At 35.1% G+C, this 64,016-nt stretch overlaps 12 protein-coding genes across 15 annotated transcripts; 4 read left to right on the top strand and 8 right to left on the bottom strand.

Annotated features, from left to right (window-relative positions):
• The first annotated feature begins 3,953 nt into the window (after positions 1-3,953).
• On the top strand, positions 3,954-6,460 carry LOC106360617 (cysteine synthase). The gene is made up of 11 exons (XM_013800237.3): positions 3,954-4,093; positions 4,334-4,387; positions 4,481-4,590; positions 4,676-4,733; positions 4,807-5,070; positions 5,134-5,271; positions 5,354-5,405; positions 5,512-5,591; positions 5,715-5,774; positions 5,928-6,008; positions 6,143-6,460. The coding sequence occupies exons 2-11, from the start codon at positions 4,355-4,357 to the stop codon at positions 6,233-6,235; spliced, it is 969 nt and encodes a 322-aa protein (XP_013655691.1). The 5' UTR covers positions 3,954-4,093; positions 4,334-4,354; the 3' UTR covers positions 6,236-6,460.
• A 9,241-nt stretch (positions 6,461-15,701) lies between these two features.
• Positions 15,702-16,325, top strand: LOC106358779. Its single transcript, XM_013798581.1, has 3 exons — positions 15,702-15,830; positions 15,883-15,896; positions 15,977-16,325. Exons 1-3 carry the CDS (start codon positions 15,702-15,704, stop codon positions 16,323-16,325), a joined length of 492 nt encoding a protein of 163 aa, XP_013654035.1.
• A 191-nt stretch (positions 16,326-16,516) lies between these two features.
• BNAA08G05510D lies at positions 16,517-17,941 on the bottom strand. The gene has a single exon (XM_013799247.3). It carries the CDS (start codon positions 17,009-17,011, stop codon positions 16,691-16,693), a length of 321 nt encoding a protein of 106 aa, XP_013654701.1. The 5' UTR covers positions 17,012-17,941; the 3' UTR covers positions 16,517-16,690.
• Positions 17,942-18,050: 109 nt separating this feature from the next.
• Positions 18,051-19,743, bottom strand: LOC111199911 (ATP-dependent DNA helicase PIF1-like). The gene is made up of 2 exons (XM_048737453.1): positions 19,692-19,743; positions 18,051-19,622 (listed from the first exon to the last, which is right to left on the bottom strand). Exons 1-2 carry the CDS (start codon positions 19,741-19,743, stop codon positions 18,799-18,801), a joined length of 876 nt encoding a protein of 291 aa, XP_048593410.1. The 3' UTR covers positions 18,051-18,798.
• On the bottom strand, positions 19,463-28,474 carry LOC106359572. The gene is made up of 5 exons (XM_022689824.2): positions 28,014-28,474; positions 27,877-27,938; positions 27,734-27,800; positions 25,021-26,458; positions 19,463-19,959 (listed from the first exon to the last, which is right to left on the bottom strand). The coding sequence occupies exons 4-5, from the start codon at positions 26,456-26,458 to the stop codon at positions 19,949-19,951; spliced, it is 1,449 nt and encodes a 482-aa protein (XP_022545545.2). The 5' UTR covers positions 27,734-27,800; positions 27,877-27,938; positions 28,014-28,474; the 3' UTR covers positions 19,463-19,948.
• Positions 26,985-29,462, bottom strand: LOC106358778 (ATP-dependent DNA helicase PIF1-like). The gene is made up of 4 exons (XM_048737452.1): positions 28,484-29,462; positions 28,014-28,046; positions 27,734-27,800; positions 26,985-27,081 (listed from the first exon to the last, which is right to left on the bottom strand). The coding sequence occupies exons 1-4, from the start codon at positions 29,460-29,462 to the stop codon at positions 26,985-26,987; spliced, it is 1,176 nt and encodes a 391-aa protein (XP_048593409.1).
• A 153-nt stretch (positions 29,463-29,615) lies between these two features.
• On the bottom strand, positions 29,616-31,592 carry LOC106358776. Its single transcript, XM_013798577.1, has one exon. The coding sequence runs from the start codon at positions 31,590-31,592 to the stop codon at positions 29,616-29,618; it is 1,977 nt and encodes a 658-aa protein (XP_013654031.1).
• Positions 31,593-34,657: 3,065 nt separating this feature from the next.
• Positions 34,658-39,369, top strand: LOC125577299 (endoglucanase 9-like). 3 transcript variants are annotated; one of them, XR_007315699.1, is made up of 7 exons: positions 34,658-36,524; positions 36,597-36,692; positions 36,823-37,747; positions 37,847-38,144; positions 38,241-38,390; positions 38,575-38,686; positions 38,759-39,369. XR_007315699.1 is itself a non-coding variant. In XM_048738628.1 (6 exons), the coding sequence occupies exons 3-6, from the start codon at positions 38,097-38,099 to the stop codon at positions 38,875-38,877; spliced, it is 429 nt and encodes a 142-aa protein (XP_048594585.1). In that variant the 5' UTR covers positions 34,690-36,524; positions 36,601-36,692; positions 36,823-38,096; the 3' UTR covers positions 38,878-39,369. The 3 variants fall into 3 exon arrangements, 2 of the variants coding, with proteins under 2 accessions (XP_048594585.1, XP_048594584.1); XM_048738628.1 differs by having other exon boundaries at positions 34,690-36,524; positions 36,601-36,692; positions 36,823-38,144; XM_048738627.1 differs by having other exon boundaries at positions 34,690-36,524; positions 36,823-38,144.
• A 46-nt stretch (positions 39,370-39,415) lies between these two features.
• LOC106359570 lies at positions 39,416-47,080 on the bottom strand. 2 transcript variants are annotated; one of them, XM_048738626.1, is made up of 11 exons: positions 46,116-47,080; positions 45,898-45,930; positions 43,026-45,771; positions 42,670-42,937; positions 42,435-42,549; positions 42,241-42,365; positions 42,016-42,097; positions 41,809-41,920; positions 41,565-41,728; positions 41,376-41,496; positions 39,416-41,256 (listed from the first exon to the last, which is right to left on the bottom strand). In XM_048738626.1, exons 3-11 carry the CDS (start codon positions 43,500-43,502, stop codon positions 40,972-40,974), a joined length of 1,749 nt encoding a protein of 582 aa, XP_048594583.1. In that variant the 5' UTR covers positions 43,503-45,771; positions 45,898-45,930; positions 46,116-47,080; the 3' UTR covers positions 39,416-40,971. The 2 variants fall into 2 exon arrangements, with proteins under 2 accessions (XP_048594583.1, XP_013654700.3); XM_013799246.3 differs by having other exon boundaries at positions 43,026-47,080.
• Positions 47,081-50,305: 3,225 nt separating this feature from the next.
• On the top strand, positions 50,306-51,717 carry LOC106360613 (non-specific lipid transfer protein GPI-anchored 25). The gene is made up of 3 exons (XM_013800235.3): positions 50,306-51,126; positions 51,204-51,260; positions 51,328-51,717. The coding sequence occupies exons 1-3, from the start codon at positions 50,760-50,762 to the stop codon at positions 51,531-51,533; spliced, it is 630 nt and encodes a 209-aa protein (XP_013655689.1). The 5' UTR covers positions 50,306-50,759; the 3' UTR covers positions 51,534-51,717.
• LOC106360612 (proteasome subunit beta type-2-A-like) lies at positions 51,589-53,124 on the bottom strand. Its single transcript, XM_013800234.3, has 3 exons — positions 52,875-53,124; positions 52,669-52,792; positions 51,589-52,051 (listed from the first exon to the last, which is right to left on the bottom strand). The coding sequence occupies exons 1-3, from the start codon at positions 53,030-53,032 to the stop codon at positions 51,719-51,721; spliced, it is 615 nt and encodes a 204-aa protein (XP_013655688.2). The 5' UTR covers positions 53,033-53,124; the 3' UTR covers positions 51,589-51,718.
• Positions 53,125-54,031: 907 nt separating this feature from the next.
• Positions 54,032-55,799, bottom strand: LOC106359569 (protein IQ-DOMAIN 19-like). Its single transcript, XM_013799245.3, has 3 exons — positions 55,281-55,799; positions 54,974-55,192; positions 54,032-54,879 (listed from the first exon to the last, which is right to left on the bottom strand). Exons 1-3 carry the CDS (start codon positions 55,620-55,622, stop codon positions 54,334-54,336), a joined length of 1,107 nt encoding a protein of 368 aa, XP_013654699.1. The 5' UTR covers positions 55,623-55,799; the 3' UTR covers positions 54,032-54,333.
• Between the last annotated feature and the right edge of the window lie 8,217 nt (positions 55,800-64,016).

Here is a 64,016-nt window from a genome sequence, read left to right as displayed (position 1 = left end):
ACCTAGCGCAAGAACAACCAAAGTCATTGTTCCATCACCAGATATGTCATTAGTATGAAAGCACTCGTCTTACTATCTTCACTCCAATGTTCTCAATTGGATTCTCAACCTCAATCTAACCAAAGAACACAACAAATTCTCAAAATATACTAAAGCAAAAAGAAATTAGAAAAAAAAAGAACAAAGGCGACCACATAGACTACCACCATTACCTCTCTAAAAGAATACACGGGCATGTCGCCATTTGCACCGCCGTACGGTTTATGGTTATTCTATTTGGCTCCGTTGATATCTCAAGAGCCAGACAAATTTTTGTGCCCGTTAAATATTAACTTATAATCATTTATTCATACTTCATCTTTGCTGTCTTCATCCTCGTCACCGTCGTCTCTGTCCTCATCTCTATTATCAATAGCAGTGGTTTGTCATTTTCTTGAATTGAAAAAAAAACTCATCTAAGAAGAAAAATATGATGAAATAGAAAAGAATAAGAAAATTAATAAAATTTTCTTAATCTGGAACATTAAGCAGCAATATTCCAGAGAGATGAAGTAATGATTAAAGTTCCTTAAAGTTTTGATTTAAGAACTTTTTCAGAACAACCAAGCAAAAACACAAAAAAAATTGAGATGATGAATTTGGCTTTATCCAATAGAGTAGATCTAGGCTGTTAAAATAAAAAGTGAAAAAGCAAATCTAATAAGTAGAAAAATAGACAGATATTCTTGTCAAGAGAGACAAATTTAATATGAACAGTCAATTTGGATAAGTGATGTGTGGTGGAGGTTAATTCCCGCTTAAATAATGGTTTGGTTGGTCAGCTACTTAGTTATATGTAGACTAATTTGTTATGAAAGAGAGAAGCTGTTGGGAGAAAGTGTTTTGGTAGAAGAAAGTGGTCTATTGTGTTATAATAAACATAAAATTGATTCTTAATGTAATTGTTTCTTTGAGAAACTAGTTTGCTTACTTGTCACCACATCACTGGTCAAACTTTTCTGTGTTTCAAAATTAATTACAAATTAGATGATAATCCGCGTGTATGCGCAGAGTGAGTTTTTTTAATACTAATGTTTGTTTATTAAATTATTTTAATATTTTGAAACACTACAATCTTTATCGATTCTAACATCATGAATACAAATGTTGGTCTCTTAAATGTATCATTGTTGTTAAATAATTAACATATTACAACTCATTTTAATTATTTTTAAGAATTTATATGCACAAAAGGAAATTAAGTTTTGCGGCTGACACAAATCACCAAAACCAGATAGGCAACATCGATTATAAAATGACGAAATGGAATTAAATTTTCTGCTTTCAATTTGATTACTATTGACTCTCCATAAATGATTTCATTTTTTACCTCTATACAATTGTGTTTTCGTTTTTGTTTCTTTGATATGAGTTTTGTTTGTTTTTGTAACTTCTTCTATTAAAAAAAATGAACATCTGTAAAAATTAGTTCCACTCTTGATACATATCTAAGAATCAATTTTTTGAAGAAAATCACGAGCAAACTCTATTAACATGTTAGTGTTCAATCCTAATATATTAAATTGTTATAGAATATAAGTGCATACTCGAAATATAAATGTATGTCTAATATATATTCACCAGTTCGGTATAAAAATCATCTAATTCTAGAACAACAAAAATTATTTATTTTATTAACCTACACTTTTGAGGTTTAGTTACTTAAGAATATACATATAAAAATATATATAATACTTTACCATTATAGTATATGTAAACTATTTATAAACTAAGAACTGATTGATTTATTAAATGATAAACCATAAAACTTATAATAAATAGTTCAAATATTTCATTCTTATAATTATAATAGCTAGATATGATATTAGGGAGAAACAAATATTAGACGAATGATCAAATCTGTCATTCTTCGTACGAACTCAAAAGGAGGTGATTAGAATCTTGTCATGACATTTCACTAAAAGCTTTTTATGAATTAAAAAAGACAAAATTATTTAATGTGAATGAAATAATATATATATATATATATATATATATATATATATATAGTGCTTCCAATATTCAAAATCACACTAATTTGAAGAAGTGTAGTTCTGAGATTGTCAGGATCAAATAACATATTAGAAACCACCTATTTTAAAAATATTTTGTATACCTAAAAGTATATACATTAGAGTAAGCAGATAAATAAAAACCAGTAGATTTTATTAATTTACAATCATGTTTTTGGTAAATAAATAAAAAATAATTTTATTTAATTTATATAGTATATAATTAAACTTTAGTGATATTGACATACATATATATATATATATAATATTTTAATTTAAATACTTATTATTGATACTTCCTACTCATATAATTTTATTAACATTTGTATATTTTTTCTAACAATAATTTAAACCGCTAATAACAAAACTTTTAATGTGAGATTTTTCAAAACAAATTTCAAAATTAGAAAATATTAAGATCTCAATAATTTTTCACTGAAAATTGTGAAATTAATATATTAATATATTTTATATAGTATATAATTTAATTTAAATGATACTAATATATATGAATATCTATTAATGAGACTTCATATTCATATGATTTATTATCATTTGTATGTTGCTTGAACAAAAAAAAATAAACCATTGATCACAAAATTTTCAATTAGATACTTTTTTACCTTATTTAGTAATTTATAGTCATTTAAAAAATTCAAAATATAACATATAATAAAAAATTTAAGTTTTTTCTTATTATATGCTTAATGTGATTGTTTAATTTCTTTTAATAATATAAAACTAAACAAAAAGAGAGAATATACAAAATTTGTTATCAAATATGTTTTATTCATAATCATTGATTGTCATATATATATATTAATCATATTAGTTAATTCCATATAATTTATTTAATAAAATAAAGAATATTCTCTTATACACTAATAATCAATTGAGAATCTAAAAATATAAAAAAAATTTGGTGATGCCAAATTTTTTTGTTGGTTTGGGTCCATATCAGTTTCTTTTGGTTATGATTCAGTTTAGATCAATAACTCAAATACCCGTAAAATATATGTAATTTTCAGGTATGTAGCGAATCCGGGTAGGTTTGGGTATTTAGGATCCAAGTGCCAGTAAACCAGAAAATATCTAATACTCAAAACTACCGGAAACCCCAAATAAATACCTGAAATATATTTAAATACCCAAAAACCCAATTTTTTTTAATCTAAAAACTGATCAGAGAAACAAAAAGTACGCAGTACTTTGGATACCTAAAATTTATTTTTAAAATTTGAAATTTTACCCAAAAATTAGAAACTTTAAACGAAAACCCATACCTGAAACTGAAAAGAATATCTGTAATACCAAAACATATATGAAATATCCAAACATACCTAATATATAAAAAATCTCAGTACTTTAGATATTCGATCTGGTCTCGGGTATGATCTGGACCAGAATCGAAACTCGCGGGTCTTAAAAATAACCAATAGGTATTTTTCCTGAATCTGAATCGAACCGAACCTATATTTCGCGTCAGTTTCTGTTCGTGTTTTTGGATTCAAATAAAATGTCTAGAGAGAGAATTACTTAAAAATATACAGACAAAATCTCAAATAAACTAGTTTATATATTTTATATTTTAAAAAAGAATTCCATGCTTCAATATAATACGATTTTGTAACATAAAATATACAACAATCCCAAAATAGTAATACTAATTTATATCAAACTTTGTTTATAGTTTAAAAAAGAGAAACCCGCGCTTAAAATCTAGTTTTACCTGATTAAACCAATTAAACTGTATTAAAACTAGGATAAACCATATCAACCGGATTAATCATGTTTAAACCAGTTTAGTGATGATTAAAACCGGTGTTAACAGGATTAACTAGATTAACCCGGATTAAACCGGTTTCAGCCGGATTAGATTATACGAAACCCGTGAATGAAATTTGGTTAACAACCACCGCGTGTTTTAATACATCCAAAGCATGTGGCATCTACCTGTATAATAAAGGAATAAAAGAAAGCCATAAAATCATCATTTGACGATTTTATTCCATACCTTCTTCATTCTCTTTCTCACTCACGAGGTATCCTCATCATCTTCCTCTTCCCAAATTTTTTATTTTATTTGATTTCGACTCTGTTTGGTTGTATTCAGCTGATTTCGATGTTGAATCTAGTGGTTTCTTGTTTAGATTTATGTTCATACATCTGGAGATTCATGTTTTGATTATGTGTGTTTGGAAAAGTTTTAGACGAACCATTGTCTGTGGATTGTTTTATTATGGCCCCTTTGGTCTTAACGTTCTCTTTGTGAATATAAGCAGTGAAGCTTGCTTGCTTGAATCATGGCATCTCGTATTGCTAAAGATGTTACCGAAGTAAGGCTCTTCACCTGTTCATTTAAATAAATAAATAAAAAAGTGTGAGGCTTTTGTTCCATGTAATGATTTGATTCTGCTTACTCTCCGCAGTTGATTGGGAACACTCCATTGGTGTATCTGAACAATGTGGCTGAAGGATGTGTTGGTCGTGTCGCTGCTAAGCTCGAGATGATGGAACCTTGCTCCAGTGTCAAAGACAGGTTTTGTCCAAAAACTCTGCTGTGTTTTTATTTTATTTCTGAGTTTCTGTTATGTGAGAACTTTGTTTCTTTTTTTCTTGTGCAGGATTGGTTTTAGCATGATCTCTGATGCAGAGGAAAAGGGTCTGATAAAGCCAGGAGAGGTCCTGATTCTTTCAAACCACCCCTATAATTTTCTTTGTTCATTGTGTGTTTGATAGTGTTCTTATTTTTTAGAGTGTGCTGATTGAGCCAACGAGTGGAAACACCGGAGTTGGTTTAGCCTTCACGGCTGCTGCCAAGGGGTACAAGCTCATCATTACTATGCCAGCTTCAATGAGTGTGGAGAGAAGGATCATTCTCTTAGCTTTTGGAGTTGAGTTGGTCCTAACTGACCCTGCCAAGGGCATGAAAGGAGCTATCGCAAAGGCTGAAGAGATTTTGGCCAAAACACCCAATGGTTACATGCTCCAACAGTTTGAGAACCCTGCCAACCCAAAGGTAAATGCCTTATTATTTTTGGTGAAATATGTTTCTTTTTGGTTTTGAAGCTGTTCAATGCAGATACACTATGAGACTACTGGACCTGAGATATGGAAAGGCACTGATGGAAAAATCGATGGATTTGTTTCTGGGATTGGTACTGGTGGTACCATCACAGGTGCAGGGAAGTATCTCAAGGAACAGAACCCTAACGTTAAGGTGTGCATCTATCTCATACAAGTTGTCTTCTTCAGAAATTTGTAATTGCAAGTTTCTTTATTTTTCTTTTCTCTTCTTTCAGCTGTATGGAGTGGAGCCAATTGAAAGTGCTATTCTATCCGGTGGGAAGCCAGGTGACCTGTTTGATCCTCTGTCCGTTTTATTACAATAACTCATGCATGTAAAGTGTCTTATTCTTGTGATTATTGAAGTTACCTAACACTTTGATGTTTGCTGAAGGCCCTCACAAGATTCAAGGGATTGGTGCTGGCTTTATACCAAGTGTGTTGGAGGTTGATCTTATAGATGAAGTTGTTCAAGTAAGACTACTAGTCTCCAATTTTTATATTATTACTGATCAGAAACTTGTAATGCATCATGTAAGAGAGCTACGATTCTTACTTTGCTTTCCCTCCCATCTTATTCTGTAACGATTGCTACAGGTTTCAAGTGATGAATCCATCGACATGGCAAGGCTTCTTGCTCTTAAAGAAGGTCTTCTTGTAAGTATTTCACATTTGTCTCGACAAGAGTTACAAATTCGTACTTTTTGGTTCCCTGATCTTTGCTTAAGATAAGTTGATACATTTTAAGTTTATAGGCTTTGCTGCATATTCACATTTCATTATTTAAAAAAATCTATCTAAAAATCGTAGGTGGGAATATCATCTGGTGCAGCAGCGGCCGCAGCAATCAAACTTGCAAAGAGGCCAGAAAATGCTGGGAAGCTTTTTGTGGTAAGTTATTTTGGGTTTTGTATGTCATTACCATCACTCTCAAAGCTAAGAAACAAGAAGCAATCGAACTGAGTCTTTGCTGTGTTACTGATTCTGAGGTTAAAAGAACTCAACTGAATTGTTATTTTATACAGGCGGTGTTCCCGAGTTTCGGGGAGAGGTACCTGTCGACTGTACTATTCGATGCCACAAGGAAAGAAGCAGAATCAATGACCTTCCAGGCTTGAATTGTCTCACCTTAAAATTTCTCAATTTCTTTTCATTAGGGACGCCAAAAATAAAAAGAGAGATGTTTAGTTTTCTCCTAAAAGAGAATCTTCATCTTCAGTTTCAGTGCGTCTGTTGTGTTTGTGTTTCTGTAATCTTTGTGTGAGAATAAAAATCAATCTGGATTTTCTCTGTTTTCCTTTGTGAAGAACACATTCTGTCAATAAGTTTGAGTTTTACTTTGATTTGATTTATATATTTTCATAATGATCAGATCATCAGAACTGAACCAACTAGTCTACTTCAACATATAACCAGACTCATATTCCAAATTAATGATCTTTCCTGAGTATGAGGCCAAGCGCAAGGGTATCGGATAAGGTAATGCTTAAAAAGGAGTGGCAGAAAACTGAACCAAACCAAACCAATCAGAATCAACCGAACCCAAACCATCCTGAAGTATACTTCCAAACTGTACAGTTGATAGTTGGGATCACTGATGTCAGCTTGTAGGGTCCATGGAGAGCTTGAGTTAGGTGACAGTGAACTCGCGGCTAAACATGTCCTCGAGCTGGAACCTGACCATGACGGGGCTCTTGTGTTGATGTCCAATATCCACGCGAGATAACAGAGATGGGACGATGTAAGGAAGGTAAGACGAGTAATAGAGGAAAAGAATGTGTACAAGGAGAAAGTTCTTAGCCGGATTGACTTAACCGGGAAATCACACGAGGCATAAGCAATCAGATGAGATATATGCAAAGCTAGAAGGAGTGTTATTAACCAACGCTGGCTAACTTGAAAAAAGTAAAGAAATTCAAGAGAAAAAACGAATCGAGGTGAATACTCATTTAGGCCTTGATTGTAAGCTCATGATAAAGTATTTAAATAGTATAATATAAAAGCAGTATGCTTCCATTTATCTATTCTATACTAAAAGCACGATATAGAGTGATTTCACAGTGTCCACGTCGACAAATTTATTCGGCCAATCAAAACATTTCAATAATACACGTATGACCTCCTAAACTGTTGCTTTTGTATGGGCTTCAATGTGGTTTTACTGGGCTTCGTCGGTTTCAAACTACCGGTACAATTAGAAAAAAAAAACCTGAGACGGATAACACGATGCTCTCTCCTCTATCGCTTCGTCTTCACCGTTTTCTCTCCATCCTTTCAGTTCTCTCGATCCTCATATTATAAATATTCGGCTTTAAGGAAACGGAGAAGGAAAGAAGGAGACCATATGGAAAGACATGCATTTGAAGATCTTCACAACCACATCAAGAGCTCGGCGGTGATCGTGACGGAGCCCGATTTCAACGCCAAGATCTGCCACTTCGGCACCGGGCAGCTCTGTGGGGAAACAGACGGATCGAGAGATTCCAAAGCCGTTTGATTCGAAGGAGTGATAGGATACATGTCGCCGGATTTTCAGGCTTTGGGGTTGCGACTCAGGAATCAGACGTGTTCGCCTTCGGAGTCATGATGCTTGAGCTTCTCTCCGGCGAGGAGTCGTTGAAGTATAGGTATGAGAAATCGACCGGGGATTTTGAACGGACTTTGGTGATTGAAATCGCGAAAGCGGTGGTTGACGGCGGAGATGGTGGTGACGTAGGGGGCGGTTGAGGAGGTGGATGGATCGGAGGTTGGGGGATTCGTTTCCGGTGACGGTGGAGGAGAAGTTAATGCGGTTGGCGTTGGAGTGCGTCGAGGATGAGGCGGTGAACCGGCCGGAGATGGGAAGAGTCACCGGAAAGATATCGCAATTGTATTTGGAATCGGAGAAATGGTTGGCGAATATGAAGACTTCCTTTCCAGGTTTCAGAAGTCTCATTTCTTTGTTAGGATCGCAGAGTCTGGTGAGCCGCTTTGGTCAAAGAAACCTCTGTGTTGGGAGATACAAAGCTAGAGGAAAAGCGGGAAAAAGAGACCTTGTGTTAGTGCTTTTTTAGATAGAGGAGAGTTTGATCTTAATGTTGCTGGAGGTGTAGCAAGAAGTAAGGCAAAATGTTGTGCCTTACCCAATGGAGACACATGATGGTAATTCTTATAAGTTGTTGTTTTAACCTACTGATTCTCACACAATGCCTTTATTTGGAAGGGTGAAGGTCTCTTTACAAGTTTATATCGCTGACTGTCCCAATGAACCAATCATTGAGATACTGCAGTTTGAGAAGCATCAAGACATGGACCAACTTTCTGATCATGAACACAAGGATCCATATGGGAACCTTTTGAAGTGGTTGATACCGTTGGATAACACTATTTCTCAGCAACCCCGTTACCTCCTATAAGCTCTACCCCAGATATCAGCAGCAGTGCACACAAGCCATTACTCTCTTCTGGCTCAGGATCTCAGCTCTTCTCATTCGTCCATTTTAGAAGCTACTCCATGTTAGCTCTGCCGGCGCCGTGTTTATAGTTTCTGTACGTATGTGTTTGTGGAAGGTAAAGGTCTTTCTTTTTGAATGTGGGTGTGGCTAATGAGCTCAAGTGTTGTGGTTTCATGGCTCATGTTGTTCTTTTTTGTGTAGCTTAAGCGTTTTGGTTTCATGTCTTACAGCAGTGCACACAAGCCATTACTCTCTTCTGGCTCAGGATCTCAGCTCTTCTCATTCGTCCATTTTAGAAGCTACTCCATGTTAGCTCTGCCGGCGCCGAACACTGCACCAGTTACTGGACCGTAAAAACTGAAAGCTCCAAACCATCATTTGACCTTGAAGACTGGAACTGTTACTCAGGTCAAACATTATGGAACGGTCACAAGTCTGGGACTGAAGAGCGCTTATCTTTCCGGGGTGTCCCTTTGGAGCGGGATAAATTCTCTGTTCGTTGTGGACGTGAAGGCATATGCATTCCTGGTAAGAAGATGGAGGAAGAAACTCGAAATCATTCAACCTATTGATATCAATTCTTTTACAGCTGATTGTAATACAGATAAACATTTAATATAAATAGTTTTAAATTTTTATAATAAATTCTAATGTATATATGTAACATAGTCATATTTAATATAATATGGGTATATTTTGTTAACTCTTTGGAGGTTCAATCTTGACGGACAAGAGGGAATAGCAGAGCATAAATCCCAGTGATATATTGATGGGCTTTAAAACAAAAGAAATGTCAAAAAATGTTGATTACATACAATCTGTATCACCTGTTTACGAATTTATAAACATAAACAAAGAAATAACTATTTAATATCACTAAACTTCAATTTGAAATAAACTTTAGTATCACTAGGCACAAGCTAGGTTTTTAGATTTGTGGAATCATAACAAAACGAGAAACAAAAAGAATGGAAAAAAGCTCAAGGAAAATGATACAGTCAAATAAGTGGCGATGTAAATTAGACTGAAGTAAAAGTAAAATAAAAAAAAACCATTATACAAAGTCGAATAAGGTGGCACTACAAATAAGTAAATGATAGGAAGAGTAACAAAAGAGTTTGTAGCAAAGACGCAAAGAAAAACACAAGAAATTCAGATAAGGAAAAAAATAGAAATTAAAAATTGTTAGTAAAATGGAAAATTCAAGAATCATATACAGTATCAAAACCTTAAAACAACACAAATGAACCCCGTAGGCAATAAGTAAAATCAGTGACCACATCAAAACACAAAATTCACAAATACGGTATCACTTACAAATATTATCGTGACACATAACAATTATATATTTAAAATTGTGACATTTGTTAATATATTTCATAATTAAAGATAAATTACATTTACGTATTATATATTTTTTACATATTATAAAATAATAAGTATATTTTATAATTAAAAAATTCAGTAACAATTACATTTACGTATTATATGTTTTTTTGTGGAATGTTTAATAGTTTTAGTAATTTATGATTTTGAATAAAATTCAATGCAAAGTCTAAAATCTAAATATTAAGTTGTGAATATTTGTTCAAAGCTTTTATAAAAAAAATCAAAGCAAATTTGATTGCGTTTCGATCATTCTCTTCTACGAACTTGAGATGCTTCAAAGCATGAGTTAGCTCTTTGTGTATGCCTAATGACAGGCTTAACGACGTGATTAACATGCTGAGGATTAGTTTAGATTAGCGACGGTACCACGAGCTTCACGTCATGGATAAGTTATGGTGTTCTCTTTGTGGAGTAGATCTACTAAGCTCTTGATTTTCTTTTGTACGTAATTAAATGACAGCTTCAAGATTTATCTCTTCTCAACATGTTCTCATTTTTTTTCCACATATATAATTCTAATACTCATGCCTTTCTAATGCCACAGATAAATAGTTAAACAAAAATTAAATGGATCGCTCTCACCGTCTTTCCTCTTTCTCTTTGTTTCCGTTAACAAACATGAATCACTTGAACATTGATTTTGAGAACAAGATTGTAGAGTTTATACAATAATTGAATCTAAAAAGCCTTAAGATGGTTAAATTTCTGTGGATTTTATTTATAATCAGATAGCTCATGCTGATTTGTTTCGGCTATACAAAGCGGCTGAGCATTTGTGTTGCCTACATGAGGAAATAACACAAGCACAAGTCCGTATTCTGATTAATGATTGTGCTGCTTTCGAATAAGCTATATTTATTAAACTATTTAATTACTAATAATGAAGTTCTTATGTACGGTGTTATAGAATCTAAATGTATTCTTAGAATCTATATGGATCATAATTAAAGCTTAGATAACACAAATGCTCTTCGCCTCTTTGTATATAGCCGAAGCAAATCAACACACGAGAGTTATGTGATAATAAATAAAATACACCAAAATTTTACCATTTCTAGGCTAACACAAATGCTCTGTATTCATTTCACATGTTTGCTCAGCATCCCAAATATATTTTTTGATTGTAACAATAAGAAAATTTTGAGTTTAAATCATTGCAAATTTGATATACGATTTATATGTTATATATCATAACCATGATATATAAGGATTATATGTTAAAAAAATATAACTGTCAAAAACCCCGGGCGTAGCCCGGGAAATTCCCTAGTATATTTAATAAGGTGATTGGTAGAGCAGTAAATGATTTATATATAAGATTATCATAAAAGTTAAGTTATGGTATATAATTTATTTATTTCTAAATAATACAGATATATTTATATTTATAATATATAAATATATAGTATTCTATATTTTTTGTTATTAAAAATAATGTGAATGAATACATCTATAATCCCTATACCCGTATTTTTAATTTCAAAAACGTAATTTATTTTTCCTTAAACACCCTTATCGTAGAAAAAAAAAATTATAATTATAAAAGACATACCGTACCATATTGGTTGTTTTTTTTTTTGGTTAAACCCATATTGGTTTTTGGATGCTAGTTAAACACTTCTAGAAGCAAACTGAAGCAGACAGGTTGTTCCAGACTCTGCTGGTGTTTTGGTGCACATAAAGGAGGAAGAGAAGAAATATTTGGTTCTATGGCATAGCGAAAAGCTCTCACCTAGTTACCAGTGGCGGAGGGAGAGCATGAAGAAGGGGGCAGTTGCCCCCCTATGAAATATTGATTTTTTAAATTTCCATTGATTATTTAAAATTTCTATGGTTCAGGGTGATCAAAATTTTTCTAATGCCTCCTATAAATTTAGGTCAAATCTTGTGTTGCCTCCGGTGAAACCATTGTATGGCTCCGCCACAGCTAGTAGGGCCGGACATCCTTACTTGTTACTCGCCTTAAATTCGGTATTTGATTCGTACCCACCTTGAAAATTCAAGTACTCAGTGTTGTCAAGCCAAATAACAAGTCGATAATTTTTATTACTTGCAAGACCAAGGCAAGTATCAAGTATCATTATTATTTTTAGTATATGACTCGTTACGCCCCATTACTTGTCCCACTAGTTACTATTTGTTACATGATCTATTAGTTACTTGTTTATATTTGTTCTTTTATTTGTATTTAGGATTCGACACAAATACTCATTACTCTTTTTATACTTGTTACTTGTTTTGTATTCATCTTGACTTTTAAATAATCGTTGTCTTCTAGTCAAGTATTACATAAAGAAGACAAATAAAAAATATATATGCATATTTTGATATAAACATTGTATAATTTCCACGATAACAAAAATGTCTTCTCTAAACAAGTAACATGTAATAACAAGTCATATAACTAAATTTTCAAGTAGAATAAACAAAACAAATTTTTATGTTTATTTCTAATAGAGTATTATTTAGTAAGTAGTTCTTAAATATTCCAAAAAACTCGTAACTAGTTCACAAATACTCGTAAATAGTAAGTAATAGAGAAAGACAAGTAACTTGCAAGTAATTTATTTTTGATCAAGTACTTGAAATAACAAGTACTCGTTTTAAACAAGGCAAAAAAAAGTCAAAAAATTCATTACTCGTACAAGGCAAGTCAAGTCGCAAGTACACGCAAAATAGCAAGTAACCGCCTTGTGCCCAGTCCTAACAGCTAGTTACTATAAAAACACTGTAAATGTCCCAATTACTCTATAGTCATGTGAAGTGCCTCTTCAACTTAATTACTGTTTTCTTCATCAGTTTTTTTTTGTTGTTGTAGAAAGGCCATAAAAATTATGGGTTCTCATGCGTCAGTTTTAGTCTCGCATCCTTCCGAAACATCCTCATACCCAGCCCTCACGTCCCCGTAATCAGGCCCGGCCCGGACATAATATGGGCTGGAAGCAAAAAATGAAAATTTAAGCTTGTTTTTAAATGAAAAATAATATGGTGGCCGGCTAGAGTCGAACTCATAACCCCAAACTATCAAACAACAGGTGTAAACCAACTGCTCTAATAAAGAATACAGTCTAAAGAAGGTCGACATTTTATGTATTCTGAACAGGGACGGAAGCACGTTCTTCTCCCACTTGTGCCCAGGGCCAGTACTGCCGTAATGTCCCAATTACTCTATAGTCATTTAAAATTAGAATAATATTTTAAAATAAGACTTTGTTAATATTTTAATTTTATTATTAACATTTTGATATATATATTGATTTAATTAAATATAAAATTAAAATAAAATCAAAAGTTTTGTTTATTTTAAATTATATTTAAGAATAGATATGTGTATATTTAAAATTATAAGCTTATATTGATTTTCTACCTATTTGTTTTGTTAAAATATATTAAATCAACTTGTATAAAATTACGAAAAATATTTTTGATACAAAATTGTATAATTTTCAAAAAGTAAAACTAAATATTATATCTATAATGTGTAGATATATATAAAGGAAAATAATGATATTATGATTAAATATTTATAGTTAAAACAAATACTTGTAGAAATTAAAAAAAAACAGTAATAAAATTGTATATTGTAAAAAATTAAATTAAATAATATTTTAAAATTTGTAAAATATTGTTATCTTTTACTATTATATTGTTTAGTATCATATTTGAATTGATTTACTTTAATGATGATGTATGAATTATTACTATATTCTAAAAAATTCACCAAAGATATAAATCATCATTAAATATGATCGTTCATGTCACATTTAATCATAAGTCATGTCATCATTTCTATTATATCATGTCACATTGTTAGTGAATATGATTGTACATAGGACGTATTTTGCAAATAATGTCTACTAGGTGTTTTTCCTGCACTGTGCAGTGATAAATTTATATTATAATACTTCAATTTTTTTTAGTTTGGTACATATATTAACATTGTGGATAATTTTCTGGTGGATATATATGTTGGTGGACAAGAGTCACGTAAATGTGTTTTTATAAACAAGTTTGTGGTGGGTATATATGTATGTTGTTGGAGGGATGCAACAATATGAATATACTTCTTTCTCGGCAAACTCTCCAGAAATTTCTTTACGAGCTTCAGTTCTTCCACGATTTCCCCAAGAGAAGCAGATTTTGTTGAGATTTCGGATAGCTTTCCGACAAAGGTAACAATTATATCAGCTCCCTTCATCTTTAATCTATCGAATTCTGCCATAAATTTTTGCAATCGTGCTTCTCTAACTCTCTCTCTCACTCTGCTCCAACGTGCCGAGCTTTAATTGCATTACAGACTACTTTAGCTGTATCAAGGTCACCCACCTGCAAAGTTAACGCCTCAGGTATGGATTGGAAGAATAAAGCAATAGCCATGTTATTCTCCTCCTCGTGTTTGCTTCCGGGATCGATAGTCTCCCAGACTTTGTTGACTTTGAGGGAGATCTTCATTCGCATGAACCACACGGTGTAGTTTGAGGAATTCAGCATCGGGAATTTTGTAGAGAATGGTCTAGCCTCCTTGGAGGTTATCTCGATTTCATCTTTAACGACCGCCATTGTTCTTCTTCAGTAAGAACTCTTGATCGTAGTTTCATAGTTTGCTCTGATACCAAATATAGAATTTGAGACTGAGATATAAAGAACACTTTTCTTTATTGCCTTAGAAAAATAACTCAAAAACTAAAGCTCTCAATCACACACTCTCAATTCATGTCATGCAAAACCTTTGCATCTCCATACATAGGAAAGTAAACATCCTAAACTCACAACACAATTGACATTTAGAGAACTCCTAGATATCTAAACTTTCCTTTTCCATAACTCATTAGAAATAGAATAACTTGAGCCTCAAATTATCTTCAATCTTAGTCCAACATCCTTCATCCATGTATCCACTTCCGATCTCTTGGTCATTCTCGGAAACAAGATCATCTCTCATAGTGGTTCTACCTTTTAAATTTTAAACTTAATGTTAACAAGATAGTGATATTGGTCGAGTGGTTCCATCCTCTGTATAATGAAGTCTCGTAGAATGGGTTCGCTTCCTTGTTGTGACTAATGGAATATATATTTTTACTTAAAACGACATTGTTTTATGTAATTATATAAAACGACGATGTTTTGAGCTATAACTCCACCTAGAATTAACGGTTGACTAACGTCGGATTAGTCAAAATAGGTTTAGTGCTACGGTTAAAAGTTTGGGTCTGAAATTCAAATTAATTTTTTATTTAGATTTGAAAAAATAAAATTATTTTCCCTGCTGCCAACACCTTGGTATCTCACTCACTCTCACTCTTTTGATTTAATGAATAAAGAAGAAGAAAAGAAAGGCTCGAGCGTTGTTATAAGGATAGTGGAGAATCTAAGGATTGTCACACGTTCTTCAAGATGGTATCTATAACATCGTGGGTCAGAAGAAATTTGATAGGGACAGAGAACTTCTGGACGCTGCAACCATCGAGTCGGGGCAGTTGGATTTGGAAATCTTTGTGTAAGTTGAGGGATGAAGCGAGACCTTTTATTCATTGTCAGATTGGTTCGGGGATTACAGCAAGCTTCTGGTTAGATAATTGGACCTCCCTTGGCCCCCTTATTGAGTTGGTTGGCGAGAGAGGACCAGCTGTGACTGGTATCAGTTTAAATGCTGTGGTGGCAGATGCTTTAACGAGTGAGGGGGTGGTGCTTTGAGAGGAGTAGAAGTAGGAATGCAATCATTACTTTCCTGAAGGAGAACCTGCCTGAGTCATCACCAATTATGGCCTCAGAAGTTGATGATCAATACGAATGGAGGATTAATGGTCAGAATGGGTCAGGGATTTTCTCTACTAGTGAGACGTGGAGAGCCCTATTTCCCTGCACGTTGGAGGTGTACTGGCACGATGTGGTATGGTTTTAGGGTAGGATTCTTAAGCATGCTTTCTTATCTTGGGTGGCAGCAAGAGATAGGATGGTAACGAGAGACAGACTTCTACGATGGGGATTGATAGTACCACCATCTTGTGTGCTGTGCGTGGGTCATAATGAGTGCAGGCAGCACTTATTTTTTGACTGCGAGTTCAGTGAGAGAGTATGGTCGTTTTTCACAACGAGACTCCACCTTAGCTCACCTCGGGTGTTTGAGGATAGGTTGAGATGGCTGAAGGTTCCGACAAGAGACATGAATGTGAAGTTGATTGTGAGGTTGATATATCAAGCTTGCGTGTATTTGATTTGGAAAGAGAGAAACTCCAGAGTACATACTGATACAGCGAGGCCTCCTGAAGCTATCATTTCAGAGATTAAGCAAACGATTCGGTTGAGGTTGGATCCTTTAGCTCGTGCACAAGTTCTGGGAATAGGAGAGAGTTCAGTTCTTGCGGTTTGGCTCTCGATTTTTTAAATGCCTTAGGAGTTTTTCTATGCTTTGGTTTGGGAATTTGTTAGTGGGGGAAATCTTGTTTAGGTTCTGTATAGTTACCGTAGTGGTATTGATTTGTAACCCAAAGTTATATAAATAAATAAAAGAAGTTTTATTAAAAAAAAAAAAAAAAAAAGATGGTATCTATAAAGTGCATGAACAGGAGATAATAGTGAGATATTGAACTAGGTTTCACTGTTATAAAGATGGCTTGTGTTCTTGCAAAGATTACTGGCAATAGTTGTTTGAGTGTACTGATTTACATTTTTTATTGTATTATACATTAGCCAACACTAAAAGAGAAGAAAGTACTGAGAGAACAAGATGTGTAACACAACTACTTGGTGTTAGAACTTAGATCTTCCGAACATCTTGGACTTGGCCGGCAACATGTCACCTGACCTCCTACGTAGCATCTGTTTCATGCCGTCAGCGACCAGTTCTGCCGGGTTAGCTTTAAACTTGCCACAAAACAACACGTGAGCATTAAGAGCTTCCTCCATCGTTGTCTGCTTCAGATCTCGGCTGACTTCGTCGCTAACCACCTTGGAGCAAAGTCCACAAAGCCATTTTCCGGCGAAGTTAGCTTTGACTTCACTAATGTAGTGTTGCGTACAATCTTCCGTTAATCCGCAACACTCGCACATCACCGGTTCAACGTCCATCATAAACCAATCTTTTGGTCAAAACTGCTGTTTTAACTTATATTAGAACGATAGTGTTTAACTGTTTTTTTTTTGAGTATATGATTCTTTAATCTGCGGATAGATTGACGATGGACTGCTTTTGTTGATATGTGAATATTGAACAACAAAGCAATTTGTCTGTTATATACACGTGACAGTATACATGTTTGCATGGTGGGGTTTATATGTTGGCTCTAGACTTGGTAACATTAATATTATATTCTAGAAAAGTTTAGAACAAATGCTTTGTTGCACCTTTGAATTACATCATCCTGAAAATGAAACATTATTATCTTTAATTACTTTATTTCTAATAGCTTAATTTCAAAAAAAAAAGCACCCTCATTGTTCCTCCACCTCAAGGTTAATTTATAAAGTGGACCAAAGAACTTGTAGGTTATGACATTTGGTATGTATGTTTTGGGTGTTTTATTCCACGTAGAAGTAAATAATTATTGCAGGATACCAATGTTTCGCGCAAATAAATGATGATTTGATAGAAATACGATTAGGGTGGGCAAATAGTTGTAAGAGTTGGCTCCATGTTCGAAGGGACATGAGATTTTGATTTGTGGAAATGGAGACAAATGTGGTCGGAGTCAGGGCTCCACTCTTCAATTATTTGTTGCTCATATCAACTAATAGTCAAAACATACAATTAAAGTTAGGTATTCCTACTTGGTGGATTTTGGTCTAGTGCTGATGAAGTTCTAATAAGTTCCACTAATGTGGTTGTGTTGTTCTAAACCATTCTATATAGTTTGGGTCCCACTTGGTAAGAGTGTGCAGTGCATTGGCGACCTGACAAAGCCGAATCAATACCTTGGGAAGATGTACGACTGTCACCTTTTAACATGTATTATTAACTGGTTAATTTGTAGCCTGCTGTAGGTTGAGCCAAGGATCCGAGGTTCTAAGTAGTTAGACCAGCTTACTGTTTGTAATTGCAAGAAGTTCTGAGCCGAATCCTATAATCTGCTTAAGTTAAGGACAAGAGCCGGTTGCTATTTCTTCTCCTCACAGCTGTTGAGACTCGGATCTGACACTTGCACCCTTAGGGCAAAAAAGCTTCACCAGTAGAGGTAGTAGATCCGGGTTAATCACCATTCTGATGATTACATATTACATATTTTAGTTTTGTTTTGGCACAAATCTGTCGGTATCTGTTTAATATGGGAATTTTAAGGTCGGATAAGCTTTGATTAAAAGAAAAAGTAGGTGTTAGTTAATTTCCGTTGCCATTTTTGCTTTCTCTTCCAGATTTCAAGCATAAATATACATGTTTGTCTATTACGTACATTCCACATCATATATTTATATTTACTAGATGTTTCGTCCGCGCTACGCGCGGAAAAATGCTTGAGTCTTGATAACTTTGAGATTGGAAATCTTGTATTAACAAAAGTCTGCGAGTAATCTCATTTAAATTCTTACTTAAAAAACAATAGAAGAGCTGGAATGTATTAAAGTATAGATAGAATGGTGAACATCCGATAAAGAAGTTGTGTAGAGGTGATGGGATCTCTTTGAATGAGAGCCTGAAATCATTTAGAGGTCAATCAGTGAGCATATCTTGATAATGTACATCAACTTATATATTTCATAGTGTTAGTTGACATACCCTGAAGTAGTGATATAGCAATCATGAAGGTGAAGTTTAGCTTTTAGCCGTTTAAGGTGATCGCTAGAACATTGAGTAAGATAAACATGTGAATAATTAGATAAGTAATAACTGAAAACGTATGGAATTAGGTTTTAGATTTGGAATTTTACTTACTTTCATGGGTGCGGAGACGATTGAAGATCTCCTTGTATACTATGTTCTTCACCTTTTGTGGATGATGGTCTTCGGCTTTAATGATTGTTAGTCCTGATTTGCTTGTTACACGTGAGAGGGCCACATATAGTTGCCCATGCGCGAAGACTGGTTTAGGAAGATATAAAAGAACCTCCTTTAAGCTTTGTCCTTGACTTTTGTTGATTGTCATTGCGTAACACAATCTGATAGGGAATTGCCTACGACGTAAGGTGAATGGTAGCTTTGTGTCATCATGCAGGAGAACAATCCTTGGGATCAAAACTTCTTGTCCAGCGTGTGAGCCAGTTATTATGTCTGCCATAAGCACTCGTTCGCCTACGTAGTTTAGAATCATACGTGTACCATTGCATAATCCTTTTGTTTGGTTTATGTTTCGCAGAAGCATAACTGGGGCCCCGACTTTAAGAGTGAGCTTGTGAGAAGGCAATCCTGAGAACTCCAAAGCATTGAGATACTCAATCGCGTAAAGAGCATCATTTTGATCAGATTGAGTATCGGAAATTTCAAAGCTATCGCAGCTGTAGTAATCTCTCGAATCTCCGTCTGGGTTGGAGATTGTGTACGCATTGATTTCATCAACTGTCTCATTTCGGGGAGTGAGGATAGCTCTATCAGTGTAGGAGCTCGTAGAGATATTTAATTTGTTGATGTCTCCATATGCAGCACTCACAACTTGTTTTAAAGGATCATCCGTGTGACACCCCCGATCATAGTTGACCGAAAATGACACCGTCGTTGTTCCCCGAAGGTCGATCCGAGGTTCCCAGAATAATTCTGATCACCTTAGATCAACAAACTGAGAACACCGACGCTCCTATCGGATATCACTCTTGGCTTTTCAACCCGACAAGCAATACTCGATAGTTGGTTTGTCCCGGACAAGGACTAATATCATGTGAGAACTAGTAGTTTATAAAACATTCTTTATACCTTATTTATTTACTTTAAACATTTTACAAACCGTTATAGTTTTATCCTACGGCCTATCGCCCAACAACGTTTTACAGTAAATATACATCAAAAGGTTCGTTGCAAGGACAACAAAAACTACCGCTGATTACGCCGTTCCTTCTAGTCCAAAAGAGAAAAGTATCTCCCGCCTAATGGTTACCTGCACACACGAATGAGTCGTGAGTAACAAATACTCAGTGAATCTAGATTCACAACACAACAAATCAACACAAGCAATCACAATAATGCATTAGTATGATCATTCAAGTATTAGTACATAATCACTATGAATCTCTTCCTATACATCGCTTCATATCACCCGCCCTTAACTCATAATTATATATATATATATATATATATATATATATTTATAGGCATATGCTAAACTCGAAACCACAAAGGCTAAGAGCTTAACGGGTAATAAAAATAATTAAAATTCATCTCCTTCGGATAATCACTTGATGAACACCCGACACTGGATCGTCACCCAGTACACGGCCCTAGTCTGCAATACCGTAACTCCGTGTCTTCGTACAACTTGAAACGTTACGTGAACCACGTACGAACAAGTGACGGCTCTTCGTATAATACGGGGATATTTAAGTAATGTGTATTGACTAAGACTTCATATGATTATTACTTCCATGAATTATTAACTATATGAATGCATATATAATTAATACTTGGGAACAAGTACTAAGTTATAGATAAACCTCCATGAACACTTAAGAAAATTTCCTAAGAGTTAACATGAGTTGAACACTTCAAGAATAATTAGACAACACTTAATCATTCGTGACTATTCACTGCAACTAAATCATGCTACACTCATACATGATTTATTCATCCAACTGCCTAGACTCACCTTGATTCAAGTCTTGAAACCAAATTTAAAAAGGTCTGAAACTGATCTCGAATGAGCTGAAACGATCCTGAGAATGGACAAGGTTCATGACGGTTAATAAGGTTCTCTGATCACCACATCCAAACCACTTTACTACAGCTTACCAAAACAACTAGAAGGGTTGATCTTGGCTGAACACTCCTCTCAAGCTAAGCTCACAATATGACTATCATCAAAATAGAAACAAAACTTGGTTCATAACAGAGCAAGGGTAGTGATTGGATCTGATCAGTTTAATTACCTTTCTTCTTCCACACTTCAACAACAACACAGCCTGGTTGAAGAAACAACACCCAAAACTCTCTTGATTTTTCTCCACTGATTTTCTCTTCTTTCTCTCTTGAATTCTCTAAAAATGCTCTCTGTTTTTTTTTTTCTTTTGTTTCTCACAACAGGAGAGAAGAAAGTGGTGACTAATTTATCTGATGACTAAGTTGAGTTTCTTCAGATTACACAAGTCTTGGTGAGAATAAGACAGCTGGCTTTCTTATTCATAACCATCCACTAAGCAGCTCACTAATTCCTTCCTTTGAAGAAATCTCTCTCAGCCACATGATTTAATTTTAATTAATCCAGCAAGCAAGCAGCCTGCTTGTGACTATCATGTGATGTTTAAATAATTAACTGAGAATGCAAGCAGCTGATTGAGATTGAGAGACACAAGCGAGAATCAAGAGGTCCCTTTTTTTTTTTTAATATATGAAAGTCATTACATTCTTCCCTTCTCAAAAGAATTCGTCCCCGAATTCTCAAAATATAACTGTGCACACTTCACTGGACGCCTGAGAAGAACTCTGGATAATCAGCTCTGAACTTATCTTCATCCTCCCATGTGACAATAACTCTCTGACCCTTGCCCCAAAATACTTGAACTTGAGAAATCTCTCGGTTCCTCAATCTCTTGATACGACATTCACCTATCCGCAAAGGACCTTCAGGATATGTGAGGTTTGGTTGCAAGTTCTCTGGTTGTTGCGTCTCTACCATATTGGGGTCTGGTATATGCTTACGCAACATCGATACATGAAATACCGGATGCATAGGCATATCAGGTGGAAGTTCAAGTCGGTAGGCTACTTCTCCGACTTTAGTAACAATTCGGTACGGACCTATGTAACGGGTTGCTAACTTCCCAATTTTTCCGAATCGTTCCTTTCCTTTCTGTGCAGCTACCTTTAAGAAGACTAAATCATTTACTGCAAAGCTGACTTCTCTTCTACCGCGATCTGCATACTTCTTTTGACGATCTTGAGCCTTCTTCATATTTGCTTGAATCACTCTTACTTTTTCAGCAGCCTGATCTACAATTTCTGGACCAAGCATTCTTCGCTCACCAAATTCTGCCCAACACACCGGTGTTCTACAAGGTCGACCATATAGTGCTTCATACGGTGACATTCCGATGCTCGAGTGGTAGCTATTGTTGTAGGAAAACTCTATCAACGGCAGAAACTTATCCCACAGACCATTCCAATCAAGAATACACAACCTTAACAGATCTTCTAGGGTTCTGATTGTTCTTTCGGTTTGACCATCGGTTTCTGGATGAAACGCAGTACTCATGTGCAATTCAGTTCCCAAAGCTTGTTGAAAAGCTCGCCAAAATTTAGCAGTAAAGCGCGGGTCTCGGTCTGATACTATATTTGCTGGTACCCCATGAAGCTTTACAATTTCTTTCAAGTATAACTCTGCTAATGTCTCCACTTTGTCTGTGAGTTTCATCGGTAGGAAATGAGCAGATTTAGTAAGACGATCGACAATTACCCATATTGCATCATTCCCACGGCCTGGCGCTCTAGGTAAACCAGAAATAAAGTCCATCGCCACAGCATCCCATTTCCATTCAGGGATTGGTAGACTTTGAAGTAAGCCACTTGGAACTTGATGTTCGGCCTTTATTTGTTGGCAAGCCTGACACTGAGATACCCACGTTGCTACATCTCTCTTCATTCCGGGCCAGTGGTAATACCTTCTGATATCTCGATACATCTTCGTGCTTCCGGGATGGATGCTCAAAATAGAATGGTGTGCACTTCTTAAAATCTCTTCTCGAAGTCCTTCTGCTTTCGGAACGGTTACTCGACCATTGAGTAACAAGGTTCCATCACTCGCAACTTGATATCCACCAAAATTGCCTTCAATCAACTGCTCTCGGATCTTTTTCAAGTTAACATCTCTTATTTGACATTCTCGGATACGAGCAAGTAAACCGGCTTGGCTCACTGCTTGTAATCCGAAAGGTTCTCCTTCCTCACCTTCTAAGGTAGCCAAACTAATCATCTTGAATTCTGTTTCAAGGTTCTGGAGTTCCTTTTCGATATCCACATCAACTTTCCTTCTGCTCAAAGCATCAGCAACCACATTTGCTTTTCCTGGATGGTATAAAATCTGCATGTCGTAGTCAGCCACAAACTCCATCCATCGTCTTTGCCTTAGGTTCAAATCAGGTTGAGTGAAAAGATATTTAAGGCTTTTATGGTCAGTGAACACTTGGATCTTCTCACCATACAAATATGATCGCCAAATTCAAAGTGCAAACACAACTGCGGCCATCTCCAAATCATGTGTCGGATAGTTTATTTCATGCTTCCTTAGTTGCCTTGATGCATAGGCGATTACCCTATCGTCTTGCATCAGCACACAACCTAAACCAACATGAGATGCATCTGTATACACTGTATATGGTTGGCCAGGCTTAGGCAAAGCTAAGATAGGTGCAGAGGTTAAAGCTTCCTTCAACTTATCAAACGCTTCTTTGGTTTCTGTACTCCACTCATATGCGACATCTTTGCCAGTTAGAAGAGTCAACGGCTTCGATATGCTTGCAAACCCTTGAACAAATTTCCGGTAATAGCCAGCCAATCCAAGGAAACTTCGAATCTCGGTAACACAAGTTGGACGCGGCCATTCTTTGATAGCAGCTATCTTTTCTGGATCAACAGAAACTCCTTGTTCTGACACTCGATGTCCTAAGAATCCAACTTCTCTCTTCCAGAAACGACACTTACTGAGCTTTGCAAAAAGATTTTGATCTCGTAGACGGTCGAGAACCATGCGTAGATGCTCCTCGTGTTCTTCCGCACTTCGGGAATATATGAGAATGTCATCAATGAATATGATAACAAACTCGTCCAAGTAATCTCTAAATACGTCATTCATCAAACGCATAAAGGCAGCTGGGGCATTGGTAAGACCAAAAGGCATTACTACGAACTCGAATTGTCCATAGCGTGTCCTAAAAGCAGTCTTCATGATGTCGGTCTCGGAAATCGGAATTTGATGATAACCCGAAGCCAAATCAATCTTCGAAAACCAACTTGCACCTTGCAACTGATCTAAAAGCTCATCAATTCTTGGAAGTGGATACTTGTCTTTGATGGTCACGTTGTTGATTCCACGATAATCAATACATAACCGCATACTTCCGTCTTTCTTCTTTACGAACAGCACAGGCGCTCCCCACGGTGATGAACTAGGACGAATGAAACCTTTCTCTAGCAAATCAGCTAACTGTTGCTTCAACTCAGCGAGTTCAGCTGGAGCCATTCGGTACGGTGCCTTTGCTATTGCAGCTGATCCGGGTTCTAAAGTTATACTAAAAGGGTTATTTCTGGACGGTGGTAATCCCTCTAATGCCTTAAAAACGTCTTCGTATTCTTGGACTATGGGGATGTCTTCTAAGTTCTGCTCTTTCTCATCATCTAATTGCCCAGCAATTAAGGTAACTAGATACACTTCTTCATTCTGTTTCAGAAGGTTTTCTACTCTCAAGGCTGAAACTAGCGACACTCCAACACTCGGTACAATGCCTTGGTAAGCTAAAGAGGGTTGGGTATCTCTTTCAAAGAAAATCTTCCCTCGACCACAATCGAGATGAGCACGGTAACTAGACAGCCAATCCATTCCTAGGATGACCTCGTACCGCTCTAAAGGAAGTATTAACAAATGGGTTGGAAAAATCATGCCTTGGATAGTGATCGGAACTTCTAAGATGCAGCCTTCGGTTTCAAGAACTTGATCACCGGGAGTTAAAACAAGAATATTTAAATTCACCTTAGTGAATTCTCCCTTGAGTCTAGACGCTACTTCGGGAGCTACAAAACTATGTGTTGCTCCCGAATCGAACAAGATATGGGCTGAAATTCCACCTACAGCCAAAGTACCTATATATATAATTGATTTCAAGTTAAATTATTTATTCAACCATTCACATAGCATTCTTTTTTTTTTTTTTAATCTACTAATGCACCGATCAATTTTTTTTTTTTTTTTTTTTTAAAGATATCACACAACACTCAATAGGATAAGAAAATAAACCTGTGATAGGACCCTTCGGTGGTCCCGGTGGTCCAGGTAACTCTAAGGCATAGGCCCTACCAGAAATGGCCTGACGCTTCGCTGGTGGTATGGGAAAGGGTAAAGGGGAACGAGATGATCCAGCCTGTGGAGCTCGTGGTGCATCTGAAGATGTAGGGTGAGTATGAGGACAAGATGTTGCGTAATGTCCTCGCTCTCCACACGTGAAGCAAGTAACACTGGGTGGTACCGCTGGCCTGTATTGTCCTCCATTCGGACAATCTCTAGCTATATGGCCCCTCTGGCCACAACCAAAGCAAGTCTGAGTTCTCTGACGATGTCCTCCTGAACGTCCTCCACGAACTGCTCTGCCTCTATGACCTCGATCCATCATGGACGGAGACGGTCGCTGACTCTGAGTAGCCTGGCGTCGTATTTCTGCGGAATGACTCGACGATGCGCGTTCCGCGATGATAGCTTCTTCTACATTCACTGCTCGCTCCACCAAGTCAGAAAGTCTACCAAACTCAACAGCTTCAAGACGGCTCCTAATGTATGGACTAAGTCCTCGAAGGAACTTCCTGATAATCATAGGATCGTCTTCCTGACCGTAGTGAACATAACGCCTGAGGCGGGTGAACTCTGATTCGTACCTCCTAACAGAATTATCTCCCTGTACCAACGCCATGAACTGAGCCTCAAGACAATCTCTAGCCTCTGGTGGAAAATACTTCCGCTGAAATGCTTGACGAAAGTCTGACCAAGTAGTTGTCACATTACCAAGGTAGCGGTCTACACACAACCACCAGCTCAATGCATCCTTCTCCAAGTAGTACACAGCCACATCTTTCTTGAACTCATCCTGACAGCGAGTCGCCTGAAAGTTTCCCTCAAGGTTCTGTAACCATGCATCAGCCTCGAACGGATCAGTCCCTCCTCGGTAGTGTCTAGTACCCAAGTTCTTCATGAGCATAACAATCTTCAAAAAGTCAGGATGTGACGTGGTAGGTACCGGAGCTGGCTGCGCACGCTGTGCATTAAGAGTTTGATGTTGTAAGTTTACCATCTCCGCCATCAATTCTAGAAGTGCCACTATCGCTGGATCAGTTGGCGCTGGTGCTGGCGCAGGTTGTGCTGCTGGTGGTGCTTCAGCATGAACATTTGGAACATCTTCTGCAGCAGCAGCATGAGCGGCAGGATGATCGGCAGGATGATCATGAACAACATCGACCTCTATATCTGTGTAATACGGATCTGGTGACATAGGCATCGGCGTTTGAAGTGGAATATACTCATGTGAATCCTCAGATGGATCAGACTCAAAGCTAGAGCCCGAAGGTGTAACCTCAAAGCTAGGGGTCGGAAGTGGTGCCGGAGTAGATGGCGGTGAAGAGTCTGGAGATGAGGAAATAGGTATCGGTAGATAAGCTCCACCACGTCTGGCCTGTCTCGGTGGCATCTGCAAGGAAAGATCATGGTAAGTTTCTACCCAGTTCTATCTATTTCAAAAAGAAGGAACAAACCAGCATATACTAATTATCCTCGCGACACATTTTGACACGAAAAATATTTGAAACAAGTCCCATTCAAGCATCGTATAAAAATGCTCTGATACCACCTTTGTGACACCCCCGATCATAGTTGACCGAAAATGACACCGTCGTTGTTCCCCGAAGGTCGATCCGAGGTTCCCAGAATAATTCCGATCACCTTAGATCAACAAACTGAGAACACCGACGCTCCTATCGGATATCACTCTTGGCTTTTCAACCCGACAAGCAATACTCGATAGTTGGTTTGTCCCGGACAAGGACTAATATCATGTGAGAACTAGTAGTTTATAAAACATTCTTTATACCTTATTTATTTACTTTAAACATTTTACAAACCGTTATAGTTTTATCCTACGGCCTATCGCCCAACAACGTTTTACAGTAAATATACATCAAAAGGTTCGTTGCAAGGACAACAAAAACTACTGCTGATTACGCCGTTCCTTCTAGTCCAAAAGAGAAAAGTATCTCCCGCCTAATGGTTACCTGCACACACGAATGAGTCGTGAGTAACAAATACTCAGTGAATCTAGATTCACAACACAACAAATCAACACAAGCAATCACAATAATGCATTAGTATGATCATTCAAGTATTAGTACATAATCACTATGAATCTCTTCCTATACATCGCTTCATATCACCCGCCCTTAACTCATAATTATATATATATATATATATATTTATAGGCATATGCTAAACTCGAAACCACAAAGGCTAAGAGCTTAACGGGTAATAAAAATAATTAAAATTCATCTCCTTCGGATAATCACTTGATGAACACCCGACACTGGATCGTCACCCAGTACACGGCCCTAGTCTGCAATACCGTAACTCCGTGTCTTCGTACAACTTGAAACGTTACGTGAACCACGTACGAACAAGTGACGGCTCTTCGTATAATACGGGGATATTTAAGTAATGTGTATTGACTAAGACTTCATATGATTATTACTTCCATGAATTATTAACTATATGAATGCATATATAATTAATACTTGGGAACAAGTACTAAGTTATAGATAAACCTCCATGAACACTTAAGAAAATTTCCTAAGAGTTAACATGAGTTGAACACTTCAAGAATAATTAGACAACACTTAATCATTCGTGACTATTCACTGCAACTAAATCATGCTACACTCATACATGATTTATTCATCCAACTGCCTAGACTCACCTTGATTCAAGTCTTGAAACCAAATTTAAAAAGGCCTGAAACTGATCTCGAATGAGCTGAAACGATCCTGAGAATGGACAAGGTTCATGACGGTTAATAAGGTTCTCTGATCACCACATCCAAACCACTTTACTACAGCTTACCAAAACAACTAGAAGGGTTGATCTTGGCTGAACACTCCTCTCAAGCTAAGCTCACAATATGACTATCATCAAAATAGAAACAAAACTTGGTTCATAACAGAGCAAGGCTAGTGATTGGATCTGATCAGTTTAATTACCTTTCTTCTTCCACACTTCAACAACAACACAGCCTGGTTGAAGAAACAACACCCAAAACTCTCTTGATTTTTCTCCACTGATTTTCTCTTCTTTCTCTCTTGAATTCTCTAAAAATGCTCTCTGTTTTTTTTTTCTTTTGTTTCTCACGACAGGAGAGAAGAAAGTGGTGACTAATTTATCTGATGACTAAGTTGAGTTTCTTCAGATTACACAAGTCTTGGTGAGAATAAGACAGCTGGCTTTCTTATTCATAACCATCCACTAAGCAGCTCACTAATTCCTTCCTTTGAAGAAATCTCTCTCAGCCACATGATTTAATTTTAATTAATCCAGCAAGCAAGCAGCCTGCTTGTGACTATCATGTGATGTTTAAATAATTAACTGAGAATGCAAGCAGCTGATTGAGATTGAGAGACACAAGCGAGAATCAAGAGGTCCCTTTTTTTTTTTAATATATGAAAGTCATTACAATCCGTAGTCTGGTGAACCAATGAGTCGTCAACAGTTATCATTTGCTCATGGTAACCATCATCCTCATCTTCTTCTGATGATTGTGATTGACCTTCTCCGACCTTGAGAAGCCACTCTGAGAACTCTTTTTCGTCCTGATTGACTCGCATGTTTACTTTTAAAGTAAACTTGATGCAGCTATCCCACAGATAGGAATGACTTATTGAAGCTAAGACAGTATCAGCTCTACTACCTTGAGGAATTACTGGTAAAATCTGTCTAAAATCACCACCCAACAAAATTGTCTTTCCACCAAAAGTCATTTCCTTTGCGGGAGGATTTTTCCTCGACATTATATCCTTCAAAGTCTTATCTAGTGCTTCAAAAGCATGCTTATGAGTCATAGGCGCCTTATCCCAAATTATGAGGTCCGTTTTCTCAATTAACTCAGCTAGCATTGTTCCTGGTTTGATGTTGCATAACTTATCTTCAGAAAGCTTCAAAGGAATATTGCAGCGGGAATGAGCTGTTCTTCCGTTAGGTAAGAGCAATGCGGCTATCCCTGAAGAAGCAACCGGTAGGACGATTTGTTTTTTTGAACGAAGTCTGGATATAATGGTTTGGTATAGGAATGTTTTTCCCGTACCACCTGCGCCATTAACAAAGAATAGTTTTCCAGACTTTTTATCAACGGAGTCTAAAACTGAATCATAAATCGCATGTTGATCAGCATTAAGAAGGGTAAACTGTGTGTCATGTCTTAATGTTTCCTCTGCGACATCATAATCCAATTCTTGGGTCCACAAACTGTTACCCAATTCCTTTAGCAAAACAGGTTTGATCTTAGGCATATCTTTAATATCACTTATTGAGCGGTCATGCTTCCGCAGCAACTTTTCCACTTCAATTAAAGTGTATTGCTCAAGGGTCTCATCGTCCAGTTCTAGATTTGAGTGACCCAAGAGTCTTTGCCTCTTGCGAAGTATGTCATCACTCATTGATTTCCAGGAGTGTTCCCATAATTTCCTAGGGCTTGCAACAAAGCAGTGGTTCAGGAATGTAACAAACATATCCCGAAGTTGAAATGGCGTAGCCGATCTAGCAGCCTCTGACATACTCTCGATCCATTCAACATCATTGTCCAGATATCATCATGCGTAGCAAACCGATTTAAAATCTGGGTATTTAACATCGTTAAACGTTTTGAGCTCGTCATAACTTCGAGGACCCTTAATCTTATTTATGAGAATCCTTAGGTAGTAACGATCGCCTGACGATGGGTGGACAGCTACGATTCTCCCAATTGCTTTTCCTTTCTTACGTTCAGTCCAGACTTTGCTACTGTTGTTCCACACGAAATATTGCGGAATTTGCACATAAGTTAATGTCCGTGCAAATGCTGATCTTCTGCATAGGACCATCCATTCAGTGAACATCGTCTTCTCGATACCTGGCTTGCGGACTACACGCCCGAGGTTATCAGTTTCCTTAACAGTGATGTTATGTTCACCTTCTAAGTGGATGATAAGCTTCTCAACTGATGGCTTCCTTTTGTGTATGTGGAATGCAAACGTCCGCCACATACCTTCACAAGCGGATAAGTATCGTGCATCGATGAATTCTTGGATCTCATTCCGTTGCTTGATAACTCTTTCCTTTGGTTCACCAGAGGCCCCTGTGGATAAAGCTCCCGTATTTCCCTGTTCAATAACTGCAGAAGCTCTGTCAATACCCTTGGTTATGTACTTGAATAAGTACTTCACGGCACTTGTCCGATTACACCATTCAACATTAATATGTGCTTTGTACTTCTTCAAGAGGTTAATGTTATGAGGTACAACAAAATTGTTGTTTACGATTGTTCCATCTTTTAATGCAGATGCATTTTCGTTCTGGCGCCGACGATACAATACATACCCTGATTTGTCAATCAAAGTATTGTTATTATACGCCCGAGGAAACTTTTTCGTGCACACATTATTCTCCATACATGGTGACTTTGGATTAATAAGACCACATGGACCATGAATCATGTGTTTTGTTACTAAATTGTAACCTTCTGGGTCTTCTTCCTTGTTGGGAAGCTCAGCTGAGATAATCTCATCTACTTCCTCTGCACTTGGTGTTCTGGAAGAGTTTCCAAACCACAATAGTATATGTGCATGAGGGAGTCCTCTTTTCTGAAACTCTATCCTGTGTAGAGCAGCTGTGTATGGCTTGAAGTAAGTACCTTTTTTGAAATCCTTGAGTAGCTGGTCCAACTTCATCTTAAAGACCCGACATTCGATGTCTGGTCTATCGTTGGGAGATTCTCCACCGTATTTCGCAAGATGCTCTTTAATCTCTTTCCAGTTCGGATTGGCCGTCATCGTAATAAACAAATCTGGATTCCCATATTCTCTGCAAATAGCCATTGCATCATGGTATTTCTCAACTAAGTATCTGGGTCCCCCGGTGAAACTTGGTGGCAGTATGAACCTCTGACCAATAATTTTAGCATCTGTATCACCCTTGCAAACAGCGTCGAGTACATTATTGTAAAGCTCAGCTCTCAGAATATCTTGATTATTCCTTGCCCACCTTAGTCGATCTTCCTCAATTGCTGTATAAATATCAACAATATACTGATGGAGTAGACGATCGCCCTTAATCAATGTCAGCCCTTGCTTAAGACGGATCTGTATTTGAGCAGCATAGAACTGGCGGATGGTCAGGAATTGCCTTGTTCTTGAAGTGCCTGTCTCAAGATGTAATGGGATCTCGGGGTGGAAACCATACTCACCATATGGAAACAAAAGAGGATATTGTAGGCTCATATATAGAGGGTGATCATCACGTATCTGCTGCAAAGTGTCAGATTGGAATTGGACCACTATATCTCGTACTCCGATTGTTGACAACATATCCCCTACAATAAGGCCTGCGACCTCGTCTGCAACCGGAAGATCGTATTCTCTCCCTTTTCCTTTATCTGGTAGCAACTTAATCCTAAACTCTTTGCCGACGCTTTCGTAATAGTCACGTGCCCGTCGAAAAACCTTAGCCAAACAGTTATTCTCGTCAATCATCTCGATGAGGCATTGCAAGGTTGCCTCATCGAGATTACCTTCTGCTGAGGTTTGCCCCATCGCATTCAGCCGATTTCTGACTTAATTGCGCGTATCAAATATATAAAGCTGTAGAAATTCTGGGAGATGGCCTTGTTGTGGTATGAGCGAGCCAATTCTATGATGGGTTTGACCCTGAATCCGTATAGTGTAAGGGCCTGGCGCATTTACCACACTATGGTCCATCTTCATTCCAACGGATGTAAAAGCCAATACAGAATTATAGACTCTGATAGTATCTCGAAACCATCTAGTTTGTAGAAGTTCCTGTAACAGCGCTGGGGGTTGATTGATCGGCGGAAGTCTGATCTGGCCATGGTTACAACAAATTGTGAACGTTGGTTCTCCTGTCTTAAAGTCTGTACCAGTGCTTTCCGAAAGCCACATTAATGCACCACATTTTCCGCATGCTACGATTGGGTTTTCATCAGTTTGCGAAGTTGAACCTTTATCTGTAGTAAAATGTGTTTGGAATTGTTAACCCAAAGGGTGTTTTATATTTTAGGTATTTGTGGAGTATACTATTTTTTGTTTTAGATTTTGTTTTTTGCATATCACTGTATTTTAAATAGTATAGTGTAATCTTTTTGAACGAATACTCTATAAGTTAATATACACTAAAAATCTAAATACCCCTAGACTATATTCGCAAAACAAATATAACATGACTACTGAAATTGATGACATGTCTAATACTTTAATACGACATAGACAATTGCATTAAATGGTAGTTTGGTAAACTTTTTAATATAAGGTAATATCTCATATATTACATTTAATGTCAATTTATATTTTTGGAAGTGTATACAATTTTTTTAGAAAATTATAAAAATTTAATTAAAAATCATTATTTTCTTATATATCTACAAATTTTATAAATATTGTTTAATTCTAATTTTTGGTAATTATTAAAAATCATTATTTTCTTATATATCTACAAATTTTATAAATATTGTTTAATTCTAATTTTTGGTAATTATGCTACTTTTACAAATTTATTTTAAACATTTGATTAAAATAAATAGATACAATAATTTATCTAAGATAATAATTTCAAATATATATATGCATTTTCCTAAATATAATTTTTATGTTTAATTTAATCAAATTTCTATTAAAAGATTGATATGAAAAAGAAAATTTACAATATTAATAAAATTTAATTTTAAAATATAATTTATATTTATCTGTTAAAAAATATTTTAAATTTTTTAACTGCATATGGTACATGAAGATCCATAGTAATAATATAGTTTAACAGTCTCAAAATTAAGTCTTGGTTCAATCAATATATCGATAAATTATTATATTTGTAAATTAATAAAAAATTATAATTTTGGTATAATCTTAACGCTTCTAATTTGAATAGGTTACACTGTATGTACCTTTTTTCTTGTTTCTACCGTGGCGCACGCCATATGGTTGCGTTGGAGCATCTGTTTTTATGTGTAAACAAAGATTAATGGAATAAAAAATTTATTATACCAAATGAATTTGGGTAGTTATGATTCTTATGAAGCATACCTTGAGATGTGGTTGAAGCTCGTTTTGATAGTAAGATGGCCCTTCTCATGTTACGTGCATTTTTTTGCTTAACTAATATATTTAAAAATAATTAGTATAAAAGAGTATTACGTAGAAAATAGATGTTGGAGTAATATTTAGTACCATAAGAGTCACACTTATCACAGCCACCTGATTTTCAAAACCCATTTAGCTGTGTAAATAAGTATCGATCAAAGTATGTTATTATAATATATACTAGATTTTGATCCGCGCAGGCGCGCGGGTGTATATTTTGAAAAATATGTTGATATTTGTTTTTCATGTAATTATTAGGATTTGGAAAAATGAATCCGAAGAACATAACCGATACCGATCCAAAGATATAGTACCAAACCCAAACATAAATTGATTAAATATTCTAATTATTCAAAATTTTGTTATTTAGAGAACCGAATCTGATCCGAACCGAAGTATTTAGGTATCCGAATTTATCTAAAAATAGATTTATATACTTATATGTATTAATTATTTTTAGATTTAACGTATATAAAACATCAAAAATGATACTTTTAAATTGGTTTAAATACTTGAAAATATATATAGATAGTCAAAAGTAAATATCTGAAATAGTTAAAGTATACTCAAATCACCAAAAATACTTAAAATAATTATTGATTTCGTATCCAAAATTTTAAATCAAGCCAATTGATATGTTAAGTTTAAGTATTATGACATATGTTATTCAAATTTATACGTAATATATTATTTTATTTATACATTTTGAGAAATTTAAAATATATAATGATTTAAGACTTTAAAAATAATTTAAATTAGTTATCCAAACTCAAACCAAACCCGCAAAGATCCAAATCGAACTCAAACCAAAATTTAGAAATATTCTAATAAGGCTGAAATCTTTGACCCCGAAAACCCAAAATACAAACCGATCAGAAGTAAACCCGTATGGGTATCCAAAAGCCCATCCCTAGTCATTATTATATATCGTATTTTATCATCATATAATTAATCGTATTTTATATGTACCATCATATAAGTAATCATATAATTAATAGTATTTTATACATACCATCATATAAATAATTACATATATTATATTTTTAAAACTTAATATGAAATATGAAAACCATAATTTGAGTTGGTATTTCAAATTGGGCTTTGTATTATATTTTTCTTATATATATTGACAATATTTTTTTATAATGGTTATTGAAAAATAGTTTAGTAAAAATCCATTTTTGACTATATGTATAGTTTTGAATCAATTTTTGATATAAATCAAATTTGAATTATTATTTTGATTTGAAATATGTATATAAAGTTTCAATTTAATTTTATGGTTAGTTTAGAAAAAATTTTTTTAGGGAATTAGATTGACCCATTTTGGTATATTTTAAAAGTGGCCTAGATAACTTTCAATTTTTTAAAAAAACATAAGCCCATTACTTTTTTTCTTAATACTACTATCTTTGTTTTCAAACAAAAATATTTTTTTTTAAAAGACTGCAATCAATGTTTCCAAACACTCCAAATTTTTAAAAGTCCTATTCAAGTCTCCAAACACTCCAATTTTGTACTTGAGTTTTAATAAGATAGATACAAACTTACAGTCATGATATTTTGGTTTGAATGTTGGCGGCTCGTTTATTGCAAGAGCTGAAATATTCATAGTTAGAGTAATATCCAAAACAACATTAGTAATTAGGTATAGCTTATATTCGACAATAAAAACACACCTCTTGATTTTGTACGGGAACCGGGTGGACGTCCTCGTTTTCTCTTATGAGTTATCCCGGACGATGTTTCTGCTTATAGAAAAATATTGGAATTATATAGTATATCTTAGTTCTTTTGGAAATTATCATATTTAGTTTTTATAGATAGCAAAATAAATAAAAATTTATTGGTTGTATCATTTATACGTCTTATTTTGGTACTGAAAAGAGAAACACAAAACTCAAATATAATATGTTAAATTAAAAATATTGTCAAACTATTATATTAGATATTTTAATTTAGTGACACAAAAATATTTCAAGAATGTAGAATTTTTAGAATAATTAACCAATATATACAATTTTTAAAATAATGATTGCATAAATAAAATTGTTCTAAAACACACATATATATAATATAATTTATTTTATATTTTAATTATTATATTAAAAACAAAAATATATAAAGTAGTGTATTCCATATATATAATTATATATATAACTAATAATCAAATATTTTTTTGACTACGATGTCCTATAAATATAAAGTACGTATAAGCATATAAAAAGTCTATTGTTATATTTCTTTGTAAATTTAGAAAAAGATCTGTTTGCTAATTTGTATGTATGAACTGCGACAATTCTAGTGTCTAAATAATAATACCACACAGTTGTTTTAGTCTGCTGTGTTCTAAGATGATGTGCACGCGATTTGTTCTTAAACATAGGCAAAATCATTAGGCTGAGTACTCAAATCAGACTAAATATGAAAAATCCCCAGCAAACAGTTTATAGTTATTTGTCTTACCTCCGGTCTCCACATTGCTAGGTGTAGGTGGTTTTCCCATTATGTTGAAGGTGCAATCCTTAGTATGCATTCAATAAAAGTAAAACGTTTTAGACTATAAATATTGTTATGGAGAGATATTGGTGAGTTAGAAAACTTACACTTCAAAGAGAAGATGAGATCTGGTTGCGTGTTCAGTCTTGCGAGAAGGAGAAGAGGTACTTCTAGCAGAATATGGTAACTGCTCTACCTTACTTGTGTGATGTAGGGTTTTCGCAGATATGGTAACTCACAATGATTTCTTATAAAACTACTCATCACGTATCGAATATTATGTAATGTTATTATCCTAAACTTTAATAATGTGTCTTTGCTCTACTGGAATTGTAGCCCTCTTATATGCACTCATGCAGGGTTCGAACTCCCATATAATGTTTTTTTTTGTTTTAGCCTTATGTTTTAGCCTTATTTTTTGGCTTCTGCTGAGCTTCAGGAATAGGAAATGTGTTTATGTAATACTAATTTTAAATCCTTATCGGTTTCAGACGGACTAAGAGAAAACTGTCTAACATGTAGCTGTATTTTTCTTTTTGAATTTTTTGGTTTTTTCAAAATCTATACTATACTAAAAGTTGCATATCCTCAATAGCTAAGCTATCCACGTGGGCTGAAAAAATCAACCAATCAGATGTATAACTAATGCCATGTCAGCAATCGATATTTTTGCTTTACAATTGTGGTTTTCCTTTCATCTTCCCGTCTTTTGCGTTTCTAAACGTCTTGATCCTTTCCCATTGATTGAAACGAAACAGAGTGAACAGATCCAAGAGTTGTTTGATTTCGTGTTAAAAAATGGGGCCTGGAAGTAGAGAAATCTCTTCGGAGCAACAATTTCATGTTGATTTTTGCCGTGTTCGTCTTCTCACGGTAACTTTCCAATAAATGTTCTATTCAATCCTTAGTTCTTTTGTTTGCCAACTAAGCTTCCACATACCATAGACAGACAGGAAGAATAGGAGTGTTTTGTGAGGGAGCTATTGAGACAGAGAGGAAGCACAAAGGAGAAGAAGAACTAAGTTTATCTTTAAAGATTAGGTTCTCGCTCAAAATCTAACCAATCAAACATCTGCACTTTTGCGTTTTCGGACTTGGTTATATATTTGAGAATATTCTGGTTTATGGTACCAAATGTAATGTTTGGTGATCTTGATGTCTTCTATAATAGGTTTCAACACACCGAGCTGCTCTCAAGTGTAGTCAGAAGTTGCTTTCTCATCTATCAATGATTATTTGACAAGAGAGCATCCTCAATTCTTCATATATCAATTATCACGGCACTCAAGTACATCCACATTGGTATTTCAATTTCTTTTGGTCTCTGACTTTACCTTTTTCATCATTCAATCTCTTTATGTGTATATAATATCTGTCTAGAGATCACTGACTTCCACAGATTATAGCGTATGTCAAATTGTCTTTTAAACCTTAACATTTACTCAGCTACTTAACCCACTGATGTAGTATACTGGCATCATGACGTTTCCTAATATCTCACTTAGTTTTGGCTTTTTGAATTTTGGTCCCATCGAGATTTCTGGAGATTTTATTCTGTTTAATAATTTATGTACCTCAGTTGTTGCACTTGCAGCTAATGTCTATCACAGAGATCTGAAGCCAAAGAACAAACTGGCAAATGAAAACTGTAAAAATGTAGATTTGTGATTTTGGATTAGGAAGGGGTTTCATTTAGTGATAGCCCCACATCAATCTTTTGAAGGGTATGGTGCACAAGATGTCTCTCTAAGAGTCTTTCTCTTCTCCTAAAGTCAGTTTGTATATTCTCAAACCTTATTATCTATTAAATTTACTGTATGTTGCTATAAGATAGTATACCGCTCCACTACTTTGTGGATGTTTCCGTTCCAAGTTGCTTCTCTATATAAGCCTTTCTTTCAATTTTTGTATTACTGCCAGCTAATTTTGGTGGATTTGGATTTTTAGTATACACCCGCCATTAATATATGGAGTATATGCTGCATCTTTTCCGGAGTATTAGTGAGAAATCCACTTTCCCTGGAAATAATGTGGTTCACCAGATGGATCTTATGACTGATCTGCTGGGGAAACCTTCCATGGACACCATCTCCTGGGTACTGATCTTCTTAGACATAAGGTTTTGAGGTTCTGCAAAATCTTAAAAGCATGGACCAATGACGAGGACCCTGATTTTACAATATTATACATGTAAGGAATGAGAAGGCAAGGTGGTACTTAACAAGCACAGACATCTCAAGCGCAGAGTAGACCTCTCATGAAACAGAGTCTCTCAAAGGAAGGAAACATGTGGAGATCAAATTAGGAGTAGACCTCTCTTCTTTCATAGTGCAGGCATATCAAGCGCAGTTCTTCATAGTTCATACTGAAGACAAAATATTTACATATAAGGATCAAGAGGTATGGCGGAAAACGTCCGCTTTCTCTGGTTAAGATTAAGACAACATGGGATATACTTGGCGGGAAGCTTACTGCTCGTACTCTGGTTACAAGGTCGGCTTTTCATATGTCCCATCTCTTTATTATTGCAACTAAAAAAACTTTTACTGCTACATATATATCAAAATGTAAAAAATTATGATGACACAGGACGAGCTAATGTGGGGTGCGGCCTGGCTGCTGAAAGCAACCGATGACTCGAATTACAAAAACTTCATACAATCTCTAGGAGGTGGAGATCATCCTGACATCTTCAACTGGGACAACAAATATGCTGGCGCTTATGTTCTTCTTTCACAGGTGTGTCTCTCTGCTAAAAGAAAGTTTTTTTTTTAATTGTGGAAGTTCCAATCTCTCATAAGTCCAAACTCATCTTTTTGTTAATTCCTAATAATATTCCGCACCAAAGGTGGTTTGAACCCAATACACTTTTGTTGCTTAGCATGTCACCAATTTACAACAATAATATTTCACTTTTTGGCAGCAAGCATTAGTTAACAATGACAACACCTTTGATCAATACAAGCAAGAAGCTGAGAGCTTCATATGCAAGATCCTCCCAAATACTCCCTCTTCGTCTACCAGTTACACTCCAGGTAAGCAGATCTAAATCTTGAATACGAAGCATTCTAACATTCTGAAACGTAATTAACAACTAGAACCAACAGGAGGCTTGATGTACAACTACAACTTACCTCAGAGCAACCTTCAACACGTAATGGCCATAACATTCTTGCTCACAACCTACGCCAAGTACATGAAAGTCACACAACACACGTTCAACTGAAGAAACTCCGTTAACATTGTCCCCGACACCTTGATAAGCTTATCGAAGCAACAAGTTGATTATATACTCGGCAAGAATCCGGCCAAGATGTCGTATATGGTTGATAAGCTTATTGAAGCAACAAGCATAATTTTGGAATGTTAGGGTTTGTGAGAGTAATGAAGGACCATAAGAGGTTGCACTGCTGCTGCCATGGCTGATGGAGAAAGAGCTACTGTTTATGATTCAGTTGAGACCCCTGTTTAGGCCAGTAACACTGGAGAGGAAGAAATAGATTAATAGGAGAGGAGTTCTGCCATGAAGACACGCAAAGACTAGACAGTCCAGTGGACACTCTCACTTTTATGTTGCATTACAGGCTTTTTCAATTTTCACATTACCAATAACTACAACAACTTCTCAGTGAAAACCATGTTCTGGTTTTTATATTTTTATGTGTATTTCAAATTTCAACTATACTCTGCATTCTCAAGTTAAAATTTATTTTCGTTTCTTGCCTATTCCTTATTTTTTGGTATAATGACGCATGAACTATCACTTGGCCTTAATTTTGTCGTATATTTGTTGTTCTCATTACATATTACACTCCATTAACTCGATGTCAAAGTTAAGCGTCCACATGGATCTAACATTTGAATAGTATATTATTTGTTTGATGCATCTGGATCTACTTTGTTCCGCTTCCACCCAAAAAGCATTCATAAACTAATGCACGCTATGTTTGTTCATATTATAACACTGCTAACATGCATCATGGAAACCTGAAACTCGGCAGAAAATAACACATCAGTTACGTCCGAGTAAAGCAAGATCGATTATCTTCTCAAACGGCGGAATGCGCCGGGGACAAGAAAGACGTCAACTGTTAGTAAGAGTAATTTTGAATTTACAGCTATCCACAAAACACAATTACAAGCCTCCCCCCAAAAAAATCACACTGAATTTAATAAATTAGTGTAAATTTATACAATTTACAGTAAAATTCAGTTTGTTATGACTTGGTCAACATTGAACCATATATATTAACAAAACATCATATGCTTCATAAACAATCTTTATAGCAAATAATACATCAAATAGTTATGGTTTTCTATTATTTTCTATTATTTTTTAAGGTTTAGCCTAAATTTTGGTGGTCAAAAAAGGAAACAATTACGGAATTCATTATTTTCAAATTTTTGTTGATGTGAGTTTGAAGAAACATAAAAAACCAAACTTCAATATATTTTTCTCAAATATAATAATACATAAATATATAACCTAACATGTTATTTATAAATATTAAACAGTAACAATTAATATCATATTTTTATGCTACTTGCATTTTCTTGAAAAAATAATAAATTGGCTTTTCTTTTTCGAAAAGCTTAAATTATAAATTAAGAAGAAATATATTACAAATCTATTAAATTCAAGAAAAGAAAATATTGTGAACAAAGTAAAATATTTATATTTTTATAAATTGTTTTGATATAGTGACAAATATATAATTTCTAAAAAAGTAGTAAAATTTGCAGTAAAAATAGTGAAAACTATAATTAAAATAAACTAAAAATTCTATTAAAATTTAAAATATATTTGTATTAATTTGTTCATTTGCTTACCCGCCCGTAGGGCGGATCCGACCCTAGTAATTTGTTAAAAGTTATGAAAAATATATTTACACATTTTCATAGGATCAATATTCCTTTAAAAGTATTTATTCAATTTTTCGATTATATCATTAAATTTTACCATATAGGACTGAAAAAGTTTGAGTTAATTATTTTTTAAAATAAAATATATATTGTAAAATTTTTAACAATTTTTAATAAAAAATGTTTAATTTTTTTTCAAATATGTAAGAAGTACTTCAATTTCTTTAGAAGCTTATGCTCCTAATCCTGTTACTATTGAAAGTTCATAATAGGATAAGTAAATTGACTTAAGGGATCGTAAAAACCATAAATTGAAAATTGTATTCAAGCAACTTAAACATAAAAGAAAAAAGTCTGAAACTTGAAATGAAAAAAGCAAAGTCATTCAGAAAGCATAAAACAGAACTCAAACTGCAGCAAAAACAATTACTGCATAGGAGGAGAGCTTGAAGCTATATCAGCCACTCTTGCACCGCTTGGCCTCACTTGACTCGAGCATCTCAGCTGCTTTTCTAGCCCTATCACCCGTAGAGTTTCCTAGACCACTGGAAGCACCAGGTTCCTCGGATGTTGCTGGAACAGTAGTTGCTAGTGGGAGAATCTTGGTAACAGTTATGGTCTGAGTCTTGCCTGACAAATTGTGATCCGAGACTTTGACGATGAATTTGCGAGTCTGCCCTATCGTGTCAAGTAAAGCTTGCGGGATCGGCACACAATGATCAGCTCCAACTCCTTCATTAGACTAATAACCAAGCAATATGTACGTTAGATCAACTACTACTTCCTCTCGGAATCCAAGAATAGGTGATGGTCAGCAGTAACAGAATTATGCATACGATGTATAATCAGGTAGGAAATTACCTCATAATAAGTAGCAACCAATTCTGCAGCATGTTTTCCACTCAACTCCTTCCCAGCATCGCCAAGAATAACAAAAGCTGCTTGCTCACTCTTATCATAAACTGATATCTTTGTGAGGTACCTATGAGAAATCAAGATTAGCTACCAGCGCTGATAAAACATATATCAAACTATGATCACAACACTTACTGAGGAACGCCTGTGACCTCATTCTTTACACATTTCTTATTGTTGCAAATCAGAGAGGTAGGACCTTTGAAAGCCTTGCTATTACATCCACCGCAAGAAATGTAATACCAAGGAGAACCACGGACAACATCATCTATAGTCGCAGTGCATTCAAACCAAGCGACCTTCATCGCGGAAATTAAAATAAACCTCGTTAGTTCCCAAACATATGCAAACGAATGTAAAAACATAAAAAATATTGTACCTTTGAAGTTTCTTGCTTGATGTAGGCGAATAGCTCCTCAAGAGTCACTGCCTCAGGCTTAGTGACAACCTCAGCAGCAACCCTATTGGCAATTTCTGCATTAGAACTCAACCTGATGCAAATAAGCCATAAGTATGTTAGATAATAAGCTGCATGAGATGTGACATCAACAGACGAATGCTAATAACTGCATACACAAATACATACCATTCGAGATAGTCCTTGGTAGGCTGCACGTCGGAATCCATGAACACTCGAGATGAAGACATAGAAGTGATAGCAAGGGTTCCTGTTAATAACATATGAGTGAATGTGATTAACCGTAATATAGCATGTGACTGCTCACCTAACAATAAAAGTTTACTTAAGTAGTTTTAAATAATTTCTATAAGCTCTGAATAGGAACATGATGTTATAAAGTGGAATGCTAACCTCCAAGATGCTTAGGGTTCACTGTGGTGACCAGAAGAACGCTTGGAGTCCCTCCATAAGATTTGAATTTCTGGCAGAACTCGGATGCAGCTTGGTCCCATAGATAGAGCTTCAACACTGGTCCGCTACAGAAGACGAAATCATGTGTTAATAATAACACAAAACGAAAGAGGCTAAGAACTGGAGAAACATACTCAAGTGACTGAACATGAACACACAGATGCCGCTTCTCTGATATATCAGCTTCGTCAAGAACAATGTGGTCAGTGATAGTTTGCCCACTCACCAGCTTCATATGGCCAACAAAGTCTGATATAACAAAATAATAAACCGTATACATCAAACTTATACTATATTTATATAACAAACCCGTATATAATTATACTCTCATATTCTAACAAACGTATCTATAAGTTCAACATGGCTTACCATAGAGATCACCCTTGGAGTCACAGTTGGCCCTAAACTCATCGTAGCTGTGGAACCTGAACCGATCTACTAGAAAGAAAAACGGAGGATTCTCAAGAACCGACAAAGAAGAATTCCAAGAGAATGAGACGGTGGCGCTATGATCAGCAACCCGATACTGATATTTGCTTCTGGATCCGAAAAAGTTGGTCAACTTATAGACGGAACCAGCTGAGAGTTCAAATGTTCCTACACGACCAGCCGGAACAAAACCCTGAATAACAGTTCCCTGTCGATAAATCCAAATCATCAATTATTTAAAACATTATCTCAGTCGTGCAAATCCAAAAAAAGAAACTTTAAAACCCTAAAAAAACCTCTTCGTCGATAAGGAGAATCTCTTGACCAATGAGAACTTTGGTATTTGGATTTCGAGCCTCCCAGAGGTGAATCAATCGGAACCTCATCTCGGCTTCGTGTGGCCCCAGTGAAACATCCCTGAACAACATCACTTGTTCACCATGAGCGGATGAGAGACCGCTGGAAGCTACAGGGTTCATCGGGTTGGCGGTTGCAACAGACGCATGCGCGCTAGGTTTCATCACAGTCGCAGAGGAAGCAATAGACTTCCCGTTTCGCTTAGCAGACACAGAGGAGACGACGATCTTCTGGCTAGACGCGGGCTCGGTGAAGGACGGAGAGTTACGGATCGCAGACTTTCCGTTTGGCTCAGCGGACGCAGCAGAGACGGCGGTCTTCTTGCTGGACGGACGTTCGGTGGAGGACGAAGAGTTACGGGTAGGCTTCATCGGGATGAGTATTTGAGAGAATTTTGATAACGCTAATGGAGGCATGAGATCAGAGAAGAGATTTATAAATAGGCAAATAGAGAAGAAGACGAAAAGAATCCATTAAATGAGTTAAAGGAATGCTTGATGAGGTTTGATTAGAAAATATGGTGGCGAATTTACTCGTGGAAACGGATTTGGAGAGGTGAGAAACGGCAGAGATAGAAGTCGAAAGGTATGTGACGACGCTGTTAGGGATACACATACAACGCGGAACTCACCCGGGCCTAATTCAGAAAAGCCCAAACCATTATAATAAACAAAAAAGCACAACAAAAAACGGGCCGAGAATACGTACCCAAACCATAATAAACTCGTGCATGACGTGGCCGTTTGGTGCAATATGACTGGTGGAATTTACCATCCGACGTGGACACCTCCATAGAGCCTGATATTCTGCTTTTAGTATAGTTTTGATAGCATTGAAGTTCATCAAATCATCAGCAGTGAATATTTTTATGTTATTTAATATTTGATGGGAGATTTTGTAATCTTCAGGGTAAGTTTTGTATCAGAATTCATTTTTGCAAAACTTGATAGTATTGTCCTGGTGTGTGTATATGTTTGAAACAAAGCGTGAAATCTTGCCTTCTCTTCCGGAATTCCAAAGGATAAAATTGGCTTAGATGGTCAGGAACAAAGCAGATGAAACTGCCGTCTATAGGCTTATTCTATATTTGCCGGCAAGTCGTTCTTATCGAATATCATGGCTACAATTTCTAGTGTCAGGGGGAAAGTAGAAGGGTGGCCTTACATACGCCTTATTCGTTCTGTTCGTCTAGTATAGGATGAGCCTTACAAATCTCTAGAACCGGCCCAAAAGTTCAAAAGTTAAGTTTGTGTTACTATGAGATTTGATAACCTAAAATACATGTGTTGCTTGCTATGTATTACATTCAAGAGATAAAGCCGTTTGTAAATGACGAGGAGGTTCTACTCCAAACCCCGCAATCCCCTAGGTCCCAAACATCAGGCGTTTCACCGGTCTGCTTCCGGATCTAAACCCAAAATTTATAGATTGATTTATGTTTGTCTAGTGTTATTTATGTCAATTTATGTCCTAGAAAGCAGGGCCGTGCCTGAAAAAAATTGGCCCTGAAGCAAAAAAATATATTTTTGGCCCTTTATTTTCGGAAAATAGAAAAAAGTTTGAAAATTGCTTCATCATGGCTCGAACGCACTACCTTGAGATCACATCATAAGATTCAAACCAATAGAACTGCGGTCGTAATAATTGGCCCTATAAATTATAATACTTGTCCGGGCCTGAAGCACATGCTTTATTAGCTTGTATTCAGGCCCGGCCCTGCTAGAAAGTAATGTTTATTGCCTAAAGCCAGCAGATACAACACACTCTTTGTCAATATCACTCAGAAAGTAGGGATTGATAAAGCACAAAATACATTACACAACACCACAATATATTATTTCATATTCTTTTTTTTTTTTTTGAAAGAATTTTAAATTTTATTCACTTCAAAAAACCTTTATACAACCTAATGCTATTTATAAGTTGAAAAAGAAAAGCCTATATGGAAATTTTTTGAAGGTATAAAGATCATCTACTTCCAAACCACATCTCCATAGCCTTCTCATGTATATTGCCCCTTCTCCTTCTCAAAGAGGAGATTCTATTTCTAATGAGCTTGTCCAAAAAAATGATGAGTCTAGCAGGGGAATGAGGAGCCTCTCCCACTCGTCGCGTGTTTCTTTCATGCCATAGGGCGTAGGCTGTGGCTTGAAAGCAATATCGAAAGAGAAAAGTTGCAGTTCTATCTTGCAGACCAGTAACCAATCTCTGAAGCAGAACAGACCATCGTACCGGCAGAGTAGTACTGATCAGACCACGAACTGTACCACGCCAAACTTCCCCAGAGAATGAGTATTCAAAGAATAAGTGGTCCCTCGACTCTGTAGCAGAGTTGCAGAGCCAGCATGTTGAAACTGCTTGAGGATTCCACCTGAAAAGTCTGTCTCCTGTGGCTAATCTATCATGAGCAGCTAACCAAGTCAGGAAAGAAAATTTAGGGGTTGCCTCCTTAAACCAAATGCCTTTAAACCATAAAACTGGTGGTGCTTGCACACGGGTTATTATTTCATATTCAACAGAGACTAGTAAAGAATATGCCTAAGAGGACAAAAGCTTTGTGGTTTCTGAAGAAAAGGTTAGTATTTTTTGAGTAGATAATGTAGGAAGCTGCGGAAAGAATGGCGAGAAGAAGGAATGAGAACTTGATAGAACTCCTATCAGACGACGACCCTGCTCTTGGACCTTCTTTTGATCCATTTCCATGTTGTATTCATCGATAGTGTCAAAAATATATATGATTAGGTTCCATAAAGATTATCAAAACTGGTTATTTATTTATTTATTTATTTTATATGCAACTTGGCCCTTTACCTGAAGTGTTTTATGATCCTGCAGGCGAATTATCTGAAGGACCACATGAAAATAATGAACTCATAATGCGTTAGAGACAAAAAGACAGCGACAATATGAATCTAGTAGAAAGTGATTCCCCCAAAACAGAGTCTTTTTTTTTTTTTTTTTTGAACACACCCCAAAACAGAGTCTATTCTTAGCATTTCAGCGACTAGCAAGAGGAGTTTGAACATTACAAGCTTTAGGCAACGCAAGAGCTTGTGTTTGGTTAACATTTATCCCAACCTGTGAACTTCCACCTTTGACAACCTACAAACACTCAGGAGATGGCCTAACAACATTAGCCAACTGATTGCAACATTGCTGAGAAGGAGTAGAAGAGTTCCCAGTGATGTAGCCTAGACAGTACGGCGCCATGCTTATAAGAACATTTGTGCAGTCAGATTGAGCAGAAACCGTCATTGTGGACCAGATCACTGCCACTGAAACTGTAAGCAGCAGTAAACACATTCCATTTTTCATATTTTCTTTGTGGTTTTCTGAGAATCTCTTAAAGAGTTCGTTATCAGTTGCTGAGTTTAGTGGTTTGTGTTGGAGTGTTTTGAGAGCAACTAAAATAAATAAGGAAGTGATGACCGTAGAATAAGATGAAAATAAGGAGGTAGCTTGATCTGGATGACCAACTTTTGCAACACCATTTTGGCGAAATTGAGTTGTGATTAACAATTAACCGAGACTTCTGTGAAAGAATCTTACGGCCCGTTTGTTTCTCCATCTGGATGAGTCATTTGAATGAAGATGAGAGTTTTGTTTGTTTAGATACTAAAAGTGCAACTCATTCAGATAGATCATCCGGATGACTTTTAGAAATTTAGGCTTAATTTGAAAGTATATTCAGCTGAACCAATTTGGATCACTTAAATGGAGATGGTTCATTCAAAATGGTATAATGTCTATTATGCCCCTAATGTAATTCACAAATTATAAACTTGAACATAATATCACTTCTGTCACATACGAAAACTGATAAAACTACAAAAACACGTTTCCCGCAAAAACCTAAAAACTATTTTCTCACGCCAAAATCCCAAAAACGCATTTTCCCGCCAAAATTGCAAAAATTTATTTTTTCGCAAAAACCGAAAAACGTGTTTTCATACCAAAATCACAAAAACAAGTTTTCACGCCAACACCCCAAAACACATTTTTCCGCCAAAACACAAAAATACGTTTTTCCGCCAAAATTGCAAAAACATGTTTTTCCGCCAAAACAAAAAAAAAAAAATTTCCCGCTAAAATCGAAAAACGTGTTTTCCAGCTAAAACCAAAAAACTCATTTTCCCGCCAAAACTGAAAAACGCGTTTTTCCACCAAAACCGAAAAATCTCATTTTTTCCGCCAAAACCGAAAAATCTCGTTATCCCGCCAAAAACCGAAAAATGCGTTTTCCCACCAAAACCAAAAAGTTTCATTTTCCCGCCAAAACCGCAAAAACATGTTTTCCCGCCAAAACCGCAAAAACGCGTTTTTCGCCAAAACCGCAAAAAATGTGTTTCTTTCCAAAACCGCAAAAAACGTATTTTACTGTCAAAAATGTGTTTTTTTCCGCCAAACCGGCAAAAATGTGTTTTCTCGCCAAAACCTAAAATTTGTATTTTCCCGCCAAAACCGAAAAATCTCGTTTTTCCCGCCATAACCGAAAAATCTTGTTTTCCCGCCCAAACCAAAAAATGTGTTTTCCCGCTAAAACAAAAAAATCTTTTTTTTCCCGTCCAAACCGCAAAAAGAAAACTCGTTAATTTTGAAATAATTCTAATGTAAATATATTAAACTAAATAATTAAATGTGATATAGTTAAAATTAATATCAAACATATGATTAAATCGACACAAGTATATTTTGGTAATTTGTTTACTAAACTCATTTGAATGGAAATGAAAATAAAGAAACAAACATAAAATCCATTTAGATGATTCATCTAGATGATATATGTGGATGGACAAACAAATAATCACAAAAATCTGAATGGATCATCTGAATAAATCATACAAATAAATCATTTGAATGGAGATGACAAATGGTGAAACAAACAGCCCCTTAATCGTTTTTAGTGACTGGCTGCTTGTTGACCTACCTTTCTGATTAGATAATTTTTTATTTGACTTGATTGCCAAATCCTTGCCGATTTTTAAATGAAAATAAAGAATTTGTAGAGAAATTGTTTTCTTCTTAGATATATGTTTAAACTTTGAATAACTGAATCCGGCCCAAGTTATAGACTTGTCTTACATATGATATGTATTTAGGGATTCGACCAATTTGGAAAATGCCTAGTCTTTAAACTTATGAATTATGATAGAATATTCATGATCATGCAACATTAAAATGTAAACTAGATTTTGACCCGCGTTTCGAAAGCGCGGGTTTTTTTCAGTTAATAAAAATATGATATGAAATAGTGTTTTGATTAAAATATACATTATTTAGTTATAAATTCATATGATATAGATGATGTTTTGTTTAAAATTATATAATTTTATCAATTTTTTCTATTTGATATTTTATAGAGAAAAAGACTAGGATAGCACTAAACCAAGTTTTTGTTCCCAAAGTAGTACTCAAGGCTCAAAGTCACAAAAATAAGTTTCATTAAAGAGGTAAATATACATTTATACCCCTTGGGTTAATTAATCCAAACCTTAGTATTTAGAGTTAAGGGGTGGAGTTTTAGAATTAGGGTTTAAAATTTTATAAAACAAATACTAAAATAAAAAATAAAAATTTTAAAAACAGTTTCAAAAAGTATTTTAAAATTATAAAAAGAAAATTTGAAAAAAAAAAAATTTCAAAAAAACAATTTCAAAAAAAAAATTATAAAATTTTCGAATCTGAAAACATATAATCTGAAACTATAAAAAAAATTTCTTTTTTTCATTTTTTTTATTTTTTATTTTTATTTTTATTTATTTTTGTTTATTTATTTAATTTTAAACCAAGGGTATTAGGGATATTTTACCCTTTAATGAATGTCATTTTTGTGACTTTCTCCTTCTAATGTCATTTTTGAGACATAAACTTCAAAATGTGCTATTATTGACAATTACCCTATTTTATATGTAAACTCTTATGTCACAACATCATCTTTATATTTTGTAAGAGTTACATTGGTTGAGTTAATGAGATACAAGATTTACTTGGCATATTTTAGACTAATTTAATAGTATTTCAAGGGGTTTTAATAACGTTTACCAATATTTTCATATTCGACCCAAATCCACGGACGAACTTGCAAATATGGTGATTCATATATATAATTTAGTTCAGATTTAGTTAAAACCCGATATTTAAAAACTATAACCCGTTAAACTCCTAAAATTCTTCATTATTGGTTTATCCGATAAAAACCCATATAAATTTGATGATATTTGTTTTTAAAATGATTAACCTTTTATATATTTTTAATAGTACATAAATTTGAATAAACTATATGATTTGTTTTCTTTTATAATTTTGATAATACCTTTACTATATCATTTAAATTTAATGAAGAAAATGGTGATAGAAAACTAAAATTTATTGTTAAAAATATCTTTTAGATATCTTTTTCTGAAATATTAAATAATGTGTTAGGTTACGGCATATATTTTGGTAGTTATCTGAAAATATTTCTTTTATTTTAAGATTTTGTTCGCCTAATATTTTGGTTGTTACTATTTTGAAGAGCTAAAAATATTAACCTAATATGGTAAAGGATTCCGAAAATTCTGGTATAAATGTACCCGTGATATTTTTTTATAGATTTCATTTTACTATGTTTGGTTTATATTAAGAAAATATTTAGTAAATAAATACTGAGAATAGAAAAGTATATTCTCAAATGCGCAGTTGATGATTTTGAACTTTAATATATTCAATTTAATCTGCTACAATTATATTTTTAATTGTAAAGATCATTCTCAGATGTGGAAGACATGAACATACCTCAGAGAACTTGTTTTAAGGTTTTATCATGTCCACTTGAATAGTTTGCTCCACCAAAATCCTTTTCTAATGTAGTATGTTTGTCAATTGTCATCTACATTAGAGCTCTAATATAAGGAAAAATTAATATGCCATGTAAGCAAATAGTGCATGAGAATGATGTAATTCAAACTATAACTATGAATCAATCTAAATCCTGTTGCAGAATTCTAAAAGAATGTAGTTGCAAGTCTGAAATCATCGAACATAAATACATTAATAAAGAAAATTGGTGATATATTGACAATTTTAAAAAACTGATCATACTATGATATTAGGTGAACTTTGATATTTGACTATGATGTTATTTCGGTTTCATGTATCATATTAGTCTTCTGAATTAGAATAGAGACAAATTAAAAAAATTATTGGAATACATATGTATTACGGGGACAAATGTTATATGTACCAATAACTGTTGAACGAAAATATGGGTAACAATAGCAGATTACATATAACGTATAAAAGTATTATTGAATAATGCTATTATAGAACTTGATTGTTTATAATAAGTTAAGTTAAAAATGAAAAGGTCCAACAACTTTATACAAGTAGATTTTTTAAGACTCCTTTATAGATTATTAGCTTTGATACTCCATCTGAACCCGAAATTAGGTTAATCTTCACACGTGTACGCATATAAGTGGCAGATCACTGCCAACTCAGAGCCTCTCAACAAACCAAAACCTGCTTCGTCCCGGTAAAGTCGAGCTCTAGGGGCAAATTCGTAAATACAGGGAATTATCAAGACCTCAACAAGTTGTTATTTCCCGCCACGATATCGTTACGCGAGTCTCCACTCGTCACTTTCATTAATCTCTGTAACTGACATCAAGAAGGAGCTCTCTGAAACAACGACAATGGCCGCCACCATCGTATTCATCCTCATGCTCGCGATCACCTCCTCAACCGCCGTGGCCGAGACGCAGGGACCTTCTTCTTCTCCACCGGCTCCGACTTGCTCGGAGGAGCTGGTTATGTTCTCTCCATGCATCCCTTACGTCTCGGCTCCGCCAAACAACATCTCAAAGACGCCGGATGCTCTTTGCTGCTCTGTTTTCTCCACTTCTGTTCATTCCGCCGCCGGAAAGTGCCTCTGTTATCTTCTCCGCCAGCCGATGATCCTCGGATTCCCGCTCGATCGATCTAGATTGCTTTCTCTTTCTCAGATCTGTACCGAATTCCAGAGTTCCGACGAATCTTTCGAGTCTCTTTGCTCTCCCTCAGGTTCAGTTTCGATTCTTCTAATTCAAATTGAATCGATTGTGTTGAACACTATAGGGATCTTGATCTGTGTGTTGCAGTGTCGCCTGAGCTTCCGCCGCTTCAGAGTATCCAGTTCACGTCTCCCTTTGACTACGGTATTGAAACAAAATCGATTTTGATGGGAGTTTTGGTTGAGACTGAGCTTCATTTGTATCTCTGCAGGTGATCGAGACTCTGCCTCTCCTCAATCGCTTGGCTTACCACCGGAAACCGCTAAGGATCCACCAACCTCCGATCAGTTCTCGCCTGATATTGATAACGTCTCACCACAACTCATCATTAACGGCTCTCCAATGATCAGCAACCTGTTGTTGTTTCTCACGACCATCATCATGACTTTGGCCACTTGTATCCTCACTCGCATCTGATACGATTTGTTATTACTTTCCTTCCATATACAAAAGCATAGCATGTTCTCTCTTATAAGAAAAATGTTTCCATTTCAAAGTATATAATATCATAGCATCATTATCTGGGAACTAAGCTTTTGAAGTTTCAACATAAAAAGCAAATGTAAGCTTAGTAAAAGAAAAAAAAAGCAAACATAACAGAGTTAGAGAGAAGCAGTGGTGACATCTTGTACAGACTGACGCCAAGCGTGCTCACGAGCTCCATCCTTGTCGACGATCTTGATCACAAAGTTTGGTGGCGCAATGACCAGCCTTGACCTGATCTCAAGTATGCATTTGTCGACCAACTCAATGGCTTCTTCAACTGACATGTCGCTGCGGTAGTGCCTGTCCATTGTGGAGAGAGAGAAGTATGAGCCGTAACCAAATGCTCCCTTGTCAACCTTGTGAAGAGTTGCAATGTAGTCAATGTAGTATAGAGATGCGCCTGCTTCTTTGTCGTAGCCAGCCATCAGGATGTTTACTGAGTACGGGTTCTGGAATCAAACAGAATTTAAAACGCAATGAGATATCTCAAGATGATAAGAAGAATAATTGTGGAAAAGTAATACAGTTTCTACCATTGCCATTTTCAGTTTTCATTAGCAAACTTAAGCAAAGGCTACATACATGGGCTCAGCAATGTCTAAAAGTTGAAAAAGATCACATGTCAGTTAGGCATGAGTATCTGAACTTCATAATCAAGTCACAAAATCATAGTAAACAAGCTTTTGCCTAGTCTTTGTACATTCTAATCAAAAGCCAGGATCAATTACTTATCAAGCTTGACATAAGGATACGCAACTTTGTTACTTCAATCAACCCGAAGGGTAAGTTCAGTACTAACCAATGGCTTAATCATATAAACAAGAAGATTAACTATCAAAACAGTTTCAATCCAATGGCTCAATAACACACAAGCTCGACTAAATTGTATCAAAAGAGTAAAGCAAAACCACACGAATAAGCACATTATCAATTACCTCCAACAATTTAATATCTGCTAATAATATTCCAAAACGTTACTATCTCATAAAAGCATCTAAAAGCAAAGAACTTGGACACCCTAACTCCCCCCCCTAAGCTCATAACTCAAAGTAGGAAAAGAAGTCACCTTTCTCAAAGCAGTGGCGAGCTCACCGCGAGTGAAGTTGGCAGCAGCAGCGGTAGTCAAAGGGATCCCGTTTCGGAACTGATACAGTGACACATTCTTCTGTACATACTCCGTAAACTGAACCCTATTATTATAAACATTCCCAAAAATCAAACCCAATGTACTGATTCAGAGAGATAGAGAGGCGGAGGAGGAGGAGGATTTACCGGTCACCAGGCTCCCCGCTTGCGGCTATGAGCTTGTGTGAGTCAAGGACCATGATCTTGTCCTCGTTGTTCTTGTGCACAAGTATACTGTGAACTGCCGACGTATCCGCCGCCACGATAGCGAATCCATCACCAACGAGACCGAACACGCACTCCATCTTCAGATCTGTTCGCCAATATTTCTTAGATCTTTTCCCAACTTCGATTCCTGTCACTGGAGATATAAGATCAAAGCTGACTTGAAGAACAAGACGGGTTGCTGGGGGTAATTCTACAATATAGTTAGGGGTACTTTTGACATATTACGTTACAAATAGTGTTGGAATACCTATTTTCTAAAGGACGAGGACGTAAAAGAGAGTTTAGCAAATGTTTAGGGGTTTATTTGTAAATAAACATAGACTCTGCAAGCAAACCTCTCTCGCTTTCTTCACTTGGAACCTGAGTTTGGTGATTGTTTTGAGATTAGGTGTCTATACTAGGAACTACGAAAGCTCAGGATCCTCAGAGTACGAATTTATAGGCTTGGAAGCAACCTCAAAGTTTGATGACTTCACTGATCTCATGTAAAGACCGACCATAACTTCTGGTAAAGGCATTCAATATTTGGATGTTATCTTAGCTCCCCAATAGCAATATATCCGGATTCTCTTGCAGTTTACACAGCTCTTCAATATGATTTGATGTTGTGGATATATTTGTAAAGCAGAAATAATTTATTATCCATCTCATAAACTTGAGTTTCATTTTGAATATCCTCATTGACCAAAAATAAACTGAAAAGTATAACTAAAAAGACTTTTCTTGGCCCGTGAGTTTTAAATAATTAAAACTGAACAGTATAACCTTGAGTTTCATTTCGAATATTCTTTTTTTTTTCAGAGAAGGCATAAAAATTGACTAAATGTTCTTTCACATTGACTAAATATTCTTTTTTTTACTATATTGTTTGCTGCCCTACTGAAATCGACTAAACCTGGGCTATATTCTTGCCGGATTACAGTTCCCTGATGCTGCCTCTCGTTTCAGCGCCGCACTAAAAACATAAACGTATAGAAACATGCATGGTCTGTTTGACCCCAAATTTATATAATTACTAAAGCGCAATTACGTTAGCTAATCAAATACTGATATGATACGTGGAAAAGTCTTACAAAACAATAAAATTAAAATGTCTCATTTTTCTGAAATTTTGATCATCGAGATTAGTTATTTGCTGAAGTTTTGATCATCGAGAAAACGAATCCTTCTTCAGTTACTAAGTTTGTCTTATTTCTTCCAGCAATCAAATCACTTACTAGTTTCTAAATCACACTTTTCAGTACATGTTCTCCTGAGCCTTCAAACAACACAACTAAAAAAAGAAAGAAATAAACAAAACAACACATAGACAAGAACCAGAGAGCAATAAACATAAGATTAACCTCAAGTAAAATATTTCTTGGGAAACAAGTAACGGTTACAGACTCACATCAACATGTCTGCCGTAGTTGCTGTTGGTCATAATTGTACTGGTAGATCCGCATTCACTCTCCATAAGAGAAATGTTAGATCTATCGAGCTTAATTGCCATCCACGGATGATGATGATGATGATGACTTTCCTTGCCTAACTGAGATGAAGATCTCTGCATCCTTACAGCTCTTGGGACACCGTTCCTCGGTGCTTCCATCGAAGATCTTCTCCTCCCGCTCGGCTGCTTCTCATAGATCTCAGGAGGTCTCTGCTTAGGCGCACTCTGAGACCGAGCCTTGGCTTTAGAAGACTGAGTATTGGCCATGTAATTTGGGAAGAGAGGGTAATCGTAAGAAGACAATGAATCTCCATTGTAATACTCTCTGAATCTGGAACACTGAGGACTGCTTTGTGCTGTGTTGAACGAGTTACAGTCCTCGAAATGGCTACTGTACGCTCGAGGACTCATATCTGTTATAGCAGAAGGAGCTGGAGAGTAAAACTTAGACTGAGTGTCCATTTCCACAATCTTGATGTTTTCCTCATTCTCCTGCAAAGGCAAAAACAGAGGAGTCAAAGTCAGAAACTTTGGGATCTGGGTGCTGTCAAAGATTAGATTTTGAGATCTGGGTTAGATCCATTACGTGGTAAATGTTATGGATCCGGGTTTTATGAATCGATGTTCTTGGATTTGTTGGTGAATCTCCGATCATACGAATCCTCTGTTCTCGAGCTTTGGCTTGAAGTGTAATCAATGCTTGCATACATCTAAGTGTAGCCGTTGCTTGTTTCCTTACTAAATGACCTCTCACAAGTGCTTGTAGTTTCACCAAACCTTTTAACGCTCTTAATGCTTTCCTCGCCTGCCCCCAAAAATGAACTCTTGAATAAAAATTTGAAGATAGAAAGAAACAGAGTATTTAGTAAGCTCGAGTTTGTTTTTAGTTTTACCAAATGAGAACGAAAGCAAGCTTGGATCTTCACTGCTGCAAAGTCTTCAACATCCACTGCAATCTCTGCGGCTGAAACGTTCTTGCTCTGCTCATCTTCGCTGTCCACCACAAATGGTTGTGGAGGAGGTGGCGGTTGAGGCGGTGGAGATGAATCTTTGAGGGTAGAAGCACAAGTTGGTGGCGCGGTGGCAGAAGAACGTCTAAAACTCCATCGACGTTTCTCTTTAGGAGTTCCTGGAGTCGTAGAAGTGAATCCACACTCGCTCTGATTAATCTTTTCTTTTGTTCTCTCTTTCTTTCCGGTTAAGAAATTTCGAATCCACTTGCTTGTTTTCCCCATTATATCTCAGAGAAGAAGAGATTGTATAATGTGTGTGTGTGTTTGGTTTTCAGAGGTTATAATGGGACTGACATTTTCTTATTTAAGACGTTGTACTCAAAGAACTCTTTAGATGCTTCTTTTCTTGGACAGCCTAACACCATAAGTTCCTTAACTACTCATCACTCAGTAACATTCAATTTTTTCCAGTCTTTGCATTCTCTTATTGGTTTATTTATGTTGGAAGGTATAAATTCTAATCTAATTTGTCTCTGTGTACAATTTTTTCTTTTGTGTTTTTTGGTCTGTAAACCTAAAAAGTATGGTAATATTAAAAATACATGGGCATATATGTACATAACTCGATGTAGATCTAGTCGGTTCACTCCACTCGTTACTATGAAGATATGTTATTTTATTTACATTGAGTTCTTTTTTTTAAGTATATTTGTAGGGTAATTTGGAAGAAGCAGAGGGGAAGAAGCTCCATGGCCACGATTAAGCCACTAGAATGCCAACTACACAATCTCAATTAATCAGATTTGATATCACAAAGTATGAAAATACCCTTGACGTAGTCTTAGTTAGTCGTATACCATTTTCAATGATGTTTCATTTTCCACTTTTGCTTCATTTCAATTTTGTTTTTTGCTCAAATAATTCTTCATTTCTTGTTTCAAAATGAAGAAATGAACAGTATATCTTCAAATTTAAAGATATTCAAAATTTTAATTTTTTAAGATGAATTTTCTAAATTATAAATTAGTTTTTTTAATAAATTGGTCTTTAACTTGTACTTATTCTTATTTTTTTGCCAAAATAAATTATATATATTACTATTACCTAATTAATTTGATAGACTGAGTAATAGTAACATTACTATTACCCAATTGATAGATTGGGTAAAAGTAAGTTTACGTTACTATTACCCAATTAATTTCATATATTGAATTATATTTTTTTTTATATTAAAAACATGAAAATATTCATTTCTAAAATTTTTAGCTCAATTAAAAAGAATCAAAGATAAATAAACTTACTTTTTGCTTAAAATTACTTTTGTTAATCACTTATAGAAATATATATATATAATTCGTTATAAAATATGATATTCTTTGTCTGTTTATTTATGTTATGTAATAATTTTATAATATGATTATATTTAATTTATACTAAATAGTAATTGTTCGAAATTTTTATTAAAACAATATAATTGAGTAGCATTAGTAAACATGAAAAAATAGAAGGTGTTATTAATAATTAATGGTAAACTGGAGATGAAATATATTTGGAATATTTCTTTTACGAAAAATTGAAGCAAACTACAAGAGCAATCATTACTTGACTTCATTGTTTTTTCTTTATTTTAAAGAAAATGAAATTTTGAAGATAAAAATGAAACCAACCACTAGAAGTGTCCTTATGGTTAATTACTTAAAACTCTCATGAACTATATAAGTAAATGTTGGTCGTTGTTTCTCTGTGTTAACGCTGATGTTTCTCTATGTTAACGTCGACGTTTCAGAGTTTGTATTTGCACTCAAATGGAACTAAAACCTTAAAAATATGTCGACTGTTTACACACTCACTCCTGCTCCTAATTCATCACTATGTAAACAATGCCGTCCAACATGTACTGATTCACTAAGCAAAAAAAAAAGTTCAAAGATTTATATACAAATATTTTGCTATTTTCTGATTTTAAAGTATAGAAACACTTGAAAAAATGTAAGGAAACAAAATAAACAAAAAAAGTAAAACTAAAGCGAAGCCACATCTCGTTCATCCAAACACGGGAAGGTTTGAAATCAGAAAAAGATTTATCTAATATCAACAATATGATTTTAGTAAAACAATATCAACAATATGTTTCTATGTTTTAATAATTTAAAGCACATTTGAACTTTAGAAATTTATTCAGTTACTTAATTATTGATAAAAATAATTTTATCAAGTTAATCTGTATTAACCAATTTTATCATAAACAATAATTTGTTAATACAAAATTTCACATTTTAAATATAATTATTATTTAACACTATATATTTGTACAAGTTCTATAAATAAATATTAAAATTATTACAAATATTATTATTATACAAAAACTACAAATTATATTTACATATAAATATTAATCAAAATTCTTATTATGAACCAAATGTGTCACGACAAAACAAATTGTGACTGATATCATATAAATAAGATAGAGTAAAAATATATAAATTAATAATGTTGGGACTATAATATTTTATTAATTTATAAAGTTTAAAAAAATTTAACAATCATTTTTTAGATTTTTCTATTTTAAAATTTATTTTCAAAATAGGAAAAATATTTTATTTTGTGTATATACATTAATTAAAAAAAATTACATTCGTCACTCATACTGTTTTACTATATTATTTGGTGTATATAAAATATGTTTCATAAATTTTAAATATGGTTTATATATAATTTTACTAAATCTCATCAAAATATATTACATGTTAAGAAAATATAAAGATAACTTATTGTGAATATAAAACGTACAATACAATGTTTTGTTTGTTCATGTATAAAATGTATATACATACAAAATTTTAATTTTAAATTTTAATGGGACAATATATTTACTTAGAGTTTTTACAAAATATTATTTTATCAATTTGTATCATATTTTTAACAGATCTAATTTTGGGATCTGAAAATTTTATAAATTTATAATATTTATTAATTTATCGAGTAATTTATAGAGGTTTTACTATAGTTAAGTTGATAAAGATATGGATACCTTTGTCTTCCACACTAATGTAGGACGTTTGTGTGATGAAGAACCTAGCTAACTCCGTAACATATACTCAGTCTGCATATACTGATATATAGATTCGTTAGTGCACCTCCAAAAGTGTGATTAGAGAGTGTGATTTGAGATGGCTGAGCCATGGTAAAGACTAAGCAGAGTCCGTGTGAAATACTTTATCATGAATCTGAACTTGTATTTTCTTAGAAGGGAGAGGGACGTTCTGCTTTCATGGATTTTAGCGTGAGACATATATTACCATGAAAATATATTATATTTAATGGAAACATTTGGAATAATAAAAACACGGTTGGCTTTATTGCCCCACACTGAAATGTATGAGAAAATGATGTTAGCAGTTAGTTTGTGGTCAGTCGAATGAGACTGTTCAGAAATATTATTCACACATTTTAATAGTTCTTAGTACTCAGAGCTGCTGAAATAAAACTCAAGCTAGTGGATTACTATTGTCTACGCAAATTATGCATTCGCCGAGGGTGTGCGTATATCAAAAAGTAATACTAGGAGCTGCTAACCAGAGCCGGTCCTGGAATTATTAAGGCTACAAGTCCAGACCAAAAAATGTATGAAATAAATATATGTAGCAATGTGGGTTCGACCCTTACACTAAGGATAATAGCTAATGTCATTTAACCACTAGACTGCAAGTATTTTATTGAAAAATGTGGCTGGTTTAGTAGTTATAATATTTGGGGCCGGAAGCATGTGTTTCATCTACTTTGGGCCAGAGCCAGCTCTGCTGCTAACTCTACTGGTAGAGCCTTCTTTTCAAAAGGTAGAGGTGTCAGGTTCAAGTTTTAGCGGTTGTGGGTTGGGATTAAAGAACTGGTTTTAACCCTCGCCGAAATAAATTATGGACTTAGATCCATAATTTCTTGAATTCAAAAAACCGTATGTGCACATAGATTTGATGGATCTATAGAGAGATGTCATTTTAATGTTTTTTCTTCTATTTCCGTAGAAGTATAAATTTTATAGAATTTCATTTTTGATTTGTTGGAAATACTCTCTTCGTTCTTTTTTATATGATGTTTTTGAAGATATTTTTGTTTCAATTTGTATGATGTTTTAAAACTTTAACTCCAAAATTATTAAAGTAATTAATTAAAATATTAAAAGTTAATGTGTAGTTTTTGTCTTATTTGTTCAGAATAGCAACGATTAACTATTTTAATTACTTTTATATTGTAATCAAGTGGTTTTAGTAGGAAAATGCTACGAATCGTATCTACTTAAAAGAGAGAGAGAAAGTAGATCTATACTCGGGTCCGGTGACCGGCCGGCGCGTGAGCGTGCGTGCCGTCACTGGAGCCTCTCAAGCCACCGTTAAAGCCTTCGATCTTCGCTTTGCTATCGTTCCCTCTCTCCTCCGCCTTGCTTGAGTTCTGGAATAAGGCTGTCCATGGCGGATCTGTTTCTGGCGTAAAGGCGCGGTCGTGGTGAAGAAGGCGCGGTGAAGCTCTTTGTACGGCTATTTGGTTTTGTCTCCGGGAGGCGGAGGCTCCTCCAGCTCTGTCGACGCCGGTTCCTGTCCCCGAGAGGTGGAGGCGTCGTTTAGCTCTGCCGCCGTCGGTCTAGATTACAGGGGGTGAAGGCGTTCCATGCCTTGCCTCGCCGTCGGTTGGTTCCCTAGTTCCGTTTTTAGGGTTTAGTCTGTTTCTTTCCTTTTAGTTTTTTTCGCTTTTGGTTTGGTTTGGATTGGTGGTGACGACGTCGGAGGACGATTGAAGTTCGACCATGGTTAACGGTGATGGTTCACGCGAAGTTTTCCTCTCGGTGATTGCGATGAATGGTGACGGATGATATCTCGATCAGTCGATTGATGCTCTCCGAAATTGGGCTCACTTGTGTTAAAGACGTTTGCGGTGGTGATGGTGTGGAGTCAGTGAGCTCCGGTGGATCCGGGTGAACCGACGGTTGGTTCCCGGTGTTGTTTCAAAGCGAGGGCGACGTCGGAACCACAGCGTTTGTCCGCACGGTGGCGAAGCCTCGTGGGTTCTAGGGTTTTTCGTTGTTAGGCTTTCGGCCCAGAATTTTATTGTTTTTGGCTCGATTTCATGGGCTTCTGTATGTTTGTAATGAGAGTTTTTTAGGCCCATTAATCAAATACCTATTGACGGAAAAAAATCAAGTGGTTTTAGTAAAAGTAAATACTATTCTGATTTGTTTTTTACCCGATAGATCTGGACCTGATCGGGTCCTACCCAAACCCGACCGAATATCCAAATGTCCATTCCTAGTCATCACAAAATACTATTCTGATTTGTTTTTTTCAATTTTATAATATTCAGTACATTTCAGTTGATTTATTTTATAAACGATGAAAACTTCCTAAAACATTATTATTATTGTATTTGAAAGTTATCATATTATACCATTTTCAATCCAAAATGATAAAATATTAGCAAAATCATCTTTTATTAGGTTCCGGTCTCCGTAAAGTATCTTTCTTGGCCATTTATATTTTGCACTTAAATTCTTCTTCAACATCTTTGGCACAGAAAGCGTCGATAAATCATATGATTATTTTGTCGATCTTTTCTTTCTCAGTTGAAAAGTCACCGAAATACTCACTTGCAATTGTTAGGACATTTCCATGAAACACTATTTTTTTCTTCTTTATTTTATTTTGAAATAAAATAACTCTATAGTGATGGGTTTGCTCCTATGATATGCTTTTCTAAGTTCTCAAAGAAGGTATGCTTTTATAATATAAAAATAGTCTACATTGGAAATGGTCTCTTAACCGATTTTGTATATGTTGTTGTATCCTGATCAACCATCATCACAGAACACCTGAAAATAATTTTGAAGTATATTGCTATTTTTCCAAGCGATTTATTTTCAGAAGACGAAATTTTTTGAAGCATAGTCTTATATTTGAATGCTATTATTCCATTTTCAGTAAGTGATTCAAGATGATAGAATATCAGTTAAATTTATTTTTTATTTATATGTCTTGGTCTGAAGGTCTCACTAAAGCATTTATCTTACGTTTCACTTAATTACGTAAGTAGGCTCCGACTAGTAACTTTTCTGGGAACAAAATGAACGAATATAAAAGAAACATATAGAAATAAAATATTAGAAATGAAAAAGAATGGTTGTTCTTTATCAAATTTATCAAAGAATGATTTTATTTTTTATTATTCTACAAAAAAAAAAGAATGAGAAGGAATGAGAGGAAAAATATATTTCTTATGAATGGTGATATTTTTTTAGGAATGATAAAAAATTAAATGTTCTTTCTTCATTTCTTGGTCACATTCAAAACCGTAAATATTTTCTATATACTAAGTGTTCATCTTAATTTTTTTTTTGCTCAAACTAAGTCATAGTTTTCTTACGGATCCTTTTTTTCTTCTCGGATCCAATACGTTGATTTGTCTTTAATGAACACTAAATATGAAAGAGTGGAAAAACTTTTCTTTTATGTTTCATATTTTTATTTTCAAAATTTCAAGCTTTGATTTTAGTTATAGAATTGATTGTTTTATTTGATGGTAGAAGCATTTTTATTTTTTTGTTCATCTATTTGAACATGTAATATATTTTTAATAAATGACTGTGTTGACAATATGACTCTAAAATTCATATAATATGATCTCAAACAAAATAATTATGTTTTTTGGTATAAAACCGAATAAACCGAAAACCGACGGTATATAAACCGAACCGAACCGAAGTAAATATGAATTTAGAATGGTAGTTATATTTTACTAACCGAAATACTGAAAACCGAAAAAAACCGGACCGAAACCGAACCGATATCCGGATTGAACACCCCTACTTTCGAACTTCAAAATATTTATTATCTTTTCATTGGTTTAGTAAAAGAAGAAAATTTCCCGAAACATAAGTATATATTTGAAAGTTGGAAAGATATTGCCAATTTCAGTAAGTGACCCAAGATGGTAAAAGTAGTAGATATGCTTATCTTTTATTACGCCTTGGTCTCATTAAGGGATAAATCCAAAGTATTTATTTTCTTGGTCGGAGCTAGGACCCCCTAAAAATGTAGGACACCATTTTACTAAGACCCTATACAATTCAATTTTAACTTTTTTTCTATCCATAAATCAACTATACGTATGATGAAAATGTACCAGGAAAAAATATGTGATGTATCTAAATTCAATTGTTAAGGTTTTGAAGACAAAGTTGGGTGCTTCCAGTTCCAGACAATTAGGGTTTGAAAGACGGTTGCTGAAATCGAATAAATTTCTTACATGTAGTACGTATTATTATATACAGGAAAATCAGATACAAATAAAAATAATTAGGTGTAATCATCTTCACAAATGGTCCATATTGAATTACTGTCTACTGATATGGTATTAGTTCTATACCACTCTACCTGTACCGTGTTTCATTAAAACTGATACAAGCCTCGTATAAATGATATCGCAAACAGAAAAAAAATTCTTAATTAAATAACTACATTTGTGGGGTTAAATGTTTTTGGTTGGAGATATGGTTCGTTTACCCGATGGTCCAGCCTTATATGTGAACTAATATCATTAGGGATTGGCATGCCGATGCCATGTAGGGAATGTACAAAAAACAAAAAGTGCAAATTTTGTTTTAAGCATATTGAAAAGTATTCTTTAAGCTAGTCTTTGGATTATAGTTAAATCATTAAGTCATTGTATAAAAGAGACAAAACATCCGCAGAATATGTTTTCTGCCACTAAATGAATTTCGAGTTTAGTTGACATGAACAAAATAAAAGTAAATAAGTTTACAAAACTCAATTATATAGATCGTTTTATGAGTATTTTCAATCTTTTTTTTTTTTTTATAGTATTTTCAATCTTTGTTTATTAAACCCGATTTGGATTGGAGTAGACAATGTCTCTGAATTCGATCAAGCTTAAATATGAGAATGTATTGGAATGTTAAATAGTAAAAACAAATTAGGCCAAAGGGCACCACCAAACAAAACTAGTACTACTATATAAGTTGTTGACTCACATAGCCAATCATCAGATAAGATTGTTGCCTCTAGCAGTACTGTCATTGAAGATTAATTAGTGACTACTGCACGATTTGGAACTTTGTTCCAATTATATGAATGGGGATTTGTACATCCCTCCATATAACGTGCATTAATAGTTAACTATACTAAAATCTCTTAAAAACAATACTATATTAATATTAATATTAATATTTGAACAGTAGCATGATCATATGTGTCGGAGCTTGTATATGAAGCTGGCAATCACATGGCATGTTACAAGACGTTGACTAGTTTCCATTATGTTTTCATCAAATCATCCAAACCATAACTTTGTTGTCTGTTTTGCCGTTCTTTTTCATATTTATTTCCGGCGGCCGGCAACATATACGGCTCCGTTTGCCGTTTTTATTTCCATTCAAATGTTCCATTCTTTAGATATAAATTTTCTACATAGCTTCCATTTAGTTTGAGACGGTTTCGATGAGATATTCTTGATTGATAATTTGTCTTTTATTTTAGAGTTTTACACATTTCTCGCTTGATTCATGTTACGCTAAGCCATTAATATAATAAAATACTATACTCCATTAATAATCACTATAGAAACATAGGTCTAAATGAAACCATATTCCATTTTACGTGTTAGCATCGAGAC

The sequence above is a fragment of the Brassica napus genome, chromosome A8 (assembly GCF_020379485.1).
Source record: "Brassica napus cultivar Da-Ae chromosome A8, Da-Ae, whole genome shotgun sequence".
Lineage (NCBI taxonomy): Eukaryota > Viridiplantae > Streptophyta > Magnoliopsida > Brassicales > Brassicaceae > Brassica > Brassica napus.
This window is presented reverse-complemented; position numbering and strand designations above follow the sequence as displayed.

Excerpts from the sequence above, each read along its gene's own strand:
- LOC106360617 (XM_013800237.3), top strand. The coding sequence starts at position 4,355 with ATGGCATCTCGTATTGCTAAAGATGTTACCGAA. Across the intron at positions 5,406-5,511 it reads TCTATCCGGTGGGAAGCCAG|GCCCTCACAAGATTCAAGGG; the intron begins GTGACCTGTTTG and ends TGTTTGCTGAAG. Across the intron at positions 5,775-5,927 it reads CTCTTAAAGAAGGTCTTCTT|GTGGGAATATCATCTGGTGC; the intron begins GTAAGTATTTCA and ends TAAAAATCGTAG.
- LOC111199911 (XM_048737453.1), bottom strand. The coding sequence starts at position 19,743 with ATGATATTAGTCCTTGTCCGGGACAAACCAACTATCGAGTATTGCTTG. Across the intron at positions 19,623-19,691 it reads TATCGAGTATTGCTTGTCGG|AATTATTCTGGGAACCTCGG; the intron begins GTTGAAAAGCCA and ends TAAGGTGATCAG.
- BNAA08G05510D (XM_013799247.3), bottom strand. The coding sequence starts at position 17,011 with ATGATGGACGTTGAACCGGTGATGTGCGAGTGTTGCGGATTAACGGAA.
- LOC106358776 (XM_013798577.1), bottom strand. The coding sequence starts at position 31,592 with ATGGGGCAAACCTCAGCAGAAGGTAATCTCGATGAGGCAACCTTGCAA.
- LOC106359572 (XM_022689824.2), bottom strand. The coding sequence starts at position 26,458 with ATGCCACCGAGACAGGCCAGACGTGGTGGAGCTTATCTACCGATACCT.
- LOC106360613 (XM_013800235.3), top strand. The coding sequence starts at position 50,760 with ATGGCCGCCACCATCGTATTCATCCTCATGCTCGCGATCACCTCCTCA. Across the intron at positions 51,127-51,203 it reads GTCTCTTTGCTCTCCCTCAG|TGTCGCCTGAGCTTCCGCCG; the intron begins GTTCAGTTTCGA and ends TGTGTGTTGCAG. Across the intron at positions 51,261-51,327 it reads CACGTCTCCCTTTGACTACG|GTGATCGAGACTCTGCCTCT; the intron begins GTATTGAAACAA and ends GTATCTCTGCAG.
- LOC106358779 (XM_013798581.1), top strand. The coding sequence starts at position 15,702 with ATGGCCTCAGAAGTTGATGATCAATACGAATGGAGGATTAATGGTCAG.
- LOC106359569 (XM_013799245.3), bottom strand. The coding sequence starts at position 55,622 with ATGGGGAAAACAAGCAAGTGGATTCGAAATTTCTTAACCGGAAAGAAA. Across the intron at positions 55,193-55,280 it reads CTTGCTTTCGTTCTCATTTG|GCGAGGAAAGCATTAAGAGC; the intron begins GTAAAACTAAAA and ends TTTTGGGGGCAG. Across the intron at positions 54,880-54,973 it reads GGATCCATAACATTTACCAC|GAGAATGAGGAAAACATCAA; the intron begins GTAATGGATCTA and ends TTGCCTTTGCAG.
- LOC106359570 (XM_013799246.3), bottom strand. The coding sequence starts at position 43,502 with ATGCCTCCATTAGCGTTATCAAAATTCTCTCAAATACTCATCCCGATG. Across the intron at positions 42,938-43,025 it reads TTCTCCTTATCGACGAAGAG|GGAACTGTTATTCAGGGTTT; the intron begins GTTTTTTTAGGG and ends ATTTATCGACAG. Across the intron at positions 42,550-42,669 it reads CTCCAAGGGTGATCTCTATG|ACTTTGTTGGCCATATGAAG; the intron begins GTAAGCCATGTT and ends TTGTTATATCAG.
- LOC125577299 (XM_048738628.1), top strand. The coding sequence starts at position 38,097 with ATGGGATATACTTGGCGGGAAGCTTACTGCTCGTACTCTGGTTACAAG. Across the intron at positions 38,145-38,240 it reads GCTCGTACTCTGGTTACAAG|GACGAGCTAATGTGGGGTGC; the intron begins GTCGGCTTTTCA and ends ATGATGACACAG. Across the intron at positions 38,687-38,758 it reads GTCTACCAGTTACACTCCAG|GAGGCTTGATGTACAACTAC; the intron begins GTAAGCAGATCT and ends TAGAACCAACAG.
- LOC106358778 (XM_048737452.1), bottom strand. The coding sequence starts at position 29,462 with ATGAGTGATGACATACTTCGCAAGAGGCAAAGACTCTTGGGTCACTCA. Across the intron at positions 27,801-28,013 it reads TGAAGTGTGGAAGAAGAAAG|GATCGTTTCAGCTCATTCGA; the intron begins GTAATTAAACTG and ends GTCCATTCTCAG. Across the intron at positions 27,082-27,733 it reads GTTTCAAGACTTGAATCAAG|ATTCACTGAGTATTTGTTAC; the intron begins GTGAGTCTAGGC and ends TTGTGAATCTAG.
- LOC106360612 (XM_013800234.3), bottom strand. The coding sequence starts at position 53,032 with ATGGAGTGCGTGTTCGGTCTCGTTGGTGATGGATTCGCTATCGTGGCG. Across the intron at positions 52,793-52,874 it reads AGCGGGGAGCCTGGTGACCG|GGTTCAGTTTACGGAGTATG; the intron begins GTAAATCCTCCT and ends TTATAATAATAG. Across the intron at positions 52,052-52,668 it reads TCGCCACTGCTTTGAGAAAG|AACCCGTACTCAGTAAACAT; the intron begins GTGACTTCTTTT and ends GTTTGATTCCAG.